This window comes from Miscanthus floridulus, chromosome 13 (genome assembly GCF_019320115.1).
Source record: "Miscanthus floridulus cultivar M001 chromosome 13, ASM1932011v1, whole genome shotgun sequence".
Taxonomy (NCBI): Eukaryota; Viridiplantae; Streptophyta; class Magnoliopsida; order Poales; family Poaceae; genus Miscanthus; species Miscanthus floridulus.
In genome coordinates, this window is record NC_089592.1 from 45303234 (window position 1) to 45375322 (window position 72089).

The following is a 72089-nucleotide window of genomic DNA, read 5'->3' on the forward strand; positions in this document are numbered from 1 at the left end:
CGTCTATCCATAGGAGGAGAATCAGGAAGTGCAGCACTAGGAGGTCCCTGAAGAAGGTGAGCCTGAAGTTGACCACCTTCTGGAGTGCCCGAATCATCAGGCAGCAACGTTCATGAACGGCAAGCCCCGCAGCATTATAAGCCTCCCTACTTTATTAATGTCACCTAAAGTTATTCGTATTGATGCATTACATGACTAGAGTTGTTTGGAAACACTTGCTGCATATTACCGTTCTTTGACTAGAAATATCTACCATGAATCCTATTTAAGTCCAGGAATGCTTATCATGCTTAGCTATGCTTAGACTGGTAGAAGTTGAGTGATTTCCTGTCACCTGCGAGCTATAGGTGATAACTTGGTCATGGTTGGCTATATTATGCTATCGTGGAACATAACCTAGTACTATTAAATAAATGGAGACTAGGCAGAGTCTGATGTTGTGGTATCATAGTGATTCCGTCTGCGTCATTTAAGGACCGGACATTGGAGGTCATCTTGTCATGTTGAACGCATGCCTCTCACATAGTTGGCCGGATAAGTCGTTCCAACCATGAAGCCGAGTAGCTCAACTTAGGCCAGGTACATGAGCAGTTAAAGTGCGCACCCTAGAGGTAGTAAGGATGTGCGGGGAGCCAATGGCGTAAGCCTAATGGCAGGTTAGATTCCTGAGCCCCCTTGGTAGATTGGTTATATCTTTGAGGGTGTTCCGCTGGTCCTACCCGTGATTATACTTGAGTTGTCCCAAAGGTGACCTAATGCGACCCCGATGGGGGAAGTATGGGTGTGTGTTAGGAATAATTCCCCAGCTAGGTAGGAATCGATTCGAATCACCATCTCTCCCGGATAGTGAGAACTTGACTTGAGTACACTTCGTCGTAGTAAATGATGGAAATGTTGGTTATGAGATTATGCAAGAACTCAACTGGATATGGTTCTTTTTGTGATGACTTAATGGTACCAACATGTTTGGCATAAGATAGTTCCTAATCTAGTATGAGATAGGATTAATAAATGGTGATTTACAATTAAAGATATGTTGGATAACTTATGCTTTTTCTGCAAATAATGTCTACTAGCTCTACTTATAAAGCCTTGCATAGACCTTGGTGTCTTAGTATATTAGTTGGACGGGTAAGTTTAGCTAAGTACCTTCTTGTACTCAAGGTTTTATTCCCATTGTTGTAGATAACGTTATGTATCATGGCTACTACAAGAACTGCCTTGCTCCTGCAGTGGATGAGGACTAGGACCATGGGCAATGGTCATTCTGTTTATCATCTCACCCTTGTACTTTTGGTTGGAGATGACTATGAAACTGGCTTTGTATTAAACTACGTGTGATGTTGATGTTAAACTACTTTGCTTCCGCTACTTTCAAACTTGGTTTGTAATAATTATTCGAACTCTGATGTATGAGAGCTATTTGTGAACTATGATGTAACATGTGACTGGTTATGATGAATCTCTATGATCTTGGTTTGTATGTTGGTTGTTTGAGATCCTTCAAGATTTCATTGGACTACTGGGTTTATATGGGCTCAAATATGATGGTTTGATCGCTTCGGTGATTGCTATTGTACTTGTGCTCTTATAAATTGGATGGTTCCATGACAGCTGGCATCAGAGCAAGGATTCAATATTAAACTTGTCATATGTGTATTTAAAAACAAAGGTTTTGTGTTATAAAAATCTTAAGTGTGCCAGTGGTCATCTCCTTTATGCCTAGTTAAGGACTTTTAGCTGGCTATTTAAGTACTAACATGGGGGTTTTTACTTTCATCGTCCATACGGTGTGCTATTGTATGAATGCCATTAACTTGAGTGGTAATGTATGGATCAAATGCATCTATGCCAAAGTAAGAAGGTAAGTTGATGAGTGGCATGAGCGCAAGATGTGAGCATGCGGTCGAGGAGAGCTAGTTTTGATATGGCTATATATGCATGCTTGCATGTGTGTATGGTGCGTATTTAATTGTGGGTATAAATTGTCATCGGGCAGCTTTGATACGGAAGTATATGTATGGGTATATATATATATGGGAGTATTTAGTTGCAACCTACAGCCTAGATTTACATTTCTATACTTATGACTGTTGGGTTGGGCTAAAATGAAATTTCTACAGGTACACTAACAACGAAACATGTAGCTCGATTAGTTATGATTATATTGAGGGAACGTATGTATGCACTGTGTATGTCGTTAGGAATTATTTTTCTAAGTTTGTGAGGATGTATGGAATGAGCATACATCATGATACACCATTCATTCATGTTCCTGCATTGTTTCCCCCCTTAAATGATCTTATTGTTAAGTAACTCGTATCTATCATCATGTTGTCTCACTTAATTGTAACCTTTTGTTATAGATGCTAGCCCTAGGAGCCCCTGTTGCTAGTGACACCCTTTTGAAACTGTTTGGGACTCCCACCTTACTGTGGTGGGTGCTGAACTCTATCGGGTACGTTGAACCACCTCGCTACTTTTGGAGTGAAGTGGTAACTGATGGACAGAGGTGGTAAGATGTGCAAGTCACTGTCGCAGCCTATGAGGACAATCCTTAGTGGCAAGGATGGAGTGTAGAGTCGGATGGACAGACCCCATGGGAAGGTGCCCAAGTGGCAGCATTTGAGGTTCTCAGTGAGATTTGTTAGGAATTCGGGGATGAGCTTGTGAATGGGCCAGTTGGATCTTTTCCCTGTGTCGATGCATCATAGACTACTTGGACCTAGCCAGGTGGTAATGCTTTAGTCAGAGACAGGGATGAAAGAGCTGGAAGTAGCAATGCTGCAATGAATGCTATGTATGCAGTCATGAGGATGTTTTATTCACGCCAAGATAGCTACATCAACTGCATGCTAGAGCTCCAAAGAGCACTGGCCGCACAGCGCAAGATGAGAGCACGTGTTCATAGGCAATGAGGGGCAATCAGGGTAGCTCAGCATGAGATAGATAACTTCGCGATAGCCTTAGAAGCTTGTTGGAGGCAGTTTGGCCGTGCTGTTGTAGAAAGAAATGCAGCTTAGGCAGAATTACAGGGCGTCCATGCTGAGAGGGACGAGGTTATTCGTCTTGCTAAAACAAGAGAGGCAGGTAGGACCAGGACAGTATTCCAGGCTACTAGGTAGGCCACTAAGTTTGATCGTAGGGAGTAGGAGCTCATCCACCAGATCGAGGAGCTTCAGATTGATGTTCATCGCCTCAACAACATAATCAATCCAATTATTCCTCTAGCTCCAGCGATGGAAGAAGAGCCTAATGTGTTGATTGCTAAGGATGATGGCATGGAGATGGATGCTGAAGAAGATCCTGAAGATGAAGAGGTGGAGCCATGGGAGGATGACCACAGTGATGGTGTGTCCAACATCGACAGCGACCACTCCTAGGAGTAGCTTAGCTGTAGTAGTAGCAAGCTTGATGTCTTAGCTCTTTATTCTCGATCTCTGTGTAATGAACTCATATGTAGGTCTCCATTTCATGATGTACCCATGTGATGTTATTGGAACAGTGCATGTACTACTTGTGATAATTGCACTATTTAATGGATTCCTAGTGGTGTTTGACATAAAAATTTGGCATGTATGGAACACGTTGCGAGCACGATAAGTGATCATTTGGTGATGTTATGTTGTGGAAATGAATTATTGTGCCTCTATGTTATTGTATGAATTTATGATTCTCTCCAGTAATTACAGTATGGCATAATTATACAATTCTTCTACAATCTCTTGACATTCATCCAATAATCACTTGTTGTAGCAATTTTGTAGATGATGCGCACTCATAGGGGAGCTGGTGGTGATGATGCGGGTGGTAGTGTTGGCTATGGCATTGGCAATGAGGATCTTCCCCCCCACCGCATCCTACACCAGCAGAGATGATGGCTCAACTTATGGAGACTCAATGTTCCATGGGAGAAGTGTTGTGCGGTCTCGCACAGAATGTTGGGCAAGGACGTGGAAGAGAACAGCATCAAGGACCTAAACCTAACCAGTTCAACACTTTCAAGGACTTGCTCAACACCAAGCCTTCTGTTTTTAAGGAAGCAGAAGAACCAGTTGCAGTCAGATGAGTGGTGGAATACAATTGAACAACAGTTCTGTCTTTTGAGGCTCACCAAGCACCTAAAGACCGAATATGCATCGCACCAGCTGCATGGACCTACGGGCATATGGTGGAGTCATCATCGATCCACTTTGCCTAAAGATGCTCAAATCACCTAGAATCAATTCAAGGCTGCATTTAGGAGACATTATATTCCCTCAGGTCTGATGAGTATGAAGCATATAGAATTTATGAGGCTAATGCAACATACTAAGAGTTTAACTGAGTATCTGCATGCCTTTAACAACCTATCAAGGTATGCAATAGAGTTTGTGGATACTGATGCAAAGAAGATTGCTAGTTTCAAGCGGGGACTTAGCCCAAGGCTGATGAAGACACTAGCTAACAACAAAAGTGCTACTTTCAATGCGTTTATTAGTGATGCATTAACCCAAGAGAATCATAACAACATCTATACAACATCCAAGAATCAGCAAGAGAGCTTTTGATGCATTTGTATCTTAGTCAAAAGCTCCTACCACCGAGAGACCCTAGTTTCACCCTCTCCGCTCCAAAGTATAGGCCATCTTAGAAGAAGGCATAGCCCAGTCAGAACCATAAAGTATATCGCAAGGCCTACTCTATTGCCCTACCAAAGGATAGCACTGGATAGGGCAGCTCCAACGTTCACCTAGTAGTATGCCATGCTAGAACTAGAACAAGACTGGCCATTGGGCAAGAAATTGTTGTTATCCCAAGAAGAACAACAGCTAGAAGCCAGGCAACTCAAATGGATGTTAGGGACATGTGCACTATACCACCATGGAAGAGATTCCCTCTGGTGAGGTTGTCACGGCTGGTATGTTTCTTGTGAATCATCATCCTATAGTTGTTTTATTTGATTCTAGAGCTTCGCATTCATTCATGAGTCCAACTTTTGCATCCAAGTATGATTAGAAAATAGTTATAGTTGACAAGGGTGGGTATTGTATAAGTGCTACTGGGAGTAACATTTCTACCAATTAGATAGTTAGAGATGTACGTGTAACACCCTAGGTGTTAAGCTTGCATAATTTGACTTGCATTGCATGAGCATACTCATCAAGCATTCATATACAAGCTTTTACATATGTAACATATCATTGAAGCATATGAAACATGCTTTGTTATTTCATGTTTCCTTTGTGTATGCTTATGATCATGAGTGAATAAGTGTAAATGGTTGATGTTGGTCACTAAAGCACCTTAGCTACACTTAGGATGACTAATGAAACAATGTTCATGTAGACCACTTTATCTAATTAAGCTTCTAAGTGATGATATGCATGTTGACCTAGGGAGTATTTTATGTAACCAATGTATGAAATGCTTGTGTGACCTTAGGAATACATTAAACATGTTTAGAATGTCATTATGAACAACCTTGGTATTCATGACTAGGGCTAGTTTGGTCACTAATTCATAGTTCTAGTGTAAGCCATCATTTGAGAGTAGTATGTTTGACCTAGTTTGAACTATGTCATAGAGAATTTGCATGGATGTGTTCACTAAAGCAAAGTTGTAGTATTTGATGAGAGCAACAACTTTTATTTTTGGGTCATAGGCTAGTTCAGCTCCTAACATGCTTGAATTTGGCTAACAAGAATCAACATTTTACTATTTTCAGCACTTACAAAATTTTGCTAAGTCCTGTGAACTGACAGTGTCAACGTAGCCGACTTTGTGATGATCTAACTCCCTAACTGTTAAGAATTAGACTTTGGTTTCTTAAGCAAATTTGTAGCTGGAATGTAGCTCTACAATTTTGGTTTTAACACCATGCACTGATTCATCGTGGATCGAGAGATTTAGCGCCTTAGATTTGCTCTGTCAGTTACTTAATTAGGCACTGACGAACGCGGCATCGCGCACCATCATGGTCGACCGCGGGCAGGAACATCACGCCGCGTGGCTGCTGCATGGCCACCGTTGGCCGGCATTGGGCCCTCGACGCAGCGTGCTGGTGCACGATACCTGAGAGCCCACGCTGTCCATCCCACTCACTCGCGCTCACTCACTCCCTCTCCATCGCTCTCTCTCGCCCGTGCCGCGAAAGAGCCGAGCACCACCGAGCACCCGCACCACTCCGCCATCACCTAGTGCCCGCTCTACTGCGCCATTGTCGCCTCCATTTTGCCCACAGCTTCGCTGCATTGCCCTCTACCTCCTCGACTTGGTTGCAGCACCGGACAAGCTACGGTGAGGGCGAAATCGCCATTCCCATCCTCACCAGGGATCTCGGCTTCCATGGTCGCCTCCACAGCGAGCTCACCGCTGCTGAGCTTGCATGTGCATTGCTTTTGATCCCTAGCGTTAGGGCTTGGTCAGGATGTAGTCTAGCCAGTAGCATGATGTTACTGAGATTTGTTACGTCGTCGATGCAGAACATGATGCGCAGCGCCACCGCGCTCTCGCCGTCGTGCCACCGCGCACGCGGGCAGAGCTCGTTGGAGCACCTCGCCTAGCCTAGGTAGCCGCAATAGGGTCACGTTATCACCACAGAGCTCGTGCGCTTCTCGCCGAGCACTGCTATGGCCTGTAGTGGCTAGTGCACCTCCGAGCAGCGCCGCCATGCCGCCATGGCCGGTGATGAGGTAGGTCCGGTGCGTCCGAGCAGTCACCATGGGTACCAATCGACGTGGCTTGGTGGGCCGAGCACGTAGGTGTGTGGTCGGTTTCACCGGAGTGCTTGCTGTCGGTGAGATAATGCTGGCCGGCCACCGTGCCGTGTTTTCGGTCACTGACCGGTGGACCCCGCTGACCCGTGGGTCCCCTCTGTCAGCGACTGCTATGTAGTGTTTCTGTTAATTCTTTCATAGATTTTTGTACTAACTTTGAAAAATCATAAGTTGAGTTATAGATGTCAATTTTTAGTGAACCAAATTTTGTTGTGTTCCTAATGAAGTGTAGTATTTTATAAAAATATGATATCTACAGTTCTAATATTTTTATTGGTGAATAAAATATGGCTAGGTAAGTGCTTTCTGAATGTTTACAATCTTGTAAATTATATATCTTGAGCTAGAAATGTGATAAAATTGTGATTCCATTTTTGTTAGTCTTGTGTTGACATGCTCTAGCTAGGAAAATATTAAGCTTGCAGTAAACTGGATTGAAATATGATCTTTCTATTTATCTATTAATAAATGGCATTTTCTGAGGAAAAAATATAGGGATAAAAATATAGGGATAAAAGTATGGCACTAATATGAAGCTAGGAAAAATATTTAATCTGTGGTTTGACACTTTTCTATAGGGTGAACTATTTTTGCTAAAATAACCCTTGCTAGCTTATAATTTTTGTAGGGGATGTTATACATGTCCAAATGTAATGAAATTTTCACAGTAGTCTATTGTGAGCACTAGGAAGCCACTGTAATTTTAGAGAATTTATTGTGCACATTTGGTATATGTTTGTTATTTCCCCTAATTATCTAATTAAATTAATAAAAGCATTTAAATAAATAATTTGTGATTGGCCATGATGTTTTCTATAGTGCTTGTGATACATCGGAATTGTTGATATTAGTAGTAAGGCTTAGAAGCAATTGGTTGTATGCAACTAATTAATTATTGCTTTATAATTCAAACAAATGGTCGCATGTATAGTTTCGGTTGAGTGGATGATTTCATATTGATAATGATCTTTGCTGTAAAACTTGTTAATAACAAAGTTGTAGATAACTTACTAATGTACCTTATGTTAAATTTTCACAGTCATAGGACTTAGGGTTTAAGAGTTTTGGCTGTTAGAAGTTTGCTGCCCTAATTGTTTGTTCTCTGGACAGATTTGCTTGACTGATTTGTTTGACTGAGATAGCTGTTGAATCACCTTGAGAGTATTAAAACAAAGTTGTAGACAATTTCATAAGCTTTCTAGAATGTCCACAACCATACAATTTTGATGTATATAACTCCGGTTATGGTTAAAATTATTAGCTGCTGTTTGGTAGTTCGGTAAATGAATTACAGAAGTGTTTGCTTAAGTAATAGAGAAAAGATATGCACCTACTCAAGTAGAATCGAATGCACTTGTTATTTCTTGAATACCATGCTGTTGAAATACTTACAAGGATGCATTCATCACTTTTTATCATATTATACGTGTCGTCATACATGCATTCGCGATATCTTATTCCATGATCATGCATATAGGATCGACCGAGCAGATAACGTTGCTGGAATTCAATGAAGAAGAGGAAGGGAATCAGCAGTAGACTCCTTAAGCTGCAGCTCTAGAAGAAGAGGACCAGACTCTAGAAGAGCTCCCTAAGTGCCCATATCACCGCCCCACCTCTTTTCTCAAAGGCAAGCCCCAGAGCATTCTAAGTCTCCTAGTATTTTACAAAATACTACTTGAGTCCTTTATAATTGATGCATTAGGTTATAAGAGTTGACTACAAACACTTGATGCATGGAACTATCTTATCCAGATATATACACCTTTAACCCTGTGTGGGTCTAGGATCGAATATATGCTTAGCCATGCTTAGACCGGTAGAAGTCGGGTGATTTCCTGTCACCTGCGAGATATAGGTGGATACCGGAGCATGATTGGCTATATTTGCTATTGTGGAAAAGAACCATGGGCTAATGTAAAGGGAGGTCGGGTGGAGTCTATGTGTAGGTTAACTCATGTGATTTCGTCTGTGCCAATTAAGGACCGTATCAGTTGTTGGACCTTTTGACAAGATTGAATGCATGCCCATCACTTAGCTAGCTGGGTAACTCGTTCCGAACCGCAAAGCCAAGTAACTCAACTCAAGCCAGGCCCCGCTCTATAAGAGTGCGCACTCTGGATGGTAGTAAGGATGTGCGGGGAGCCAGACGTGAGCCCAAGGGTAGGCGGGGCCTAAACATCCTGGCAGCTGGTTGTCCCTAATTGTGCGGCGCTGGGCGAACTCACAAAATGTGGACTTGAGTTGTACCGAAGGTGACCTAAGGTGACCATTGATCTGGTCTACCTGGGTTTGTGTTAGGAATAAATTCCTAGCTGGTTGAAATTGTTTCAAATTGTCATCTCTCCCGGATAGTGAGAAACTTGGCTAGCTCCAACCTCATAGTAATTGCACTATGGAATGTTTTGGTTTGGATAAACATGGAATTACTACACCGGCTATGGTTACTATTGTATGCTCTTAAATGATATACCACATGTTTGGCACAGGATAGTTGCTAATCTAGAGATGAATAGCTATAATTAACTTGATGACCGAAGTATAATTGTATAACTGAGTTAATCGCTTTTTATGCAAAATGTTGTCAAGCTACCTCCACTTATAAAGCCTTGCATAATCCTTGGAGTCAATTTATTTCTGGTTTATGATGGGTAAATCTAGCTGAGTACCTTCTCGTACTTAGGGTTTTATTCCCATTGTTGCAGATGGTACCATCTATAACGGATATTGCAAGAATTGCTTCTATCCTGCCGTGGATGAGGATTGATCCTTGGGCAAGCATCTTTAATAATCCTTCTATATGCTTTTGTGGATGGTGATCATGTGTTGGCACTGTATTTGAACTATGTTGGCAAATGCTACTTTCAAACTTTAATTTGCTTCCGCTACTATCTATCAAACTTGGTTTGTAATAACTTTATTTCGTACTCTGATGATGGAACTGTATCTGTGAACTTTCTGTAATATGTGACATGTATGTTGAATCATGTACGATCTTGGTTGTATGTGGATCATTTATCGAGACCCGTCCTGGTACTCAATAGACTACCGGGTTTATATGGGCTCAAGTATGACAGTGCGACCGCTTGTGGATTGCCATTGTACTTGTGCTCTTATAAATTGGTCGATTCTACGATAGTATGCATCCAAATAAGTGAACAGGAGTATACAACAAACTTAGTGATATTACCAGGATTTGGTATTGATGTAATCTTGGGTATGAATTGGATGAAGAACCATGGTGTTCTTATTGATACCTTGACTAGAACTGTTATGTTGAGAGATCCCAAGAATAATGAGGATTTTCTAGTACCCCTTCCTAGGGAGTTTGATCTCCATATTGTGGCCAATGCTATCTAGCCTGTGGCCCTTGCTGATATTCCGGTAGTATGTGAATTTCTAGATGTCTTTCCTGATGATTTGCTAGGGTTACCACCAAACAGAGAGATAGAGTTCAAGATAGAATTGTCACCTTGGTACCGCCCCTATTTCCTGAAGACCATATAGAATGCATCCTAATGAGTTAGCAAAATTGAAGATTCAATTGCATGAACTCTTAGAGAAGGGTCTCATTCACCCCAGTTCATCACCATGGGGTTGTCCCACAATATTTGTGAAGAAGAAGGACAAGTCTTTGCGGATGTGTGTGGATTATCTCCCACTCAATGTTGTTACTATCAAGAACAAGTATCCTTTGCCTCGCATTGATATCTTGTTTGATCAATTGTCAAAAGCAAAAGTGTTCTCTAAGATTGATTTGAGGTTAGGTTGTCACCAAATTAAGATTAGGCTAGAAGACATACCTAAAATGACTTTTTCCACTAGGTATGGCCTTTATGAGTATTTAGTCATGTCCTTTGGATTGACCAATGCTCCTACCAATTTCATGTATTTGATGAACTCAGTGTTCATGCCTAAACTCGACAAGTTCGTGGTTGTGTTCATCGATGATATCTTGATTTGTTTTGAGACGGCAGAAGAACATGAAGAGCACTTGAGAGTGGTATTGTCGAGACTAAGAGATCATAAGTTGTATGCAAAGTTTAGTAAATGTGAGTTTTGGTTGAAGAAGGTACCTTTCCTAGGTCACGTATTATCGGAGGATGGAATTTCTGTTGACCCATCCAAAGAGCAAGAAGTGATGGATTGCAAAGCCCCAACCTCAGTTCATGAAGTTCGAAGTTTTCTTGGTCTAGATGGATATTATCATCGGTTTATCCTAGATTTCTCCAAGATATCCAAGCCTATGATGAGGTTACTTCAGAAGGATGAGAAGTTTGTGTGGACACTGGAGTGTAAAGAAGCTTTTCACACTTTGCGGACTTTGCTAACTACTGCTCCTGTGTTGGCACAGCCTGACATTGAGAAACCATTTGATGTATTTTGTGATGCCTCAGGTACCGGTTTAGGGTGTGTTTTAATGCAGGAAGGCTGAGTCATTGCTTATGCCTCGCGCCAGTTGAGAAAGCACGAAGTCAACTATCCAACGCATGATTTAGAACTTGCAGCAGTTGTGAATGCTCTAAAAATTTGGAGACATTACCTGCTTGGTAATGTTTGCCATATCTACACATATCACAAGAGTCTTAAGTACATCTTCACTCAACCTGAGTTGAACATGAGGCAGCGCAGATGGTTAGAATTGATCAAGGATTACAACCTAGAAGTGCATTATCATCCGGGAAAGGCCAATGTAGTTGTCGATGCCTTAAGTCAAAAGTATCATGGTAATTCTTTGTTGGAAGATGGTTTCAACTTATTGCATCTGACAGTCCTACACAATATCATAGTTAGTTGTTCTCTTGAGTCAAAGATCATTGAGCTACAAAAGACTGATGTTGGTATATTCCATATCAAGAGAAAGATGAAAGAAGACGAAAGTGAGCATTTTTGGTTGGATGGGAATGGTGTTCTGTGGTGTAAAGATTAGCTTGTAGTGCCGAAGGATAGGGAGTTGAGAAACCAAATCCTAGAGGAAGCTCATTCTTCTAAGCTATCCATTCACCCGGGTAGCACCAAGATGTACCAAGATTTGAAGACTAGGTTTTGGTGGAAAAAAATGAAGAAAGAAATTGCGGCATATGTTGCAAGATGTGATAACTATTACCGAGTTAAGGCCATTCATATGAAACCAGTAGGGTTACTTCAACCACTATCCATTCCAAGATGGAAATGGGATGACATTAGTATGGATTTCATTGTCGCCCTTTCAAACACCCAAAAGGGTCATTATTCTATATGGGTAATTGTTGACCGTCTCACCAAGTCTGCACATTTTATTCCTATCAATGTCAAGTATAGACCTCATCAATATGCAAAGCTATACATTGAGTAAATTGTCAGATTGCATGGAGTACCTAAGAGTATTGTATCGAGCGTCCTAGTTTGTTAATCATTTTTGGGAACATCTGCACAAGTACTTAGGTACCACATTGATTCTCAGCTCTGCTTATCACCCCCAGAACATAGGTCAAACTGAGAGTGTAAATCAGATCTTGGAAGATATGTTGAGAGCATGTGTGATTTCTTCCAAGGGTTCATGGGAGGATTGGTTACCTTTGGTTGAATTCTCCTACAATAATAGTTATTAAGAGAGTATCAAGATGGCTTTGTTTGAAGCTTTTATATGGTCGCAAGTGTAGGAGCCCTCTAAATTGGATTGAGCCTAGTGAGAGAAGATATTACAGGATTGACTTTGTCAAAGAAGCCGAAGAGCGAGTTCAAATCATTCGACAACATATAGAAGCCGCTCAATTAGGACAAAAGAGTTATGCAGATAAGAGGAGAAGTCCTATTGTGTTCCTAGTTGGAGATTATGTGTATCTGAAGGTATCCCTAATGAGGAGAGTACAAAGCTTTGGAGTTAAGCGAAACTTGCTCCTAGGTATATTGGACCATACCAGATCCTTGCACAAAAAGTACTAGTAGCCTACAAACTCTAGTTACCTCTAGAAATGAAAGCTATATTTAGTGTTTTCATGTCTCCCAACTCAAGAAATGTCTTTGTGTGCCCGAAGAAGCTATTGAACCCACTAGTATCAAGATTCAGTTGGATTTGACCTATGAAGAAAGACCAATTTGAGTGCTTGAAGTAATGGAAAGAGTGACTCGTAGCAAAGTCATCAAGTTCTACAAGGTGATTTGGAATAATCATAGTGAGCAAGATGCTACGTGGGAACGTGAGGACTATCTTCGTGAGGCTTATCCGAGTTTCTACTGAGGAATGGTAGGTTGTGCAATCTTAGGAAGAGATTTCTTTTAGGGGGGAAGGGCTGTAACACCCTAGGTGTTAAGAATGCATTTAATCTTGACATTGCATGATCACAAGCATCATTGAGCATTCATGAGCATAAGCATATAATGCATTCTATCTTTGTTGGCTTATATTGCATGTGTTATTACTTAATTGCCTTACTTATGTTAGGGTTTACATGTAACCAATGTATGAAATGTGTGTGGAACCTTGGGAATACCTTAAACATGTTTGGAATAGCATATGGAACAACTTTGGTATTCATGACTAGGGCTAGTTTGGTTTCTAAGTCCTAGTTATGGTGTATGACATCATTTTAAAGTGGTATGTTTGACCTAATTTGAACTATATCATAGAGTCTTTGCATGGCAAAGCACACTTAAGAAAAATTGTAGTATTTGAGTAGAACAACAACTTTTATTTTTGGGTCATGAGCTAATTTAGTGCATAGCTTGGTCATTTTGAGCTCACAAAAATCAACATTTCATTATTTTTCAACACGTAGAAATTTTCTAAGTCATATTTGGTTTTTAGTTTGATTTTCCCGACTTTGGGATCATTTTACTTCTTATTTGTTGAGAATTAGACCTAGATCTTTTAAGAGAAATTGTAGATGGTATATAGGGCTACAACTTTGGTTTAGGAAGTTTTCGCTAATGTGACATGGATTAGGAGTATGAACGTTGTCAACATGCGCTATCAGGCTAGATCGCGGACTCTGATGGCCGAATCGGCCTGGCCATCAGTGGCCGACCGGCTCAGGGTTTGGCCGCCGCATGGAGGCCGCTCATCGCCGCCGGCCGGGCCAGTCAGGCCACGTCAGGCCTCAACGCGCCATTTCACGCCCCAACGCTCGCCCGTGACCCCGACGCTCTCATTTCCCCTCCCTGCCTCTTCCTTCGCCTTCGTGCAGCAGCCGCAGCAGCGAGAGCTCGCCACCGTCGCCATTGTTGGCCCCCAGCTCGCACCACGTCACTCCTCCACCACCGTTGTAGTCCCATTGTGCTCCCACCGTCTCACCGCAACCGCCTCGCTAGCTAGAAGCGCTCGGTAAGGCCTCCATGCCGCGCACAGCCGCGCCGGTGTTTTGCCGCCGTGCCATGTCGCCGTGGCCGGTCCACATCCGACTGCCATTTGCCATAATAGGATGTGCGCTACCATCACCAAAGACTGTAGAAGCTTGGCTGAACCCTCGATTGAGCAATCTCGGCCAGCTTCGGTGCCTCACCGTCGACCCACTCTGCCGCACCGCCATGAGCGTCGCCATCGTCGTTAGCTCCGGCAATAGAACCTACTAGCTAGCTCAATGCTGTGCGGGATGTCATGGGGATTACTGTGGTGCCGGTGCCATCGCTGGAGAGCTCGCCGTCGGTGAACTCTGGTCGGAAAAGCGCCGCTCCTCTGTTTTGCTATCACTGACGCGCGGGCCCGACTGACCTATGGACCCCAGCTGTCAGCGGCTTAGTTCTATAAGCTAGTTCATTTATTTCAGATTTGCATGCCAAATTTGAAAAATCATAAGTGGAGTTTTGGATGTCCAATTCTTGGGAACCAAATTTTGTTGTGTTCCTTATAAAGTGTAGTGTTGTATAAAAATATGAAATGTACATTTTCTGGTATTTTTCATGGTGATTAAAATGTAATTAGATAAATGCTTTTTGAATGTTAGTAAACTTGTAAATTAGATATCTTGAGCTAGAAAACTTATAAAATTGTGATTCCAATTTTGTTGGACTTGTGTTTGCATGCTCTAGCTAGAAAAAATAATAAACTTGCTATAAACTTGTTGGGAGTAGGGTCTTTCTATTTATGCAGTAGTAAATGGTATTTTCTGAGAAAAATTGTAGGGATAAAAATATGTAACATATTGATATGCAAATTTTTGTACAGTAGTATAGCACTAATATGAAGCTAGGAAAATATATAATCTGTTGTTTGACGCTTTTCTATAGGGTTTACTATTTTCACTAAAATAGGCCATGCTAGCTTGTCATTTTTTTAGAGGATGTTATACATGTTAAAATGGTATCAAACTTTTATAGTAGTCTATTGAGAGCACTTGGAAGCCACTGCAAATTTCTGAGAATTTATTGTGCACATTTGGTATATGTTTGTTATTTTCCCTAATTATCTAATTAAATTAATAAACACATTTAAATAAATAGTTTGGGCTTGGCCATTCTGTTTTATTGAGTAGTATTTGATGTTCTTGAACTGTTGGTATACTTGGTGATGTCAAATTTCGAATGCTTACATGTAGTAAAAATATTATTGCTCTATAATTCGATTTAGAAGTAATTTTGGACAGATTCTGTTGTGGGGTATGTTACCTAGTCAAAATGATGTTTGCTGTAGAAATGGTTAATTACAAAGTTGTAGGTAACTTCTTCATCTATCTTGTGTTAACATTTCAGGGCAATAGGCCAAAGGGTTTAGGAGTTATAGCTGTTTAAAGTTATTCTCTCGAAATGCTTGTTCTCTGGAATTTCTGGACAGCCCTGAATAGATTGCCTATTTTGGTTAGGATAGATTGTGAATTAGCTTTTGGTGATTAAATAAGAGTTGTAGGAAATTTTATAAGCTTTATAGAAAGTCCAAGATCATAGCATTTGGATAATTATAACTTTAGTTATGATGTAAACTTGTAACTGCCATGTGTAGCTTAGACATTGCTTTGTGTGAAATTGTAAGTAGATAGAGAAGAGATATGCATCTACTCAGTTAGCATGGAGTTAGCAATTGTTATCATTGTGCTACTTAACCTCATTGTTGCAGCATGTACATTCTCCTATCACATCATCTATGATCCTTCTTATGCATTCATGAGACTTACTTATGCATATGCATGCAATAGGTGCCACCGATGAGATCATGTTGGTGGAGCTCGACGTGGATCCACAGGAGGAGAATTAGGAAGTGTAGCACCCGGAGGTTCCCGGAGAAGGCAAGCCTGAAGTTGATCACCTCTCGGAGTTCCCGGATCATCAGCCAGCAACGTTCATGAAAGGCAAGCCCCGGAGCATTATAAGCCTCCCTACTTTATTAATGTCACCTAAAGTTATTCGTATTGATGCATTATGTGACAGGACTTGTTTGGAAACACTTGTTGCATATTACCTTTCCTTGACCAAAAATATCTACCATGAATCCTATTTAAGTCCAGGAACCCTTATCATTCTTAGCTATGCTTAGACCGGTAGAAGTCGGGTGATTTACTGTCACCTGCGAGCTATAGGTGATAACTTGATCACGGTTGGCTATATTGTGCTATCGTGGAACATAACCTAGTACTATTGAATAAATGGAGACTGGGTGGAGTCTTATGTTGTGGTATCATAGTGATTCCGTCTGCATTGTTTAAGGACCAGACGTTGGAGGTCATCTTGTCATGTTGAACGCATGCCTCTCACATAGTTGGCCAGATATGTCATTTCGACCACGAAGCCGAGTAGCTCAACTTAGGTCGGGGACACGAGCAGTTAAAGTGTGCACCCTAGAGGCAGTAAGGATGTGCGAAGAGCGAATGGCATAAGCCCAAGGGCAGGTTAGAGTCCCAAGCCACCTTGACAGATTGGTTGTATCTTTGAGGGTGTTCCGCTGGTCCTACCCGCGATTGTACTTGAGTTGTCCCAAAGGTGACCTGATGCGACCCCGACGGGGGAAGTATGGGTGTGTGTTAAAAATAATTCCCCAGCTGGGTAGGAATCGATTCGAATCATCGTCTCTCCTGGATTGTGAGAACTTGACTTTAGTACACTCCACCGTAGTAAATGATGGAAATGTTGGTTATGAGATTATGCAAGAACTCAACTAGATATGGTTATTATTGTGATGACTTAATGGTACCAACATGTTTGGCATAGGATAGTTGCTAATCTAGTATGAGTTAGGATTAATAACTGGTGATTCACAATTAAAGATATGTTGGATAACTTATGCTTTTTCTACAAATAATGTCTACCAGCTCTACTTATAAAGCCTTGCATACTCCTTGGTGTCTTAGTATATTAGTTGGACGGGTAAGTCTAGCTGAGTACCTTCTCGTACTCAGGGTTTTATTCCCATTGTTGCAAATAACATTATGTATCTTGGCTACTGCAAGAACTGCCTTGCTCCTGTAGTGGATGAGGACTAGGACCATGGGCAATGGTCATTCTGTTTATCGTCTCACCCTTATGCTTTTGGTTGGAGATGACTATGAAACTGGCTTTGTATTAAACTACGTGTGATGTTGATGTTAAACTACTTTGCTTCTGCTACTTTCAAACTTGGTTTGTAATAATTATTCGAACTCTGATGTATGAGAGCTATTTGTGAACTATGATGTAACATGTGACTGGTTATGTTGAATCTCTACGATCTTGGTTTGTATGTTGGTTGCTTGAGATCCTTCGAGATTTCATCGGACTATAGGGTTTATGTGGGCTCAAGTATGATGGTTTGATTGCTTCAATGATTGCTATTGTACTTGTGCTCTTATAAATTGGATGGTTCCGTGACAACTACTACTAGGTTCTATAGCTCAGATTATTTATTTTACAAGAGCTGCAATCTCGTGAACTCATTTTCTATTTGAACCGTAGTTTGGGAAAAACCTTGAGCGCAGTCTTGCCCTTTTCCTAGGCCAACTGCTCATCTCGTAGCTTGCAAAGCTGATGAGCATATCCATTAGCTTCATCCTACCCATGTGAAACCTATGAAGTTTGTTGGCGGTCATTAACGATCAAATCCGACCTCCAATTAATGTCCAAAATGAGAGAAATAAACAGACTTTCAATGCATATGCATTTACTATTAACATATTTCCACATGTATTGGATGCTTAGTATTTTATAGGACATATACACCAAATACATGGGAAAATGACAAAAAAAGCGCAACCCAGGAAAGTGTAAAGTAGAAAAGCACAAAGGAGCCAAGCAAAGGCTCACCCACATGCTAAACTTGCACCGGGCACCGACAAGGAAGCAACCTAGGCCTAACCAGAAGCCCACTAGAGCAAGGCGGTGGCGAGCAGAGCCACCCAGGTGCAACTAGGGTGCACCCGCACTGCTCCCAGCTCTGCTCGGGCCCAGTTTGCTCTAGCGGTTGCATGGCGGCATGCAGAGGCAGTCCACGTCGGTTTCCTAATTTACCTATGCCAAACCGACCTCCATGTCACTATAAGAAGAGGGGTGGAGCTCCCCTTCAACACACACAACATTTGAGCCACTACAGCTCCACTTCTCTACTTGTACTCTTTTAGTTTTTAGTTGCAGTTGGAGCTAGCAAGAGCTATCAAGGAGAGCTTGGCTCCTTGGAAGAAACAAGAGAAAGCTTCTTATGAATACAAAGAGAATTTCTTCCAAAGTCATGCTCTCATATCATAAATATAGTAGTGCATATGAACTAGACTATAGTTTTCATGTTATAATCTTGACATATGAACTAGCATATAGTTTGTATGTTATGATCTTAACATGTTCGACTTATGCTTAAACATTCATATGACTTATATGAGTAGAAGTAGAGCTAGGTTGAGGTGGCGGTTCATCGTGCCTTTGGGTGTGCCCATGTCCTACGCTTGTCGATCCATAGGGTCAGAGTCCCAGGGGATGTGAGGTAGTTTCTGTGTAATTGGGCACGGTGCCCAGGTATATGGGAGTAGGTGAATACATTTCCTACTCTTCGGTTGAGGGGTAGGCGGTAGGTGGTGATAGCCCTATCCATCCCTTGTAATCCCCCACATTTGGGTAGGGTGTAGGAGTCTAAATTGTCACATGAGGTTGCTGGCAGACTAGTACTCAGTGGCCTCCCGACCTATCTTAAACTTAGTTCTAGCTCTAATCATGTAACTAGTATGATCATTAACTATTCTTTGCATGGCTATATATGACCATGCTGGCTCCACTTAGAAACATTCTTTTATTCTTTGTTTTCCTTTTATCCTTGAGGTTGTCCCAGATGTGTGTCCACTCTCCTTGAAATACCATTTTTACCCATGTCATGAACTATTGGTTTACTAATGCAAGTATGTAATCTTGTTCGGATTGATGCTAGATGTTGATGGTAGTTAACAAACATTACAAACCATCAATATAACTTGTATAACGGCATGAAAATAATCACCAACAAAGGTTTAGGGGTTTAAACTAACAAATTCCATGAGTTTTGGTGAATCTGTATTTTCTGCAGGGTTTATCTAGAAAACCGTCAAGGTGGACCTAGATGTCAAACTTAATCGAGATTATCCGTGGGATAAACAACTCTAGAAGGTTCTAGAGGACACTAGAGGACACCACACCAAAGTAGAGGGCAAGAGGCCATTAGGTGGGGCTGGCTGGTCCCACCCTCAGGCCGGCTAGTCTAGGGCCCCACCTGTCAGCCTCCGCCTCGCTACGTCAGTTCTCCACCGCCTTAAGGATTGCATCTACGTTGTTTATTCAAGTCGGTTTAATCCGAGGGCTCCGGATTGATGCTATGGCTTATATATCAACCCCTACCACCCCTAGGCATCAAACCCTAAATAAGTCATTTGAGAAGATAGAAACCCAAATCAGTCCTTAGAGCTCCATCATATTCTAGGGCATAGCTAGTTAGGCTAGGTCTAGAGGGAGGCAAGCAGGTTTCGCTTGGATTCCTGATCGTGTCAAGAGCGTGGTTTGGTATAGTCTTGGTACCCCCTCTCTTTTGCATCTCTCATTACTTTTATATGTTTGCTACAATTGTTATGACACTATTATTCATATCGATTATGTTCCTAGTTATCATGTTCATCGTCTACTTTGATTATATGCTTAGTATAGCTAGATTATCATCATGTTCAAGCATAAATTCATATAGCGCTCGCTCTAAAGTACATGGGGTGAGTGGTTGACATTGTGTAAGCGTGGTTCTTATACATTGTTTGCCTATGGATACACCCTATATTCTAGGCCATGTGGTGGATCATGGATGTGACACTCCCATTGAGTCCTTTGTAGTCCACTCCTTGAATATTGTTCTACAAGTAGGATCTAGTTCCGAAGGAAGACAAGCTCTGTTCTTAATCTTCCTTACTAATATCCCTTATGTGTAGATATGAAGTTGATCTTAGCCATGATTACTAAGTATAATTGCACTAATCAATGTATGCTTTGACTTGTAATTAAGAATTACTTAGAAATTATTCCTCTAATATTCTACTTAACCATGCTAATGCCATAGAAAGGAGTACTCTGAGTGATCAATGATTAGTTATTATGCACCATTCATATATACATTTACCTCTTGACTTACCACTATTGTGAGTAGAATATTGGTTATGGTTTACTTCTCCATCAATAGCATAAGTTATCAATACATGTCCTCGCTAGACCTTCCCTGTGGTAAAAATATAAATAACACTACCTAGAATACTCCTGGGTGAAGTGCTACAATGGTATATTATCTGTGCGCTTATAGATCCCTTTCATTCATATATATATATATATATATATATATATATATATATATTCTTTGTAGTCACATAAAATAATAAAGAACTACTTAGTATTATTCTAGTAGTAATGCTAAGTAGTATCAATAAGCATATCTGGCATCATCACTAGGTATGACAACCTAGGTAAGTAATGTTAAGAGATGTAGACAAACATTAGGTGGCTACTAAAACAAGTGACAAGTTAATAAATACCAACAAGCATTTCTAGGGCCGTTGCCACGAAAGGTACTAGGCAAAGGAATATTGATAAACTTATACTCATTGATGTGATCGAGATAAACCATTGACCTCTGCTCAAACAAGCTTACCCTCATTTTGTCTACTTTTGTATCTTATGCAGGGTAATGTATGACCAGTTTTGACCTTCCGACAAACTACGTTGAAGATCCAGAAGCATTAATCAAGAGAACTAGAGCTAAACTCAAGAAAGTTTCAGCTTTAGAGTCGGAAGATAACCAGATAAGGTGAAGCTTAATACCAGAATTTGAAGCCATGGCTAACAAGACTCTTCATGAATTCTCTACTCCAATTACAGCCAACATCCATACTGGACCAACAGTCGATGTTGGAGATAATGGATTTGAGCTCAAGCCAGCTCTCATCAGTATGGTGCAAGCAAGCCAGTTTTGTGGAAAGGCACATGAAGATGCGAGTGCCTATCTCCAACATATCCTGGAGATCTGTAGCACTTTCACCATCAAAGGAGTGACCAAAGATGCCATACTACTTCACCACTTCCCATTCTCACTCTTGGGGAAGGCAAAGCAATGGTTCTACACCAACAAATATAGAAACACTACATGGGATAACTGCTCCACTGCCTTCCTAGCCAAGTTTTTTCCCACAAGCAAGACCAATGCTCTACGTGGGAGAATTTTAAGCTTTCAACAGCAACATGATGAATCTATCCATAAGGCATGGGAACACTTCCAAGACTATATCAGAATGCCCTCATCATGGGATGGATAATTGGTTGCTCATGCGGGCTTTCTACCATGACTTGACCAATAGTACCCATGAGACTATGGATGCTGCTGCTAGAGGTTCATTCCTGTCAATCACCATACCAGCTGCAATAGCTCTTGTGGAGAAGATGGCCTCCAATCAAGGTTAGAATGAAGAATGTCTTCAAACCCACAAGAGAGGTGGAGGTATGCATCAACTCAAGGAGGTAGACATGCTATCTGCCAAGATGGACCTACTGATGAAGAAGCTCGAAGCTCGAGCCAATGAGAAACAAGAAGTCCTGCACATTCATGATTCCCGCATGACTTGTGAAGAGTGTGTAAACACTGGACATTCAAGGAACAACTGCCCTGAAAGCCATGAGGATATCAACTTCATCAACAACAACTACTTTTGTCCTCAACAAAATCACGGATGGAATTAGCAACAGAGGCCGGACTACAAAGGTAATTACCAAGGTAACCCTCAAGGTAATAATTTTAATAATTTCAATCAACCCCCTTGAGAGAGTTGATTTCTAGCCAAGCTAAAATTATGGAGGGCTTATCTAGAAAACTAGCTTCCAATGATAGATTTTTAGAAAATATAAATAATAGAATGGATAACCTCTCCTCTGCCATTATGAACCAGCATAGCTATAATAAATGATAGAATTGCAAATAGCTCAGCTGGCTGCTGCTGTTCCTCTAACCGACAAAGGTAAGATTTCATGGCAACCAGAAGATCTAGAAACTACAAATCTTATCGATATTCATAATGCAGCATACTACTGCATACAACCATCGATGGGAAGGTGGATAGACTATACCTTGCCTGAAAAGAAAGGTGATCTGAGAAGACCTGTCATCCCCATAGCTATTGGACCGCACATATTCCAAGAAGCTATTTGTGACTTCGAAGCAAGTGTCAATATTATGCCTAAGGTAATCTATGATAAAATTAATGGAGATATTTTGTTGTACACAAATATGCGTTTGTAGCTTGCAGATCAGTCACTCTGCTATCCCAAGAGAGTTCTTGAAGACGCCATTGTTCGAGTGGGACAATCATATGTTCCTGTAGATTTTGTGGTTTTGGAACCAGGTGGAGATGTAAGGGCACCCTGTTGGTATATATTAACACACACAGAAAAGATCCGTAAGTGCACAGATACAGCTGTAGCTTTCACTGGGAAGTATTCTAAGTATCATATCCATAGGGAAAGTGTGAGACTAACTACGATCTAACTTAACAAGGGGTAGCAACAAGGCTAGGATAAACCAGAGTGTAGAGAGGATAACTAAGGTTCTCTAATTCTAACTTGGGTAAGCAATGTCTTCTACTGTTCAACTGGGGACATTACTAGGGAAATACACTAGCAGAGGATGCTTTTCTTTGTATCCGGGTCCTACTTGGCCTACAAACAGGAGGTGGACTACAAAGGATCAACGAAGCTATATAGTACTCAACGAGGCTATATAGTACTGATGTCACACATGCGATCTACCATCGATCCAGAATGCAGGGTGCATCCATGATTAACCTAAGTCTAAGCACCACGCTTACACTTATGATTAATACTTTACTCCCCCTATGTAGAGAATAAAGCACTCTAAAGAGTTGCAAACCTGATGAACAATATAAACAAGATACTTACTTGAATTAGAAGTTGATTACTAGAGAAATCTCAGAGGCATGCTCAGATAGAACTTAGATTCACCAATGTACAAGCCATAGAGAGAGCACCGACAGGCCGACACCTCCTAATACTCTTCCCTCACTCTCCATCTCACTATTTCTTTTTATAAGACTAGATCCTATGGAGGACTAATCTTCTCTTGATAGCTGGTACTAATCCTCACGAGGAGAATATGAATTAGGGGTTTAGGATGGCTCCACGGACGGGGCCTGGGCATCCTTATATAGGCCAAGGTGGAGTAGGGGACAAGAAATCAAGGTGGAGTAGGGGGCAAGGAATCGCCACATCATCGATCCACGTCAACTGCCCCGACCACTGTTGGATAAACTGACCTAAAACAACCTTAGAATCAATGGTTTAGATCATAGAAAGGAGTATGAGGTGGCGGAGGGCGAGCAGGCTCCATGGCAGGCCGACCGGCATATGGGCTGGGCTGGCCGGCCCACTTTTGTAACTGTTTGGTCCAAGCTCTGGCGTGGTGTCTTCTAGAACCTTCTAGAGTTGTCTTTCACAGTTTTTGTGGGTTGAATCACTTGTTGTCACCGGTTTGCTTGTTTGGAGTGTATGATAGTGGTCCCAAGAGCTGTTTTCTAGATAAATCCTCCTATAGTCACATAATTACCAAAGGTCGTGGAATTCATTAGTTGAAACCCCTATACCTATGTTTGGTGATGGAATTAAGTATATATGTAGGTTATGTTGACGATTTATAATTGGTGTTAGTGACCATTAACAAGCTCCCCTAAGCTTAACCCTTGCTAGTCCTGAGCAAAGCTAAACTCAGCAATAGATCAGGAGTTGCTACAATGCTTTCATGCCTTAAAAGTACACATGTGTTCAATAAAAAATTCTCCTCCGAATTAGAACAAACTGATCTGACTTTCAAACTTACCCATATTACCTTCAACCATGGGGCTTCTTAGCCTTCACTTGGGTCTTGAGCAATTGAAAGACAGAACGATCAAGTCAAGCACTATGTCTCAAGTTCTTTGTTCAACCATTGTTTTGGAGTTTTTTTAAGTTTTCAAAATACAACTTAGAGATTCCATTGTATGGCACTCTCAAGTCTCTTAATATATGTGGTATTTGTGGATTCTCACCAAGACAATAAAGATGTTATGCCTTTTCTCTTCCTACTACTAAGGCTTATGTGGAGTTCATAGGTAGGGAGAAAACTAGAGCATACTTGCAATGCATATATTGTAAAGTCAAACCTCAGATCCAAAGAGAGTTGAGTCATACAATCAAATCAAGATGTGCATGTGTGTGGATATATGGTGGATATATATGGTGCCTAACCTAATTCTACTTTGCTCCTTGAAAACATATCTCTCTTTTGAAACTCAAAAATAATTTTGCAAGAGAACAGGAGCTATCTTATTCATCTCTTTGTTTTTTTAGGCGGGCATCTAAGTACCCATTGTTTTAGATATGGCGGACACTTGTCAATTTTTTTCTCAACCCTTTTTTTTCTCTTTTTTTATGAATAACTTTTGCAAAGCCCCATGTCTCTTTTCTGCAACAAAACTTTGAGAGATATTAACAAGAACTTGGAGCATTTATTTGGTGGATGAAAAACCTATCAAGCATGTTTTTGCGCCTACCCCCAGTGTGTAGGAGCAGCAGGTATATGCAGTGTGTACGTGATCTTAATTTTAAGAGCATGACAAACCACTCATAAGGGTCAACAAAGCTTGACAAAACTCAATGCAATTACAAGCAGCATATGTGTGGAGGTTTTCTTAGCCTATATAAGGGCAGTCCCAATGGTGTATTGATGATGGTTTCTATCCTCATTAAATGACTTGCTACGTAGGCAAAATGCTAACATGGCAATGTAATTAATGAAGAAAGAGAGCAAAAATCATAGAAATGGTTTCCTCATGAAGAAATCAGGTCTTCTCTTGACCCAATGCACCAAGAAACCATGAAATCGCCATTGGGGAGAAACCACCAGTTTCTAGGGGGCTTGTGCCACACTCCCATTGGAGGAAGAAGATAGAGTTGGGAGAGAGAAAGAGAAAATAATTATTACACAAAGACACCTCCACTGTGGAAGGTAGTTTCTATAGATGATTTCTTGTGCTATGGAAACCGCATCAGTTTCTTCCAGTGGGACTGCCCTAACATGTGTGGCTCTGGTGGGAATTTAAGCTTTGTCATATAGGAACTCATCATGTAGTATTTTTGTGTTTTTTCAAAAAGATAAATCTCCAGAACTTTGGTGTCACTTGGAACAAGATAAACAGCAGCTCAGACCTTCTCATATCATATCCGTCAATTACCTAGACTTAGATCACGCATATGCTACCCATGAGTTTCAAGTTCAAAGTAAATCCTTATATCAAAATAGTCATATCCAAAACTTTGGGAGAATTCAAGGCTAAAAACTAGGTACTTGAAAGGAATTACAAAAGAGCAACTATTCATCATTTTCATTCAAGAGATTATTCTAAGTTCTCTTTATTCTATTCAGCTCTTAAAAATAAATTAAAGCAAACTAGACACACCTTTTTATTTTGTTTTCAATTTTACTAGATCACACATTATAACTAAAGCAAAGATAAATTTTTATTTTGTTTTTCATTTATTATATTTTTTAACTATTTAAAAGAAACTAAAACTAAAATAAAAGGGGAAAGAATACTTACATGGATACATAGGAGTGCTTTTCCCCTAAGCTAGCTCTTTTGGTGAGGGTTTGATGTTTTATGTCCTTCAAACTAGACTTCTCCTTGTGAAGTTCATTGATTGAGTACCTCGGTTTGTTCTAAAGATGAAGATTCTTGTAATGACGCCTCTAATGGTGATGTCACCTTCTTTCGCAAAACCTATCTTGGTTTTGAGTTTTGATTTTAGTTTGATAGGTTCAGGACCTTCACTTGTAGAAATTGGGGAGTCAACTATCTTCCACTTACACTTTGCTTGAAGTGTGTCCTCCTCATAAGACAAGGTAGAGATCAAGTGCATGGGCTATGTTGGTGGGAAAACACCAACAGAACCAAGATTTTATTCATTCTTCTCTATCCTTGGGCATATTAAACAAGACAAAGTTGATGTTATGTGCTTGTTTAATTATGACATGGGTGGTAACATCAGAAGATTGAACATGAATGTAGCATTTAAGTACATTTGGTAGAAAAGATTGAGTTGCTGAACCTATGGAAGGATCATCTATCTTTACATAATGTATCAATCTTTACATGATTATGACTATCATCTTCCAAAGATAAGGTGTGTAACTTTTTAGCTCATTTGGTTAAAACTATGAGGTCAAGGAAGTGGTGCTAGGAACAAGCTTAAAGAACATGTTGAGTTAGTCAGGTTGGATCAAGTAATGGAGTTGTAACCCATACATGTTTGTTTCTTATTTATGTGCCCACCCGAATCAAGGAAAGCTATTTAAGTAATGATCATTTACCTTAGGATGTTACCTTGGTCATTGAAGCATGATGACACCACATGATGAATGGTAGATGACTCATGATGGTCCTTCCCTTTTTGCTTGAAGTTTTCCTTGTTCGGCTAGCCTCACAGTTATGAGTTGTTTATGAGCTTCTTGTTCCTATATTGCATCCTTTCTTTCTCATCCTTTTGTCATGCCATCTTTCTGCTCTTTGATCTTTAACATTTTGTTGGGCCTTCGTCCTCACTCATTGTTTTATGTTTGTAAAGGATTAGTGGACAACACATACCCGAATGATTGTTCAAATAATTCAAGGCAGAGGTAGTGTTGTAATAGGGCTGAAGGTCATCTATGTTAGAGTTGGTTTTAACATATTAATTAGCATAGAACTTTTTATCCCATGTTTTAAATGATGCGCCTTGATTCATCTCATGACTTACCCAAATTAAATTGAGAGTTTCCTGTAGAGGTTAGTCTAACAAAATATCCAGTATCTACTAAAGCATACTATCGGCTCAAAAATCAGCCTACACACCACGTCTAATTCGATTTAGGAAGGCATTTTAACCTAAGCACCATGCTTAATTTAAAAACCTTTGGAAGTAAAATCAGCACCCCTAAACTAAACCCCAAGCTTAATTTAAAAGATGTATGAACATACCCCAAACCTTAAGCATACTATAGCAAACAAATGTAGCATGAAAGCATTATAGAGATTTATTCAAATAGAGATGAAAGAGCTTGATTGTTTTTTAGCAAATTGAGCATGGCTTAAAGGTAGAGACAACCAAGATGAATTAGCAACATGGCATAAGATTTTTCAGAGAAGTTCATCCCCCACACTTGAATTTTGCAAGTCAAAATCAAGTTTGGATGGATGTGATTCAATGTTGCATGATGGATGGTTGTACATACCTGGCGTTGTCATCCTTCATTCTTTTTGCTTTAAACCTAGAATGGTTAGTGACAAAAATATCTGAAGACATATTTTCACAATTACATTTCTAGGCTTATTTCACAATGGTATCACAGCAGAAGGTAAAAACTCATATTATCTCCCGAAAGTGCTTGTTTTAGGACAACAGCTCGTCCTAGGGAAACCTTAGAATTGCGCTTCAAGTTGGTGAAGTGGTTTCCCCTCCAACACCAACCTTTGTATGCATATCTTCAAGATTCATGCCAACAGAATTTGTAATATTTATGATAAACATATGCATCTACAACCACCCTTTAAAAAATTTTAGGAACAAAAAGTATAAAGGGGTTGAAGACCTCATGTGCGGCAAAGTTAGAGAGACAAATTGATTTAGGGATTTCTCATGCGAGCAGGGATTTAATGATGTGCTCATGAAGTAGCTTCCATGCTCGTCTATGTCATCTTCATTTTCAAGGTCCAAGGGTCTTTCTTCATGAATGTCCATAGGCAAAAACTTTGTCTCCATCATTCCATGCTTATGACATTCATTGGACATTTTATTGTCCAGGATTTCCCATGGATCGGTGACTCTCGGGTTGATCTTGTCTAAAGCCTCCTCCAAACTTGGATGAATCATGTTTATTAAAGAAATTGATTTAAGCTCACTGTTTGGATCTAAGCCAAGTTTGGATTCTACCCATAAGGCTTCGTCCTTGACCATCCATTCTTTAGCAATAGCATATGAGTTCTTAATACATTCTAGCCATTGTCATTGCTCTTCTTGGTCTTCCTTGTCACCTTCATGACTCCTATGCTTTGGGTGTCTTGGTGGATTTCTAGGATCATCATAAGACTCAGGAAAAGAGCATAGAGGGAATCATTGGTGTCAAGGATGGGTTTAGAGATGGGTTCAGATGAGACATCTAATGTAGGCATAGAAGGGGAGAAGATAGGAATTGCTTCTAAATAACTTGACTCTCCTTCTATGAGTTCACTAGACATGCCATCCTTGAATTCTTCCCAATGTCCTATATGGGAATAAGGACACTTTCTAAGAGATCCCTTCTTGAGAGGATTTGAATTATATTCGCTCAAAGGTCTCTTGTGGAACTGGAAGTTTAAGCTTTTCCCAAAATTAGCATAAAAAAGATCATCCTCATAAGAAATTTCAAAAGGTTGAATTTCTTCTTCCCTTGGAGGATTTTGGGGTATTGATGGTTCGGGATTGATAGCTAAATCTTGGGATTGGAGTGGTTGTGATTTGGCTATCAAAACTTCCACTTCTTGTTCTTGAGATGATTCCTTCTCTACCTTGGGGAGTTCATTATGAATGCTAGTGTAGGGAGTCTTTCCACTAATTCTATCAAGCATAGACCTTGCTTCACTAGCAGACAAATGAAGGAAAGCACCTCTGGAGGCTAAATCAAGGGATTCCATGGAATCCTTGCTAAGACCCATGTAAAAATGTTGAAGAAGTACAGTGTCTTGAATGGCATGGTCTGGACCAGTGATGATGAGTTCATTAAAATGATCCCATGATGTGCTAAGAGATTCTTCTTCTAGTTGTCTATAATTTAGAACCTCTTTCCGAAGGCTGACTACTTTAGAGATGGGAAAGAAACGTAAACAAAATTTAGTGTATAACATTTCCCAATCTCCTTGCATACTTCCTACGGTTTGACTATACCATTGTTTAGCTCTTCCCGTCAAACAGAATAGAAACAACTTCCATCTTAAGGTCTTGTTAGACATGCTAGCAATACAGAAGCATGCACAGGTTTGCTCAAACACTCATAGGTGTGAGTATGAGTTTTCATCGCCTTCTCCTGAGAAGGATTGATCCCAAATCAGTTTTATTAAACACGGGCGCAGCTCATAGCTAGGTGCTAGGATAGGCTCTGAACCTTTGGGTGGCTCTAGGTATACGCTCATAGGTGCAGCATATTGATAGATAGGAGTGGAATCCATAGTGAAAGAAAAATTAAAACAAAAGAAAGAATAAAAGATAAAAGGTTAGGCTAGGCTCGTAGTTATTCAGCAACCGTTTCCCCGACAACGGCACTAGAAAACTTGTTGGTATATATTAACGCACACAAAAAAGATCCGCAAGCGCATGAATACCACTGTAGCTTTATCCCAGAAGTATTCCAAGTATCATATCCAAAGGGAAACATGTGAGACTAACTACGGTCTAACTTAACAAGGGGTAGCAACAAGGCTAGGATAAACAGGAGCATAGAGAGGATAACTGAGGTTCTCTAATTCTAACTTAGGTAAGCTATCTTCTACTATTCAACTAGGGACATTATTATGGAAAGACACTAGTAGAGGATGCTTTCCTTTGTAACCGGGTCCTACTTGGCCTACAAACGAGAGGTGGACTACAAAGGATCAACAAAGCTATATAGTACTCAACGAGGCTATATAGTACTGATGTCACACACGCGATCTACCACCGATCCAGAATGCAGGGTGCATCCATGATTAACCTAAGTCTAAGCACCACACTTACACTTATGATTAATACTTTACTCCCCCTATGTAGAGCATAAAGCACTCAAAAGAGTTACAAACCTGATGAACAATATAGACAAGATGCTTACTTGAATCAAAAGTTGATTACCAGAGAAATCTCAGCGGCAAGCTCCGATAGAACTTGGATCCGCCAAGGTACAACCCATAGAGAGAGCATCGATAGGCCGGCACCTCCTCCATACTCTTCCCTCACTCTCCATCTCACTATTTCTATTTATAAGACTAAATCCTATGGAGGACTAATCTTCTATTGATAGCTAGCTCTAATCCTAATGAGGAGAATATGAATTAGGGTTTTAGGATGGCTCTAGGGAGGGGGGTCTGGGCGTCCTTATATAGCCCGAGGTGGAGTAGGGGGCAAGGAATCACCACGTCATCGATCTGCATCAACTCCCTCAACCACCTTTGGATAAACCGACCTAAAACCACCTTAGAATCAACGGTTTAGATCATAGGAAGGAGTACAAGGTGGCGGAGGGCGAGCAAGCTCCGTGGTAGGCCGGTTGGCCTATGGACTAGGCTGGCCGGCCCACTTTCATGACCGTTTGTCCCAAGCTTTAGCGTGGTGTCTTCTGGAACCTTCTAGAGTTGTCTTTCATAGTTTTCACGGGTTGAATCACTTGTTGTCGTCGGTTTGCTTGTTTGGAGTGTATGACAGTGGTCCTAGGAGCTATTTTCTATATAAATCCTTCTGTAGTCACATAATTACCAAAGCTTATGGAATTCTTTAGTTTAAACCCCTATACCTATGTTTGGTGATAGAATTAAGTATATATGCAGGTTATGTTGATGGTTTATAATTGGTGTTAGTGGCCGTCAACACACCCATTATCTTGGGCCGACCTTTCCTAAGCACTGCAAAAGCCATCATCTACGCAGATAGTGCCAAGATCTGCTTCACAATCAAGGATAAAAAGGAGAAGTTTTCTTTCAAGAATCATATCTTGCAATATCCTAGACATCCACAGATGTCGTACCTGCCCGAAGAGACAATAGTGAGTAAGAAGAAAAACAATTGGAGAAGAAGGAAGAACAAGGTCAGGCAACCATAAGAAGAATCAGTCAACATGATCAACACTCCAATCAGTGTACGACCACCTCCTCCCTTCAACATTCCTTGCTAAGAAGGATGATCTAGGCATAGCCATGATTGAGTGTACCATTGGACAAAGAATCTTCCACAACACCTTCTATGACATTGGATCGGGTGTCAATATAATGTCCAAGGTAACATATGAATACTTATTTGGTGATGAACCTTTGTTCCCTATATATATGCAATTGCAGATGGCAGACCAATCAATCCCATTTCCAGAGGGAATAGCAAAGGATGTCATGGTAAGAATACATGATCACTATGCCCCTACTAACTTCATGGTTCTAGACATGGGTGAAGAAGAAGATGATACACCCATCATCCTTGGAAGACCGTTCCTCAACACCACCAACATGATCATCTATGTCGGATCTGGACAAGTCCACTTCCAATTCCCTAGAGAGAAGGTACACTACTATTTCAATAGTTATACCACTTATGAATAGCCAAAGAAGACCCGCTCTAGGAGGAGACATCAATCATCCCAATGCCAAGAGAATCAAGCCCCAAAGAATGGTTGGGAAGAAGATGAGGAACCTATGAAGGATGAGCCTACTCCACCAAAATCAAGTCCACAGACCAAGAAGGTATGGAAAGAAATGATGATATCATCAGAGTCATCATTAGAAGAGGTGCAACCATCAAGGTCTCTATCTCCGGGACCGACAGATGCACCCAAGGAATAAACAAGACTAGAGAAAGTCATGTTCAGATGACTTAAAAATCTAAACCATCGCCATGAGGTAATAACGGTAGTTATCCATATTTACTTTCTCGCATTGCATGACTCATTTTTCACTTTAGAATATTTACTTTTCTGCATTTACATTGTGCTAATAAAAGAAAGATAAAAAGTTTCATGACTGCATTTCATCATTGAATTATAAATCCTAAGCCCCATGTGAATAAATCTACGGTGTAAATACCCATGGGAATATTCATTATGGAGGCATAAAAATTAAAAATACCATACATACATATTTTTCTATTCTGCATATCATAAATAAGAAAACCCAAAAAAATATATGAGGTAAACATCCTACTAAAATTCTACTAATACAAAAATATTTCTAAACCTCAAGAACAACTAATCTCTGAATGACTGACCGTTAACCCCCTATCCTAATCTATTCCATGAGTTTTGGTATTCTTGTTGGTATTTTGCAGGATGATGCACATGATCATGAGCAAGTTCACCCGGTTGTCTTCATCTCATTCCATCCCTGGACAAAAAGGACATCCATTGGTAAAACTACTCTAAGAAAAACCACAGCAACAATCCAGTTTGGGGGAAGAGCATCCCCCATGTATCTAGCTAAGTATTATTTCTATTTGCTATTTTTAAGTTTGCTATATAGTTGCTAAAAATAATAATAAAATAAAAAGATGCATAACAAACTAAAAGCAAAATAAAAATTTATCTTTGTCTTATATATATTAGTAAGGTGTGATCTGGAAAAAAAATGAAATGAAAACAAAATAAAAAAGTGTGTGTCTAGTTTTTGTTTTTAAGAGCTGAATAAATAAAAGGACTCGGAGGATAATATTTTATAATGGAAATGATGAGTAGTTGCTCTGTTGTAATTCCTTTCAAGTACCTAGTTTTCAGCCTTGAATTCTCCTAAGTTTTGGATATGACTGTTTTGATATAAGAATTTACTCTGAACTTGAAACTCGTGGGTAGCATATGCTTGATCTAAGTCTAGGTAATTGATGAATATGATATGAAGGTCTAAGCTATTATTTATCTTGTTCCAAGTGATACTAAAGTTCCAGAGATTTTTCTTCTGAAAAACATAAAAATGCTACATGATGAGTTCCTGTATGACAAAACTTGAATTCCTACCAGAGCCATATATGTTATTTAGACTAGGAAAACTTCACTTATAAGCTGATTGTTTTGCATTGAGTTTAGTCAAGCTTTGTTGATCCTTATGAGAGGTTTGTCATGCTCTTAAAATAAAGATCACGTACACACCACCCATATATGCACTACTTCTACACTAGGGGTAGGCGCAAAAACATGTCATTCCATCTAGATCCAACCAAAAATGTTTTACTCCTACACTAGGAGTGAACACAAAAACATTCTTGATAGGATATCCACCAAATAAATGGTCCAAGTTCTTGTTGCTATCTCTCATAAGTTTTGTTACAGAAAAAAGCATGGGGCTATGCAAAAGTTATTCATAAAAAAGAAAGAAAAAAAGAGATAAAAAATGGACAAGTGTCCGAGATATCTAAGACATTGGGTACTTAGATGCCCGCCTAAAAAGGGAGAGTTGAATAAGATAGCCCATGTTTTCTTGCAAAGTATTTTCTGAGTTTCAAAAGAGAGATATGTCTTCAAAGAGCAAAGTAGAATTAGGTTAGCCACCATATACATCCACCATGTACATCCACACACATGCACATCTTGATTTGATTGTATGACTCAACTGTCTTTGGATTCGAGGTTTGACTTTACAATATATGTATTGCAAGTATGCTCTTTTATGCTTTCTCCACTCCTATGAACTCCACATAATCCTTAGTTGTAGGAAGAGAAAGGCATAACATCACTATTGCCTTGGTGAGGATCCACAAATACCACATATATTGAGAGACTTGAGAGTGTCATACAATGGAATCTCTAAGTTTTATTTTTAGAATCTATAAAAACTTCAGAACAATGGTTGAGCAAAGAACTTGAGACATAGTGCTTGACTTGATTGTTCTGTCTTTTAATTGCTCAAGACCCAAGTGAAGGCTAAGAAGCCCCATGGTTGAAGGTAATATGGGTAAGTTTGAAAGTCAGATCGGTTTATTCTAATCCGAAGGAGAATTCTTGTTTGAATGCATGTGTACTTTTGAGGAGTAAAAACATCGATGCAACTCCTAATACATTTACTGAGTTTAGCTTTGCTAAGGGACTAGCAAATGTTAAGCTTGGGGGAGTTTGTTGACGGTAGTAACAAACATTATAAACGGTCAATATAACTTGTATGAGGGCATGAAAATAATCACCAACAAAGGTTTATGGGTCTAAACTAACAAATTCCATGAGGTTTGGTGAATCTGTATTTTCTACAGGGTTTATCCAGGAAACCATCAAGTTGGACCTAGATGTCAAACTTAATCGTGATTATCCAAGGGATAAACAACTCTAGAAGGTTCCAGAGGACACTAGAGGACACCACACCGAAGCGGAGGGCGAGAGGCCGCAAGGTGGGGCCGGCCGGACCCACCCTTAGGCCGGCCGGTCTGGGGCCCCACCTATCAGCCTCCGCCTCACTACATCGGTTCTCCACCACCTTTAGGATTGCATCTATGCAGTTTATTCAAGTTGGTTTGACTCGAGGGCTTAGGATTGATGCTCTGGCCTATATATATCAACCCCTGCCACCCTCCTAGGCATCAAACCCTAAATAGGTCATTTGTGAAGATAGAAACCCTAATAATCCCCAGAGCTCCATCATATTCTAGGGCATAGCTAGTTAGGCTAGGTCTAGAGGGAGGCACACAGGTTTTGCTGGGATTCCTAATCATGTCAAGAGCGTGGTTTGGTATAGTCTTTGTACCCCCTCTCTTTTGTATCTCTCATTACTTTTATATGTTTGCTACAATTGTTCTGACATTATTATTCATATCAATTATGTTCCTAGTTATCATGTTCATCATCTACTTTGATTATATGCTTAGTATAGCTAGATTATCATCATGTTCAAGCATAAGTTTGTATAGCGCTCGCTCTAAAGTACACGGGGTAAGTGGTCGACATTGTGTAAGCGTGGTGCTTATATGTTGTTTGCCTACGGATACATCCTATATTCTAGGCCATGTGGTAGATCGCGGATGTGACACTCCCATTGAGTCCTTTGTAGTCCACTCCCCGAATATAGTTCTACAAGTAGGATCTAGTTGCGAAGGAAGACAAGCTCTATTCTTAATCTACCTTAATAATATCCCTTATGTGTAGATATGAAGTTGATCTTAGCCATGATTACTAAGTGTAATTACACTAATCAATGTATGCTTTGACTTGTAATTAAGAATGACAAAGGAATTATTCCCCTAATATTCTACTTAACCATGCTAATACCTTAGAAAGGAGTACTCTGAGTGATCAATGATTAGTTATTATGCAGCATTCATATATACATTTACCTCTTGACTTCCCCCTGTTGTCAGTAGAATATTGGTTATGGTTTACTTGTCCATCAATAGCATAAGTTATCAATACATGTCCTTGCCACACCTTCACTATGGTAAACATATAAATAATGGTATATTATGTATGCGCTTGCATATCCCTTTCATTCATATATATATGTTCTTCCTAGTCACATAAAATAATAAAGAACTACTTAGTATTATTCTAGTAGTAATGCTAAGTAGTACCAATAAGCATCTCTAGCATCATCACTAGGGATGACAACCTAGTAAAGCAATGTTAAGAGATGTGGACATACATTAGGTGGCTACTAAAACAAGTGACAAGTTAATAAATACCAACACTAGACTCTTATACCTTGCCCTCCTTTGGGAAAATATAAATAACGATACCCTAAATACTTCTAGGTGAAATGCTACAACAATAGATCCGTGCACTTGTGGATAGTTTCTGTAATCGTTAAGAACTATCATAGTTGGTGTTTCTTGGCGGCGTCGCTAAGGTTAGTGATGATGCTAAGAAATACCAACAGGCATTTCTAGCGCCATTATTAGGGATGGACTTGACACCTCCATACTTGGTGATTGCGCTAAGAAATGCCAACAAGCATTTCTGGTGCCGTTGCTGGGGAGGGCATAGGTTAAAAGAATCCATTAGGACATAACCATGATTGCATGCATGTAGTTGTAAACATAGTTTATGTAGGCTAATTCTGCTTGTTTTCTTCTTATTGTGGATGAAAATAGGATAGTGTATGACTGGTTACAACCTTTCGGAAAACTACACCGATAATCTAGAGGTGCTCCTAAGGAAGAACAGGTCCCATATCGCTTCTTCCTCTGCTACTCCGTCGGTAGTTGAGCTAGTCACCCCACACCATCTACTACTACTACTATGGCCAAGACACTCCATGACTACTCCACCCCCATTGTTGCCAATGTGCCCATTAGGCCCGCTGTCAACACGGGAGCTGGAAACTTTGAGTTGCGCACTAGCCTAATCACGATGGTGTAGGCAAACCAATTCTATGGTTTGCCTAGCGAGGACGCAAGTGCACACTTGCAACACTTCCTAAAGCTATGCGACACCATCGTCATCAAAGACGTCGCACCAGCTAGCATTAGACTCCATTTGTTTCCCTTCTCCCTCATGGGGAAGGTGAAACAGTAGTTCTACAAAGAGAAGGAAGCTGTCAGTATGTGGGACAAATGTTCCGTGGTGTTCCTCGTGAATTTTTTCCCCATGGCCAAAACCAATGCCTTGAGGGGGAAAATTTCAAACTTCTAGCAAACTTCAATGGAATCTATTCCTAAGGCATGGGAGAGGCTATAGGATTACATCTAGGCATGCCCGCACCATGAAATGGAAAACTAGCTCATGCTCTAGAAGTTCTATGAGGGGCTTATGCCCATGTCGAAGGGGCACATGGATGCCGCTGCTGGAGGCGCATTTCTCTCCCTCACCATCGATGGAGCCATGGCTCTCATCGAAAAGATGGTGGCCCATCAAAGCTAGGGGAGGAAAGAAAACAACAAAAAGGCATGTATACCGTGAAGGAGGCAGATATGCTTGCCGCAAAAATGGATTTGTTACTAAAAAGATTGAACAAAAGGGCCCACAAGAAGTAAGCCATGAAGGCCACCGTTCAGGCCATGGACTCACAAATGACTTGCGAGGTCTGTGGAGAAGTCGAACACTCAGGGAACGATTGCCCTAAGACCCATGAAGACGTAGCCTACATCAACAACGTGTTCCGACCAGGTAACAAAAATGGGTGGAACAACCAGTTCTGCCCACAAGGAGGTAATAATAATTACAATTCAAATCAACCCTCCTTAAAAGACCTAGTTTTAGGTCAAGCTAAAATTAATGAAAATATAACCAAAAAGTTAATGTTTAATGATAAAATGATTGAAAATATAAATATAAAACTTGAAAATTTACCCTCCTCTGTTAAGAACCAATTGAGCTTTAATAAAATGATAGAAACTCAAATTGCTCAAATAGCTGCTGCTATTCCTGCCAATCATTCAGGGAAAATCCCGGGGTAACCCAAGAATTCCCCCGTGTTTGTTCATGTAGATGCAGAGCAATAGAGGAGAAGTGTTGCCGACGGACTATAAATGTCGAGCCCTTGCCAAAGGTAAATCTATAGTTATCTTTTAATTACTACTAAATAAAGTAGTTAATATAAATAAATAAAATTAATTATTATACTAAAATAAAATAACTACTTTTGTTGCCCTTCCATGCTCTTTACAAGTATGTTTTGGTTTGGGTATGATCTTTTCTGCATGGTCATACTTCCATAGGCTTTTTAAATTAAGCATGGTGCTTAGGTTAATTAGCCTACCTTGATCAAATGTTTAATTTGACCATTGAACTAAAATTACTAAGTGTAGACATGGTTGAGTTAAACATAAAAACCACAAAAAAATAAATAATGTACCGCAGAGTCATCACCAAGCAACTTGTCATGGCACTGGTCTCGAGCTAGCTTGGGGGAGGACCCCCGTAGAGGTACCTTGTCTCTTTTTCGCATTTTTTTAAAATTTTTGCATTTATTTTCTACATTTACTTATTTACTAGCATTTAAAAAAATTCTGAAAAATTAAAAATACCAAAAAAATGAAATATGATAAAAACAACAAAAATATGAATTCCACTCTCATATGTGTTGTAAGAAAATTTAGTTTCTCTTATGTTGGAATGATGAATAGTTGCTCTATCTATAATTCATCTGTGCCTAGGTTGTAACTTAGTATTCTCTAATTTTTAAGTTTGTTGGCTAAAAATGTCTCATCCTAAAAACTTGAAAACTTATGGGTTGCAAATGCATGCTTCTTTTCTAAGTTGTTGCGAGTTATGATACGGTACAAATAGAATTTACTATGACTTTGTTCTAAGAGAGACTTGACATCTGGAGATTTCATTTTCAAAAATGCTAAAATTCAAAGTTCCTCAATGATTATGAATACCTACCAAGGCCATATGACATGATAAACATTCAAAACCTTAGTCATATGCTATTTGTTATTGCATTGAGCTTTGTCAAATTGTTGTGACCCTTGTTGAGATTCTTGTCATGCACCCATGATCAAGACACATGTACACCCACAAATAAACTACTGACTCTTACACTGAGAGTTACGCAAAAACATGTCTTTCTGTCCACCAAAAAATTAATCCATTCATTTATTTTGACTCTCTCAAAAATTTTATATACCAAAAAGAATAGTAAGGGCTATGCTAAAAAAAGAGAGAAAAAGAAAAAATATCCATGCCAAAAGGCATGAGAGAAAAAAATGCATGCCAAAGAGCATGAAGAAAAGAAAAGAAAAAGAAATAAAGAAATAAAGATAGCCCATACTTTCAAATAAAAGGCATTCATTCAAAAAGAGAGAGATTCGTGATTCAAAGGAGTACCAAAAATATTTAGAATTAGGAACTTTATAAAAATTGCACACACTTGCACATCTTGATCAAAGTGTATGACTTGCATCTCCCTAAGGTCCAGTTTTTGACTTAGCAAAATATGTGATGCAAGTATGCCTCAAATTCATACCTACCCAAAACTCCACTCAAAAGCCATTAGATGTAGGATATGAAAAAGAAGGCAAAATTTCAAATGCCTTTGGTGAGGTTTCAAACACATTGAGCGATCGAGAGAATTATTTGAGGAACTTAAATTTTATTTTGCAAAACTTATAAAACCTCCAGATAGATGGTCAATCAATGAACGAATGATTGGTAATTCTGTTATAACCATTCTATCTTGCAACCGCCCAAGAACTTGGAAAAGCTATACGCCCCACATGGATCAAGGTAAAGGGGGATAAAAATGCCAACTTATTTAAATTATGGAAGAATACTTTGTTATAGGCATGACACTTATGAAATATATTCGGCATAGTAGCAACTCCTGATCAACAACCAAGTACTTAGCTATTTGCTTGGGATGAGTAAAGGTTAAGCTTGGCGTATTTGTTGGCGGTCATTAACAATTAAATCTGACCGCCAATTAATGTCCAAAACAGGAGAAATAAACAGACTTTCAATGCATATGCATTTACTATTAACATATTTCCATGTGTATTGGATGCTTAGTGTTTTGTAGGACATATACACAAAATACATGGGAAAATGATCAAAAGGCGCAACCTAGGAAAGCGTAAAGCAGAAAAGCACAAAGAAGCCAAACAAAAGCCCACGCACATGCTAAACTTGGGCCATGCATCGACATGGAAGCCACCTAGGCCTAGCCAGAAGCCCACTAGAGCAAGGCGGTGGCGAGCGGTGTAGCCTAGGGTGCGCCCACACCACCCCCAGCTCCACTCGGGCCCAGTTTGCTCTAGCGATTGCATGACAGCATGCAGAGGCGGTCCACATTGGTTTCCTAATTTACCTGCACCAAACCGACCTCCATGTCACTATGAGAAGAGGGGTGGAGCTCTCCTTCAACACACACAACATTTGAGCCACTTAAGAACATTCTTTTATTCTTTGTTTTTCTTTTATCCTTGAGGTTGGCCCAGATGTGTGTCCACTATCCTTGAAATATCATTTTTACCCCTATCATGAACTATTGGTTTACTAATGCAAGTATGTAATCTTGTTCATATTCATGCTAGACTCTTATACCTTGCCCTCCTTTGGGAAAATATAAATAATAATACCCTGAATACTTTTGGGTGTCATGATACAACGATAGATCCATGTGCTTATAGATATTTTCTGTAAACATTAAGAACTATCGTAGTTGGTGTTTCGTGGTGGTGTCGCTAAGGTTTACTCAATCTTAGTGATGGTGCTAAAAAATACCAATAGGCATTTCTGGCGGCGTTACTGGGGATGGACGTGAAACCTCCATACTTGGTGATTACGCTATGAAATGCCAACAAAGGTCCTGCATTCCCAATGGTCTTCTGGTTAGTGAAGTTATCAGCAAAAGATTCTTCGGTCTTAGCAGTCTCTTGGTCCAAAAATGACTCTTGATGTGTATCCATAGTGTGGTTGTTGTGGGTCATAGGCTGGTATTCCACTTCCTATGCCTATGGTTGTAGGTTGTGTGATCAAGTTTCTTCCCTTCTTCATCTTTTTGCATGCTTCCAGATGTGCGGATCCTATAAGAGTGTGTCCATTTCCTAGCAACTTTCTGTCAACTTGCATCTCAGAATTACCCTTTCTTGATTTGCTAGATATAACTCCATGGTGGTGTGGTGTAGCTCATGTCTAATCTCTGTGGCCTTGGTGATCCATCCTGCTAATTCCTTCTGTTGGTCCTCATAGATGGTGTCGAGTGCATGCATGTATCTGACATTGAATACTTCCATATACTCTAGTGCCTAGGGGCTAATTTTTTCCAAATCCCGAACCTTCTCACGCCATGTGGGAGTGGTCTAGTTTGGCACAGGAACAAATCTAGCTAGAGTGTGCTCAATATCTTCTTTGAATATTTGACAAAATTCTGCAAGAGCCTGACGTGTTGCTTTTTGACTGTGTCATGACATTCTCTTCCAAATACTATGACATACCGGGGCTGGAATGCGGGACATGATGGATGCTTTGGAATATGTAGGTGTACTTCACACTTGAGTACACCCTCCTTGTCGTACTCATGATAGTAGTACATGGGAGGCTTAGTGTATCCCAAGGCTGGAGTGTCTCCCATAGGAGCGGTTGAAATCCACAAACGGTCAAACAATCTAAATGTTCCCATTTGTCATCTAGGGCTGCAAAATTTCACCACATGGGTTAGAAAGTATTTTGCAACACAAAAGAGAAGCGACAAGAGGAAAAGTTCATTCAATATAGTATTTCCAGGTGGGGTGTTATTATTCCTACTTTATCTACCATTATTATACGCGTTCCAAACCTAGGGCTTCATCCTATGGTCAAGCTCAACTCTGATACCACTCTATCAGCCCCTCATTTCTGAGAGTCCTAGGTGCATCTACACTTGCGCCAGGATCATGCACAAGTACGCATAAAATCAACAGAATTGGTACACACCTAAAAAGAAGGTTTCAAGCTTTATTGATATCTAAAAAGGGTTCTACAATAGTAGCCCTAAGGGCGTAGTCATAGGCTTATAGAGCTAGCAGAAACTACTATCGTGGAGTGGCACTTATTCTTGGTGGTCTCTAGTATGATGATATTCTACGGCATAGTGATAACCTATTCCATAGGCAAGCTTGAGCGTGGTCGAAACCCTAGCTTCGATTTCATCTCCTACGATTGGACTCTTCGCCTAACTCCTAATCTTCATGGTGTGCTTCCTTGTCGTAGTCTTGGTCTTCCTTAGTGTCAAAGTCTGTGAGTCCACAGCGGGCGAGTACTTACGTACTCAGCAAGCCCTAACCATAGGGTTGAAATAGAGGTGTGATGGTGGTTATAATTAAGGGTTAGGTCCTAGTGGAGCATTACCTTTCTAGCTAGTTCTTAGGTTAGTGTCAAGTCATATTTTTACTAGTTTCATTACACATAAAAGGAAAGCTAATCATAGTACCCCATCCTACCATCTGCCCATTCCAAGGATGTGGCTATTTGAATAGGTTTAAGTAACTCTATAGAGGTGTACACATTTCCTCACATGATAGCCACATTTCCTTCCATGATCAGTGGTTGAAATAGGCCTAATGAAACCCCATACCTACTTGGGCACTACCCTAGACTTTCATATAACTCTACCATGACTTCTCAGGGGTTCGAAAACACACTAAACTTGAGAGGATACCTTATCGACCCATCTCATAATCTTAGACAATACCACATCATCTGAACATAACAGTGCCAATGATACCAAATCATCAAAATAAATAATAATAAAATGGGCTCGAATGCGGCCAAGGTCAAGGAGCTTAACGTGGAAGATCACATAGCAACCACACCAATCGGACCATGGAAGATCACATAGCATCCGTGTTAGCTCCTGATATTCCGCTGCCAACACCGACCTCCTAGTAAATATTATACTTCTACCTAACGAGGTGTGAGATCAAGTCTACCCACATAGACATGTGGTTGTACATGATAGCGCACTAGGCGAGAGGGACTACAAACCGATCCTTATGTGACCAAGGCGAGCATCTCCCCGGGAATCCTATCCAGGCATCCCCGCCAAGATAAATTATCCCGCATAAGCTATCCCCACTCGCCCCCTTTCGATGTTTAATTTTAGGTTTACCAAGTTTTAAGTTCCATTAATTATTATCCCTAAGTTCATCTATATTGTGGAGATCATAAATCAATAGAATAACCATTTATCATAATTCAACATTAATCATTTCACCATAACCGAGCTCATATTTTAGGATAATAATTAAGCAAGTTATTCATTTAGATATGGATTAAGCAAGATGTAGGGAGGGGGAGCTAGGACTTGCCTTTGCAATTGGCTACTTTTGAAACATTCTTGTAGTCAGGGTCTTCGCTCTCCTAGTAGTCACCGTCGTCTATTGGCATAGCTATTGAATAAGACTACCGCCGGACACAAAATAAAAGAGGAAAAACAAACATAGAACAATATGGTGGTACTAGGAAGAATGCATAGAGCTAGATTTTAGATGAATTTTAGAAGTGATTTCACCTAAAAGGAGCTAGGATGCAAAAGTTATTCATTTTATAAGTTTATTCTATAGCTAATTAACTAGGTGGAATTTAAAATGTATTTTTTGGTGCATGCAAATGGGTGCAAACTATATGGTTAAATTTCCTAATGCATCTAGTTTATTTACAAATTTTCTAGGAATTTTTCTAAGCAAGGAAAGTGGATTTTTAACCTTCTGTGTACACTATCCGGGTGTACCTAGCAATTTCTAATGCGAACCCAAAGCTGGTATGTGTGTGGTGTGCGTGTGTGTATGACAGGTGCAGCCAAGGTGGTGACAGCATCAGGGCTATGGCCCGCATGTCAAAGAAAGAAAGAGGGGGAGGGAGATGACGGACGGTGATGGGGGTAACGGTTACGTCATTACGTCTAGTCCCACGCGTCAGCGAGAGAAGAGGGGAGAGGAGGGGATGGCAGCGGATGGAGTGGCCACACTAGTGACGAGGACATGGGAGAGGGGCTAAGCCTTGCTGGAGTTGCTTAAGCCAGCAACATCATGCTCGAGGATGAGCATGGGAGTGGTGGACAGGGCTTAGGAAGGCGTGTCGCAGCCGGTGGCGAAGTCAACATAGGCAGCAGGCTCCTGAGGTGGCGGTGGCAGCTCTCTGGAGCTAGTGAGATGGTGACATGTAGTGGATATGGCCCTAGAGGCCCTAAACCTATCAACTAACTACATGTACGTGTGTGTGGGTGCACGGTGAGTGCACGGGTGGTGGTGTAGTGCTTGGTGGAGCCTCACCGGCTACGGCCGATGGCCATGGTAGCTCAATGGAGGTACGCACACGATGGTAGGGTAACATAGAAGGAGTAGGGAAAATAGATGGCTAGGGAGGTGAAGGGAGGGCTCTGGAACTCATCGGTTACTCCAATCGGTCAGCAATGCAGCGAGGAAGGAGGAAGAGGGGAGCGGCTCTAATGGTGATGGTGGCTCCCAAATTGGGGAAGATCGAGTCTGAGCTCAGAGAGAGATGGAAAGGGGAAATGGAGGGAGAAAGGAGGTGTTCTAGCTCCAGCAGAGCTTGAATTGTTGACCATCACAAGTTGGAGCTGTCCTAGAGTCCGAATCCAGCTTGCATGAATCCTTTTCCCTTTTGGTCCACTCCCCGGTTCCTAACCAAAACAAGAGTGCACGCGTCTCCATGGTCTAAATATGATGGATTGCAACTCAAGAGTGAACTTACTTGATGATTAAGTTGATGAGCACGGGTGCGAGTAATAGGACCAGAAACTAGTACTTGTGTCGGCATGGATGTATCGTTGGTGTTGATGTCCTCATCACATCAGGTGTGTCCAAAATGATTTTTTAGCCTATGGTAAGTTTGGCACAAACCGAGTACCTATCTTGCATCGAGATAAACACTATCTCAAAATAGACAGAAATGAGCTTCCATTTAACCCATGTGACCTAAGAGTTCCATCAGGTGTGCCCAAAAATATTTCCAGGCATGTGATATATTCGGCGCAAACCGAGCACCTACCTTTCGTCGACATTGACATTATCTACAAATAGACCGAAACAAGCTTTTGCTTGACCCACATCATGTAGGACTACCAACAGGTGTGTCCAAACTGATTTCCGAGCCTAGGTACATTTGGCACAAACTGTGCACCTTTCTTGCACAGATATTAACACTATCTCCAAACTGACCAAAATGAGCTTCCATTTAACTCATGTCACCGATGAGTTCCATTGGGTGCACCCAAAACTAGATCTGAGCCTATTGCACGTTCGGTGCAAACTATGTACCTATCTTGCATCGAGATTAACACTATCTCCAAATGGACCGAAAAGAGCTTCCACTTGACCCACGTCACGTAGGAGTACCATCGGGTGTGTCCAAAATGATTTCAGAGCCTATGGTATGTTCGTTGCAAACCGAGCACCTGCCTTGCATCGAGATTAACACTATCTCTAAACAGACCAAAACAAGCTACCATTTGACCCACATCACCTAGGAGTTCCATCGGGTGCACCCAAAATGATTTGTGAGCATATGGTAGCTTCGGCGCAAACCATGTTCCTATCCTATGTCAGGATTAACACTGCCTCCAAATAGACCGAAACGAGCTTTCGCTTCACCCACGTCACGTAGGAGTGCCTTGGGTGTGTCCGAAATGATTTCTAAGCCTACAGTACATTTGGCGCAAACCATGCACCTATCTTGCACGGACATTAACACTATCTCCAAACTGACGGAAATGAGCTTCCACTTGACCCACATCACCTAGGAGTTCCATCGGGTGCACCCAAAACTAGTTCCAAGCCCATTACACGTTTAGTGCAAACCATGTACCTCCTCTTGCATCGAGATTAACAATGTCTTGAAATGGACTGAAACAAGCTTTCATTTGACCCATGTCATGTAGGAGTACCATTGGGTGTGTCCAAAATGATTTCTAGGTCTATGTTATGTTCAGCGCAAGCCATGCACCTATCTAGCGTCGAGATTAAAACTATCTCCAAACAGACCCAATGAAGCATCCATTTGACCCACATTACATAGGAGTTCCATCGGGTGCGTCTAAAAAGATTTCCATGCCTGTGGTACATTCGGCGCAATCCAAGCACCTATCTTCTGCCGACATTAGCATTATCTCCAAACAGACCGAAACAAGCTTTTGCTTGACTCACATCACATAGGAGTACCATCAGGTGTGTCCTAAATGATTTAGGAGCCTATGATACGTTTGGTGCAAACCATGCACCTATCTTGCGTAGAGATTAAGACTATCACAAAACAAATCGAACTGAGCTTCTATTTGACCCACATCACCTAGGAGTTTCATCAGATGCATCCAAAATGATTTTCTAAGCCTATGGCACGTTCGTGGCAAACCATGCACCTATCTTACATCGAGATTAACACTATCTCTAAAAGAACCAAAATGAGTTTCCACATCACCCACGTCACGTAGGAGTACCATCGGGTGTGTCCAAAATGATTTTCGAGCCTTTGGTATGTTCGGTGCAAATTGAGCACCTATGTTGCGTCAAGATTAACACTATCTTCAAATAGATAGAAACGAGCTTCCTTCTAACCCACATCACCTAGTGTTCCATCGGGTGCACCAAAAAAGATTTCCATGCCAGTGATATATTCGGCGCAAACGGAGCACCTATCTTTCACCGACAATGACATTATCTCCAAATGGACCAAAACAAGTTTTCACTTGACCCACGTCACGTAGTACTACCAACAGGTGTGTCCAAAATGATTTCTGAGGATATGCTACGTTTGGTGAAAACCAAGCACCTTTCTTGCGTCGAGATTAATACTATCTCCAAACAGACCGAAACGAGCTACCGTTTGACCCACATCACCTTGGAGTTCCATTGGGTGCGCCAAAACAATTTTTTAGCCTACGACACATTCGACGCAAACCATGCACCTATCTTGCATCGAGATTAACACTATCTCCAAATGGACCGAAATGAGCTTTCGTTTGTGCCACGTCATCAAGGAGTTCCATCGAGTGCACCCAAAATGATTTCTAAACCTAGGGACGTTCGATGCAAACCATGCACTTGTCAAGCGTCGAGATTAATACTATCTCTAAATGGACCGAAATGAGCTTCCACTTCATCCACGTCACGTAGGAGTACCATGGGGTGTGTCAAAAATAATTTTCGAGCTTATGATATGTTTGGTGCAAGCCAAGCATCTATCTTGCGTCAAGTTTAAGTATCTCAAAATAGATAGAAATGAGCTTCCATTTAACCAACATCACCTAGGAGTTCCATTGGGTGAGCCTAGAACGATTTCATAGCCTATGGCACGGTCGGTGCAAACCATGCACCTATCTTGTGTCAAGATTAACACTATCTCTAAATGGACCAAAATGAGCTTCCACTTCACACACGTCACGTGGGAGTACCATCGGATGTGTCCAAAATGATTTTTGACCCTATGGTACATTCGGCGCAAACCATGCACCAATCTGACGTCAAGATTAAAACTATCTCCAAATGGATCCAAACGAGCTTCGTTTGCCCACTTCATCTAGGAGTTCCATCGGTGCACCCAAAATAATTTCTTAGCCTATTGCAAGTTCAGTGCAAACCATGCACCTATCTTACGTCGAGATTAACACTGTCTCTAAATGGACTAAAATGAGTTTCCACTTCACCAATGTCATGTAGGAGTACCATCGGGTGTGTCCAAAATGATTTCTAAGCCTATGGTACGTTCGGTGCAAACTGAGCATCTATCTTGTGTTGAGATTAACATTATCTCAAAATAGGCTGAAACGAGCTTCCTTTTAAGCCAAGTCACCTAGTGTTCCATCGGTTGCGTCCAAAAAGATTTCCATGCCCGTAATGTATTCGACGCAAACAGAGCACCTATCTTTCGCCAACATTGACATGATCTCTAAATGGACCCAAAACAAGTTTTTGCTTGACCCATGTCACGTAGGACTACCAACGGGTGTGTCCAAAATGATTTTTCAGCATATGGTACGTTTGGTGAAAACCGAGCACCTATCTTGCATCAAGATTAACACTATCTCCAAATAGACCGAAATGAGGTACCGTTTGACCCACGTCACCTTGGAGTTCCATTGGGTGTGCCAAAACAATTTCTGAGCCTATGGCACATTTGCACAAACCATGCACCTATCTTGCATCAAGATTAACACTATCTCTAAATAGACTAAAATGAGCTTCCATTTGTCCCACGTCACCTATGAGTTCCATTGAGTGCGTCGAAAATGATTTTTGAGCCTAGGCAAATTCGACGCAAACCATGGACCTATCTTGTGTCGAGATTAACACTGTCTCTAAATGGACCAAAACATCATGTAGGAGTACCATGGGGTGTGTCCAAAATGATTTTAGAGCCTACGATACGTTTGGCGCAAACCAAGCACTTATCTTGCGTCGAGATTAACAGTATCTTAAAATAGACAGAAACGAGCTTCCATTTAGCTAACGTCACCTAGGAGTTCCATCAAGTGAGCCCAAAATGATTTCTGAGCCTATGGCACGTTCAACGCAAACCATTCTCCTATCTTGTGTCAAGATTAACACTATTTGTAAATGGAACAAAATGAGCTTCCACTTCACCCACGTCACATAGGAGTACCATTGGGTGTGCCCAAAATGATTTTCGACCCTATGGTACATTCAGCGCAAACCGTGCACCTATCTGGCATCAAGATTAAAACTATCTCCAAACGTACCCAAATAAGCTTCGTTTGACCCACTTCTCCTTGGAGTTCCATCGGGTGCGCCCAAAATGATTTCTTAGCCTATTGCATGTTCGGCGCAAACCGTGCACCTATCTTGCGTTGAGATTAACACTATTTCTAAACGGACCAAAATGAGATTCCACATCACCCATGTCACGTAGGAGTACCATCGAGTGTGTCCAAAATGATTTCTGAGCCTATGGTAAGTTCGGCGCAAACCGAGCACCTATCTTGCATCGTGATTAACACTATCTCAAAATAGATAGAAACGAGCTTCCATTTAACCCAGTGTTGATATTTCTTAACGTCACTGCCAGGTTCTGTAATCCTTGGCAATGGCGCCAGAAATGCGTGTTGATATTTCTTATGCTCAAGTAGATAATTCCACAAACGCACAAAATATCATTGTAGCATTTCACCCAGGAGTATTCCAGGTATCGTTATTTATATTTTACCACAGGGAAGCAAGGGTTAAAGATAGTGATAGTTAACCATCACGTATCTACTAACTAGTATACTAACTAGACTAAAGTGGGGGTAAGTGATATATGATAAAGTGGGGTGGCACACTAAGATCCCATCATGAAAAGGTAAATTGGAAACGTAACTAAGTAGACGGACAATAATAAAGAGAATACAAGAATCCTAAGTTACTTCTATTCAAGCACTATTCTAGCTAGTGACTATGGCTATATTGATAAACCAATGATAATACAAGGTAGGATGCAATGACATTTCGAACATACCTACCCCAAACTCACCCAGAGGGTTGATTGGGCACAAAGCACCTCTACCCTATGATTTAACAACTAGATCTATCATGGGGGAATACAAAGGATGGATAGGGCTATCACCACCTGCCAACTACCCCAATCTATCTGGAGGCCTAGCCACATTCCAAGGTACTAGATAGTATAAGCACCATGCTTACACTTTTTAATACTACCCTAGCCTCACGTTAAGTCTAGAGCATCAACTAGTGACGAACAACCCATGCTACAGAGAGCCTACTTATCAAAGGAATATAAGCATAACCCAAAGTATAACTAGAGAACAAGACTACTACATAAAGTAAAAGACTTGAAATAATACTTGCATAGAAAGTAACGTAATAATAAATAAAGTACTTACAAAAGAGAGACAAAGCTATACTAGACTCCTAAAGACCGCTCTAGAGCTCCCACCAAGACTAACTACTAGAGCTACATCTTGAGAGAGTAGAGAGAGAGCTACATCTCTTGTGTAGGTAGGTGTGTTGGTGTGTGTTACAAGTGAGGGGTGAGGGTCCTACTTATAGTGGGAGGTGGAGCAGGGGATACTCCAGCAGCACGTCATCGATCCATGTGCTCTCCATCCTCCTCCATTGGAACAAGCCATCATATAATCAAGGGTATAGAGCATTTGAGCATGTGCTTCTTTGCATGGAGGCATGCAATGGCGATGTGGAGAGAGTGGGGCGTCGGGTGGCATAGGGGTGGCACCAGCCAGCCCCCCTATGACATGTGGGACCTCCCTCCTTCTTCTAGAAGCTTGGCCCACATGTCATGAGTGGGTGTAGGTGCTTGGAGATGTTTTGCACGTTGGTTGTGCTTCCATGACATGTCAGCGATCCGTGTGATGCTCCTTTTGGGCCTTTGATGTTGAACCGACTTGAGATCAGCGGTGGAGAAGCCTTGGAGGACCTCTCCCATGGATCAGTGATGTGGCAAGGGCAGGTGGGGCATCGGGCAGCATCCTTGTGGGGCCAGACGATGCCACCAATTGGCCCATGGTGGCCCACCTTGCTCCAATTGCTTCTAGTTGCTTGATTTTTGATGTTTTGTATAGTTTTCCTACATGAGCAAAGATCTCTAAGTACAAGTGGAAATAGGTGAATTATAAACATAGATCACTACCTATGTTGTTTTATATTGTTGTTTACTCCCATTTTTTATGCAATGTCGAGGGTCAAAATAGGCATTTAGTGACCGTCAACAAGCTCCCCCACACTAAACCTTTGCTCGTCCTGAGCAAAGTGGGAAAACAAAGATCCAGGTGCAACTAAACTTCAAAAGATATGATGCTAACATAAAAGATATACCAAGTCATACCTCATACCTTGGGATTTTGAAGTGTCTACGATGTCGCCTTAAGCGGTTAAAAGTGGAACAACTTTGACACCAAGTCATCACTATCCCCTATGAAGCATACTTGGAGTTTTTATAACTTTTGCAATTGAAAACTTAGCTCATACTTCTCCTCAAATGGTACTCTCTAATCACTCAATGGTGTATATATCCTTAGCAAGGCATTGATGTTTGCCTTCCTTCCTACTTCTAATAGGCTTATGTGGAGTTTGGGTAGGATAAAAGTAAAGCACACTTGCATTGCATATATTGCTAAGTCAAACAATGGATCCAAGGAGAAAATTATCGTATACTCAAATCAAGGTGAGCATGTGTGTGGAAATGGGATAAGCATGATTACTCCATAAAAATGATTCTTTCTTCATCCTTTATTTGAGAGCAGGGCTAGTTTTTTTGCTCGACTATGGACCAAAATGTGTCCTCACATTTTTTTATGGACCTTCATGTGTCCACATTTTTTTCTTTTTTTTAAATACTATAGCCCATGCCTCATTTAGGATATTGATGGAGAAAAATCATGCTAGCAAACGTGAAGTATTTATTTGGTGGAAATGGAAAGGCATGTTTTTCCTTACTTCTAGTGTAGAAGTATAGCATATATTTGGCGGAGTGTACGTGACCTTGATCTCAAGAGCATGATAAAATTCTCAACAAAGGTCAACAAAGTTTGACAAAGCTCAATACAAAGACAAGCAGAATATGTGGAAGGTTTTCAACATATAACATGATATTTTGCTATGGTAGGAAATCTCACCATTGAGGAGAAATGAGGCTATTAATTTTGATGTTTTATCAAAACCAAAAAACTCCAAGAGCTTACATATAGAGATAGGATTTCTATAATCTTTACCATATCTCACTTCACAACAACTTAGTTGACATGTTTTTCTAATATAGATATGTCCACAAGGAACAAGTATATGAACTAAGTATAACGTTTATGTTGGCCAATCTTTATAAAGTCATTTTCATAGTTTGGCATGATTCACATTTTAAGTTTGATTTTAGTATATAGTATCTTTCAATCATATCAAACTCATAAGAATAAAGTAAGAGTGGGTAGAGGGAGCGCAAACCAACATGCCAAAGTGGCAGAGGCCTGAGAGAAGAATCGAACAGCCTCCCCCACACTAGAACTTTTATGTCATTTGACATAAAAAGCCTAGTGTAGATGTTGCAGCATCCCTCAGAGTGTACTCCAATGTTGAATGATGTCTTGCTCAAATTGTTGTCACCTTATTGTGTTGACCCTTCATCCTTTGTGTTCAACCTGAAAGGTTTAGCGACAAATACCCGAAGGATACAAGTTCTACAAGATGCTTTTGTTCTCACTTTACAAAGTTGCTTCTTTTTTTTGGGTGAGAACAAAGAGAAGAGACTAAATAAGAATTTTTTCTGAATCCTGGGAAGGGGCAACATTTCTAACTCAAAATAAAATCTAGCAAGGATGGATCTAGAGAAAATATGCTCCCCCACACTTGGACTTTTGTGCAATAAAAATCCAAGTGTAAGTTTTGGAGTATATCATGAAGTATCTTCCATTGCCAAAAAGTGTCAAGATATTAGAGTTGATGCAAGAATTATGTTCTTTGACATGGTACTCCCCTTGGTTCTTTTTAATCTTAAAATAATTAGTGAACAAAAGATACCTAAGGGGAACTTGTCCCGGAAGCATTTCCCTCATTGCTTTTTTAAGAGAGGCTTTATTCAAGGAGTTGTTGCAAGCTTTATTATGCAAAGAGACAATGCAAGTAAGTCTTTATTTTATAATTTTTATTTTAACCTAAGACAAGATTATTCTAATTTATTATGCATGAAAGAAAAAGGAAATGTAAAATGCAAAAATTAAATATGGGATACATACCGATTTACTTGTCTGTGAGGACTTGTTGTGTCAAGTCAATTGAGCATGACTTCCCCTTTGGATTCAGCTTGAATTTCTTGTTTCCGCCACACCATCTTGATCTTCATTGAGTTCTATTTCCTACAAAGGATAGTGGACAACACATACCCGAAGGAATTCTCAAAGAAACAAGGGTGGCACTTCTATTTAGTTAGCATGGATAGTTTTCCCATGTTCTTTAGTTCTTGTTTATTGTTCACCAAGTTCTTGCAAAAGCTTTGAAGTGCATCACAAGACCTTATCTCCATTTTTTAATTTATCTCAAAAACTTATCTGTCATATTTACAATTTTACATGCAACCACTATCTACACAAGTAGTTTTAGTACAATAATTAAACTGGACTCCATGCCTAATTTAATTAAGGAAGGCTACTTAACCTAAGCACCACACTTAATTTAAAAAGCCTATGGAAATATGATCAGTGCATCCAAACTTTAAAACTAGGCACATGCTTAATTTAAGGTTATAAATGTATGATCAATACTTCCAAACTAGAACATACTAGCATAAATGAAAGGAAACATGAAAGCATTTTAAGATTTATTCAAGTAGAGATGAGAATAATAATGGCGAACCAATTAAACAAGAATGCTATAGAAAGGAAAGCTAACTAAATGAATGCTATGATTTTGAAACAAGAATTCTAACTAAATGAATGCTTAAGCATAAATGTCTAGGCCTTAGCTTTTTCTCATAGCGCGAACCATTAGCCGATATCATACTGAATGGAATATTTAGCCAACATATGAATCCGTTGGTCCCTTTAACTTATGTTTACTACAAAGCTAGACTAAGAAAATGAATAGATTGATAACAAAGGAAATTTACCATCTACCAAGACTAGGAACAGTACCCGACTATAGTTTAGAGACTAGGAGCTACCTAGAGAAAGCACTAAACATTTTACGATTCAAGCAAACATGGAATGGTGAGAATAAAATGGAAAGATAGGTTCTCACATACCTTGATTGATTTTGCTATCACCCAAAACTTGCAATGGAGTTGTGAGTGATGCAACGTCTTTGTTCTGTCACATATGACGATTTTATCTCCTCTTGATGGTGACCTTTTCTCCATTCTACACATGGTAAGAATGTATGGACGCACATACCTTTGAGATGGCAGGGTGGAGATGTTCAAGACATGAATGACCAGGCACCCTCGGATCTTAATGATTTTCTTGTAGAAATAAGACAGAAGGTCTAATGGTTGATGTTGCCCTATTTATTCCACACTCAACAGGACAAGTATAATCCCACAAAAGCTAATGCTAAACTAGATTAGTAGACATCAAGGTAACTACCAAAAATCTTTACGCCAATTGCTTCCTCAGTAACGGCGCTAGAAATGCTTGTTGACATTTCTTAACATTGCTACTAGGTTTTGTAATCCACGACAACGGCACTAAAAATGTGTGTTGATATTTCTTATGCTCAAGTAGATAATTCCGCAAGCGCACATAATATCATTGTAGCATTTCAACCGGGAGTATTCTAGGTATCGTTATTTATATTTTACCATAGAGAAGCAAGGGTTAAAGATAGTGATAGTTAACCATCACGTATCTACTAACTAGTATACCAACTAGACTAAAGTGGGGTAAGTTATATACGATAAAGTGGGGTGACACACAAAGATCCTAAGTTACTAAGTAGACGGACAAGAATAAAGAGAATACTAGAATCCTAAGTTACTTCTTTTCAAGCACTATTCTAGCTAGTGACTGTGGCTATACTGATAAACCAATGATATATCAAGGTAGGATACAATAACATTTTGAATGTACCCACCCCAAACTGACCCAGAGGGTTGATTGGGCACAAAGCACATATGTCCTATGATTTAACAACTAGATCTATCATGGGGGAATACATAGATGGACATGGCTGTCAAGACCTGCCAACTACCGCGATCTATCCGGAGGCCTAGCCACGTTGTAAGGTACCCGATAGTATAAGCACCATGCTTACACTATTTGTTACTACCCTAGCCTTATGTTAATACTAGACCATCAACAAGTGGCGAATAACCCATGCTACAAAGAGCCTACTTATCAAAGGAACATAAGCATAACCTAAAGTATAACTAGAGAACAAGACTACTTCATAGAGCAAAAGACTTGAAATAATACTTGCATAGAAAGTAACATACTAATAAATAAGTACTTACAAAAGAGAGATAAAGCTATACCAGACTCCTGAAGACCGCTCCAGAGCTCCCACCAAGACTAACTACTAGAGCTACATCTTGAGAGAGTAGAGAGAGCTACATCTCTTGCGTAGGTAGGTGTGTTGGTGTGTGTCACAAGTGAGGGGTCAGGGTCCTATTTATAGTGGGAGGTGGAGTAGGGCCTACTCTAGTGCCATGTTGTCGATCCATGTGCTCTCCATCCTCCTCCATTGGATCAAACTATCATATAATCAAGGGTAGAGACCATTTGAGCATGTGCTTCTTTGCATGGAGGCTTGTAATGGCGGTGTGGAGAGAGTGGGGCGCCAGGCAGCATAGAGGTGGAACCAGCTAGCCCCGTATGATAGGTGGGACCTCCCTCCTTCTAGAAGCTTGGCCCACATGTCATGAGTGGGTGTGGGTGCTTGGAGATGTTTGTCACGTTGGTTGTGCTACAATGACATGTCAGCGATCCGTGTAATGCTCCTTTTGGGCCTTTGATGTTGAACCGACTTGAGATCAGTGGTGGAGAAGCCTTGAAGGACCTCTCCCATGAATCAGTGACATGGCAAGGGCAGGTGGGGCACCGGGTAGCACCCTTGTGGGGCCGGACAGTGGCACCAAGTGGCCCATGGTGGCCCACCTTGCTCCAATTGCTTCTAGTTGCTTGATTTTTGATGTTTTTGCATAGTTTACCTGCATGAGCAATGATCTCCAAGTACAAGTGGAAATAGGTGAATTATAAATATAAATCACTACCTTTGTTGTTTTATATTGTTGTTTACTCCCATTTTTTATGCAATGACGAGGGTCAAAATAGACATTTAGTGACCGTCAACACCCACATGACCTAAGAGTTCCATCGGGTGTGCCCAAAAAGATTTCCATGCCCGTGATATATTAAGCGCAAACCAAGCACCTATCTTTCGCCGACATTGATATTATCTCCAAACAGACCAAAACGAGCTTTCGCTTAACCCACGTCACATAGGACTACAAACGGGTGTGTCCAAAATGACTTCTGAGCCTATGGTACATTCGACACATTAACACTATCTCTAAACTGACCAAAATGAGCTTCCATTTGACCCACATCACCTACAAGTTTCATCAGGTGCACCCAAAACTAGTTCTGAGCCTATTGCATGTTCGGGGTAAACCGTGTACCTGTCTTGCGTCGAGATTAACACTGTCTCCAAATGAACCAAAACAAGCTTCCACTTGACCCACATCACGTAGGAGTACCATCGGGTGTGTGCAAAATGATTTCAGAGCCTATGGTATGTTCAGGGCAAACCGAGCACCAATCAGACCGAAATGAGCTACCATTTGATCCACGCCACCTAGGAGTTCTATCAGGTGCACCCAAAACAATTTTCGAGCCTATGGCATGTTCGGCACAAACCATGCTCCTATCTTGCATTGAGATTAACACTGTCTCGAAACAGATTGAAATTAGCTTCCACTTCACCCATGTCATGTAGGAGACCAATCAAACCGAAATGAGCTACCATTTGATCCACGCCACCTAGGAGTTCTATCGGGTGCACCCAAAACAATTTTTGAGCCTATGGCATGTTCGGCACAAACCATGCTCCTATCTTGCATTGAGATTAACACTGTCTCAAAACAGATCGAAATTAGCTTCCACTTCACCCATGTCATGTAGGAGTACCATCGGGTGGTACCAAAATGATTTTCGAGCCAATGGTACATTCGGAGCAAACTGTGCACCTATCTTGCGCGAACATTAATACTATCTCCAAACTAACTAAAATGAGCTTCCACTTGACTCACGTCACCTAGGAGTTCCATTGGGTGCACCCAAAACTTGTTCTGAGCTTGTTGCACATTCGACGCAAACCGAGTACCTCCTCTTGCATCTAGACTAACAATGTCTCCAAATGTACTAAAACGAGCTTCCACTTGACCACATCATGTAGGAGAACCATCGGGTGTGTCCAAAATGATTTCCGAGCCTGTGGTATGTTCAGCGCAAACCATACAGCTATCTAGCGTCAAGAATAGAACTATCTCCAAACTAACCCAATCCAACGTCCAATTGACCCACGTTACCTAGGAGTTCCATTGGGTGCGTCCAAAAAGATTTCCATGCCAGTGGTACATTTGGCGCATTCCATGCACCTATCTTCCACTAACATTAGCATTATCTCCAAATGGATCGAAACAAGTTTTTGCTTGACCAACATCACATAGGAGTTCCATCAGGTGTGTCCTAAATGATTTTGGAGCCTATGATATGTTCAGTGCAAACCATGCACCTATCTTGCGTCGAGATTAACACTGTCTCAAAACAGAGCAAAACGAGCTTCCGTTTGACCCATGTCACCTATGAGTTCTATCCGGAGCGCCCAAAATGATTTCTGAGACTATGGCATGTTCAGGGCAAACCATGCACCTATCCTACATCGAGATTAACACTATCTCTAAAAGGACCGAAATGAGCTTCCACATCACATAGGAGTACCATTGGGTGTGTCCAAAATGATTTTTGAGCCTATGGTACATTCGTTGCAAATCGAGCACCTATCTTGCATTGAGATTAACACTATCTCAAAGCAGATAGAAACTAGCTTCCTTTTAACCCACGTCACCTAGTAGTTCCATTGGGTGCGCCCCAAAAGATTTCCATGCCCGTGATATATTTGGCACAAACCGAGCACCTATCTTTCGCTGACATTGACATTATCTCCAAACGGACCAAAATGAGCATTCACTTGACCCACGTCATGTAGGACTACCAACGGGTGTGTCCAAAATGATTTCTGAGCCTATGGTAGTTCGGCGCAAACTGTTCACCTATCTTGCACGGATATTAACACTATCTCTAAACTAACCTGAATGAGCTTCCATTTGACCCACATCACTAGGAGTTCCATCAGGTGCACCCAAAACTAGTTCCGAGCCTATTGCACATTCGACGCAAACCGTGTACCTATCTTGCGTCAAGATTAACACTTTCTCCAAATGGACCAAAACGAGCTTCCACTTGACCCATGTCACGTAGGAGTACCATCAGGTGTGTCCAAAATGATTTTGGAGCCTATGGTACGTTTAGTGCAAGCCTTGCACCTATCTTGCATCGAGATTAACACTATCTCTAAACAGACCGAAACAAGCTGCCATTTGACCCATGTCACCTAGGAGTTCCATTGGGTGCACCCAAAACAATTTCTAAGCCTATGGCTTGTTCAACACAAACCATGCTCCTATCTTGCATCGAGATTAACACTATCTCCAAATGGACCGAAACGAGATTCTGTTTGTCCCATGTTACCTAGGAGTTCAATTGGGTGCGCCCAAAATGATTTCAGAGCCTATGGCATGTTCAGCACAATCCGTGCACCTATCTTGTGTTGAGATTAACACTGTCTCTAAATTGACCGAAATGAGCTTCCACTTCACCCACGTCACGTAGGTGTACCATCGGGTGTGTCTAAAATAATTTCTGAGCCTATGGTACGTTTGGCGCAAACCGTGTACCTTTCTTGGTATGAATCCGCTAGGGTTGAATCTCAATCTTTTGATGAGAGGGCATGGGATAACTCGATTGGTGGATGGAGACGATGTTCATGGCCTGACTACAGCCTTCCAAGCTACACCTTAGCAATCGATACACCACCTCCAATGGTTGCCGCGATCTTGTGGAGCGCGTCACCAGGCCACTAGGGCACTCATCCTGTAAACAATCGAAGAACTAGCAAGAACAAGTATAACAAGTACTGAATTTACTAGATGAAGATGAAGGTTTCAAACTCAATCTCAAATAAGGTGGGGTTCTAGAGACAAGAAGACGAACGGCTGATCCAGCACGTGCGCTTACAAGCAAGTAGAGAGAGCTAAACTTGATCTAAACAAAACCCAACTGTTCTTGGTGGTGGCTAAGGGGTATATGAAGGTGGAGGGATGACCACCAGGGTGTTGCAGTCGTGATCCAACCCTAGGATGCATGCCTAATGGACCCGACTTGATACACGGGCCATTAGGCCAAACTAAGGCGATACAACACCTTTGAACATAAAACCTCTCAGTAGTAATTTGGTCATTGCGGCCGCCTTAGAATAGATATGGACTTGATTCTAGATCCATGTGAATATAGACTTCATACGGATTCCATGAAGTACTTGAACACCCCAATCTGAGTCAGTATGCAACCATGGTGACCATCACAAGTTGGAGGTGTCCTGGAGTCCGAATTCAGCTTGCGTGAATCCTTTTTCCTTTCGGTCCTCTCCCTGGTTCCTAACAAAAACAAGAGTGCACGCGTCTCCATGGTCTAAATATGATGGTCAGGAACTCAAGAGTGAACTTACTTGATGATTAAGTTGGCGAGCACGGGCGCGAGTAATAGGACCAGAAACTGGTACTTGTGTCGGCGTGTATGTATCGTTGGTGTTGATGTCCTCATCATCCTCCCCTTCTTGCATTTGAGTCGTCCATGACTCAAGCTCTTCTTATTCTCCCAAATATGGCTTCAAATTTGCAATATTAAATGTGGGACTAACCCCAAAATCTATAGGCAGATCGAGCTTATATGCATTATCGTTAATTTTCTCTAACACTTTAAATGGTCCAGCAGCCCTAGGCATCAATTTAGACTTTCTCAATTCAGAAAACCTATCCTTTCTCAAGTGCAACCAAACTAAATCTCTAGGTACAAATATTAGTTCCTTTCTACCTTTATCACCAGCAAACTTATATTTAGCATTCATACGCTCTATGTTTTCTTTAGTTGTTTCATGCAGTTTTAACATCAGTTCAACACGCTTAGTAGCATCAAAATTTAGTTTTTCAGAGGATGGCAAAGGCATCAAATCAATAGGAGCACGGGGCAGGAAACAATATACAATCTGAAATGGGCACATCTTTGTAGTAGAATACAATGAACGATTATAAGCAAATTCAATATGAGGCAAACAATCTTCCCACATCTTAATGTTCTTCTTTAAAACAGCCCTTAACATAGTAGACAAAGTTCTATTGACAACTTTAGTTTGAGCATTAGTTTGGGGATGACATGTAATAGAAAACAAAAACTTAGTCCCTAGTTTTCCCCATAAAGTCTTCCAAAAATGACTAAGAAATTTAGCATCACGATCAGAAACAATTGTGTTGGGCACACCATGCAAACGAACAATTTCTCTAAAGAACAAATCAACAATATGAGTAGCATCATCCATTTTATGACAGGGTATGAAATGTGCCATCTTAGAAAATCTATCAACAACCACAACCACACTATCATGTCCATTCCTAGTCCTTAGCAAACATAACACAAAATCCATAGAAATATCTTCCCAAGGAGCACTAGGAATAGGTAGAGGCAAATACAAACTGTGTGGATTTAACCATGATTTAGCCTTTTGACATGTCGTGCAATGAGCAACAGACCTCTCCACATATCTTCTCATCTTTGGCCAAAAGAAATGACCAGCAAGTATGTCCTCCATTTTCTTAGCTCTAAAATGCCCCATCAAGCCACCTCCATGTGCTTCCTACAGCAACAACTTATGAACAGAGCTAGCTGGAATGCATAGCTTGTTAGCTCTAAACACAAACCCATCACTAAAGATGAATTTGTTCCAACCTTTCCCATCTTTACAATGCAGCAACACATCTTTAAAATCAGCATCATTAACATATTGGTCTTTAAATGTTTCTAATACAAAGATTTTGTAATCAAGTTGATTCAGCAAGGTATATCTCCTAGACAAAGCATCAGCAAGAATATTCTCTTTCCCTTTCTTGTGCTTAATAACATAAGGAAAAAATTCAATAAATTCAACCCACTTAGCATGTCGATGGTTCAATTTCCCTTGACTACGAATTCGTTCTCAGTCCGTTTGGAGATAGTGCTAATCATGACTCAAGATAGGTGCACGGTTTGCGCCGAATGTACCATACCCATGGAAATCGATTTGGATGCAAACGATGGAACAACTAGGTGACTGGGTCATGTAGAATATTGTTTTAGTCCATTTGGAGACGGTGTTAGTGTCGGTGCAAGATAGGTGCATGGTTTGTGCCAAACATACCATAGGCTCAAAAATTGTTTTGGACACACCCGATGGTACACCTAGGTGACGACGCCCAAGTGGAAGCTCATTTTGGTACGTTTGGAGATAGTGCTAATCTTGACGTGTGTAGGTGCATGGTTTGCGCCGAATGTAACACCTCGGGTGTTAGCCTTGCATAACTTGACTTGCATAGCATGAGCATGATCATAAAGCATTCATATATAAGCTTTGACACTTGAAACATTGGATTGAAACATCTGCAACGTTTGCTTATTATCGCATGTTTCTTAAACATATGCAACTTTTCTCGTTATTTCATGTCTCCATGTGTCTATGCATATGATCATGAGTGGACACATGTACTTGGTGGATGTGGGTCACACAAACATGTAGCAACACCTAGAGTAGCAAATAGGACCTTGTTCATGGTTACATTTCATGAACCAACACTTAAGCTTTCTTGTGATTACACTAACTAGCTCAATGTGTGACTACTACATGAAATGATTGAATGACCTTGCAAACTGCCTAAACATGTTTAGAGTATCATTATGAACAACTTTGATATTCATGGTTAGGGGTAAAAAGGTCATTAAGCCATGCTTTGATGTGTATCATCATGTAAATGTGACATGTTTGACCAAGTTTGAACTAGGTGTTAGAGACCTTGCATGGAGGAGATCACTAAAGCAAAGTTGTAGTATTTGACATAAGGAACAACTTTTATTTTTGGGTCATTGACTGATTTATCTCCTAACATGCTTGAATTGGTCCCACAAAAATCAGAAGAATCAACAATTCAACACTTAAGAAATTTTGCTAAGTCTTGGATCACTGACAGCCTGATAAGCCGACCTTGATCATGATTTTACTCTGTCTCGGTTGCGAATTAGAACTGGATTCTTGAACGAAAGTTGTAGCTGGTACATGGTTCTACAAATCCTATTCAGACAATTTATACTTTGGAGCCACGGATTAGCAGTTAATTGAACGTCAAAACTCATCGTCACGCTCGGCATTTTGTTACTGAACGAACTGAATGAGGAGCTTCAGTGGCCGACCGGTTCAGGCCTTGGCCTCCGCGTGGCGCGGGAATTGGCCACGCGTCGCCGGTGTTCTGCCTAGCGTGGCAGTGATGAGCCAGAGCATGGCCTTAACACCGCCAGCGCCCGTCCGACCCATCCCGCGCTCCCTTTTGCATTTCCTCTGCTCCTCCTTCATCCTTGCATGTAGCCGCCGAGCTTCCGCAGCACCGAGCGCCTCCGCCGTCGCCATAGCCGCGCCAAGCCTCGCTGAGCCATCCATTCATCACCGTAGCAACACCACTAGCTCCCCAGCAACCCACTGCCTCCTCCCATGTCTGCTGGTAGCACTTGGTAAGCAACAGCGCTGTGCGCTAGCTCGCCGGAGCTCCGCCGCTAGCCCCATCTCCGTGGCCACATCGCCACCGTCCACCCCAGGCCGCAATAGGGCGCTAGCAAGCTCCGCCGCAGCTCGGTGATGCTTGGCGTAGCGTTCGATCAAGCCACCATAGCCCCCACCGGCGTACCGCCATTGTCCCGCCTCGCGCGATCCGCCATGGCCACCGCCGTCGTCACTGGCGTCGACCATAGGGCCGGCCAAGTGGTGCGATAGATGCGCTAGGTCGAGTAGGTCACTGGGTGATGATGTCACCGCCGGCGAAGCTCGCCGTCGATGAGCCGTAGCTGCGCAGTGCCGAGCAGCGCCGCTGCTCTGTTCGTGTATCACTGGCATGTGGGGTCCCCTGTCAGGCGGGTCCCATCGGTCAGCGATAGGAGTAGAATAGGCTAGTTCATTTAAATCCAGATCTGGTGTTGTTTTGTAATTTTTGTATCTTTAGTTTGGTAGCTTCAAAAATTTTGAAATAAATTTGGTAGTGTTACTTAGGAAGTGTAGTATTTAGAAAAAATATGTTCTTGACATTTACAGTAGAAATTTTTGGAGATTTAAATAGAGATTTGAAATGTGCTTTTGAATGCATTCAAATTTGTTTATTTTATATCTAGAGTTCCTTTGCTCCAAAAATTATGAAATTTTTGTGGTAAGCTAGTCTTAGCATATGTGAGCTCTGGTAAAAATTTGAAGATGAGTGCATTGGTAGATTTATAGTTATAGATTTTTCTTTTATGAATAGTTAATCCTTGCATGAATTTTTATAAATTATTTATGAATCCAAAATTCATGACAATTGTTGGAGGTAATCCTAGTAGTATATGGATGCTAAGAAAAATAGGAAATCTGTTGCTTGACACTTTTCAATAGGGTTTTCTAATTATGCTATTTCAAGCCTTGCTGCCTTGTCATTTTTGTATAGGATGTTCTACTTAGCAAAATGGCATGAAACTTTTACAGTAGTCCTTTCATAGCCTTAGAAGGACACTGTAAATTTTTAAGAAATTTTGATGCTCATTTGATATATATTTATTATTTAACCTATGTATCCAAATAAAATAATAAAGTCATATAAAGAAATAGTTTAGGCTTCACCATTATATTATCTTAAATGTATTTGGTATGCTTAAACTATTGGTAGGTTTTATGTTGTCAAATTTTGACTGATTACATGAAGTAGAAGTATTGTTACCTTGTATTGCAAATTGAATAGTTTCCGGATAGATTCTGGAGTTCGATGAGTTGCATGTTAAAAATGATGTGTACTGTAAAAATGGTTAATAACAAAGTTGTAGAGAATTTGATAAGCTTTCCAGAAAGTCCAAGATCACTATATTTGGATTAGTAGAACTCCAGTTCTGAGTGAAACAAGTAGCTGTTGTTTTGTGGTATAGTCGATGCATTGTGGAAGTCGTTAATCAAATAATCGAGAAGAGATATGCACCTACTCAATAAACATGATGCACTTGTTAACATATATGCATTCATAATACTTATGCCATATTCATGCATCTTGGATCGGAGGAAGAGATCACGTTGCTGGAATTCGAAAAAGTAGAGGAAGGGGACCAGTAGGAGAATCCACAAGCCGCAGCTCCCGAAGGCGTGGAGCAGAATCCTGAAGAGCTTCCGGAGTGTCCTGACCATCGCCCTACTTCCTTTCTGCGAGGCAAGCCCCGGAGCATTCTAAGTCTCCCAGTAATTTACAACTGATTACTTAAGTACTTATGATTGATGCATTAGGTTATAAGAGTTGAATGGAACCACTTGATGCATGTACATTCCTTGTCCAGATATTACACCTTTAACCGGTATAGGTCCAGGATCGAATATATGCTTAGCCATGCTTAGACCGGTAGAAGTCGGGTGATGTCCTGTCACCTGCGAGATATAGGTGGATACCGGAGCACGGTTGGCTATATCTGCTATCGTGGAACAGAACCATGAGGTAAAAGTAAATCAAGACCGAACGGGAGGTCAATAGAGAAGCAACAAGACATGGAGGTCTTGGGTGTGGATCTATCCCCATCTATGTCGATTAAGGACCGTACCATTGTTGGAACTTCTGACAAGATTGAACACATGCCTCTCACTTAGCTGGCCGGATAACTCGTTCCAACCGCGAAGCCGAGTAATTCAACTCAGGCCGGGAACCGTTCTGTTGTGCGCTCCTTCCGGGGAACAATCAGACTGAGCCCAAGGGCAGGCTTGGCCTAAGCATCCTGGCATCTGGTGTTCTAGATTGTGCGACGTGGTACGGACCCATGAAATGTGTACCTGAGTTTTACCAAAGGTGACCTAAGGCTATCATGGCTGATAGACCTGGGTTTGTGTTAGGAATAAATTCCCAGCTGGTTGAAATCGATTCGAATCGCCGTCTCTCCCAGATAGTGAGAAACTTGACTAGCTCCAACATCATAGTAACTGTGTTATGAAACATGATGGTTCGGATGAATATGGAATTACAATACCTGCTATGGTTACTATTGTATGCTTCTAAATGATATACCACATGTTTGGCACAGGATAGTTGCTAATCTAGAAATGGATAGTTATAATTAACTTGATAAAGGCATCGAAATGGTCCAACTACGTTAATTGCTTTTATGCAAAATGTTGTCAATTTACGTCCACTTATACAGCCTTGCATAATCCTTGGAGTCATTTTTATTTCTGGTTCTGACGGGTAAGTCTAGCTGAGTACCTTCTCGTACTCAGGGTTTTATTTCCCATTGTTGCAGATGGCACTGTGTATCATGGTTATTGCAAGAGTTGCTTCTATCCCGCCGTGGATGAGGAGTAAGCCTTGGGCAGGCTTCTTTATTAATTCCTATCCTTGCTTTTGTGGACCATGATCCGACTTGGCACTGTATCAAACTATGTTGGAAACTTTATTTTCGAACTTAATTGATTCCGCTTTATTTATCAAACTCGGTTTGTAATAACTTTTATTCGTACTCTGATGATGAAATGTATCTATGAACCTTATGTAATATGTGGCATGTATGTTAAATCCTGTATGATCTTGGTTGCTGTAAATCGTTTATCGAGACCCGTCGTGGTACTCGACGGACTACCGGGTTTATATGGGTTCAAGTATGACAGTGCGACCGCTTGCGGGCTTCCATTGTACTTGTACTCTTATAAATTGGTCGGTTCTACGACAGCTGGTGTCAGAGCGAGATTCAACGTTAATTGTCACAAGTGTATTTAAAACAAAAGTTTTTGTTTTCTAAAAACCCTTCTCGAGCAACTAATAGTTATATAATAGGTATTTGAAATCTAAAGTGTGCCAATGATCACTTTCCTTATGCCCAAATTAAGGACTATTAGGTGGCTATTTAAGTACTAACATGGGGGTTTTTACTTCGTCGTCCATACGGCGTGCTATTGTATGGATGCCATTCACTTGAGTGGTAATGTATGGATCAAATGCCTCTACACCAAGGTAAGATGATGAGTGTATGACCGCAAGAGGTAAGCGTGCGGTCGGGGAGAGTTAGGTTTGGTACGGCTATGTATGCATGCTTACATGTGTATATGGTACATATTTAATTATGGGTTTAAATTATTGTCGGGTAGATTGATATGAAAGTATATGTATGGGTATACATATATGGAAGTATTTACAATTACATTCTGCATATTTCATTATGGGTTTAGGGCTGAAATCAAATTTTATGCAAGATAGGTACACGGTTTGCGCCAAACATACCATAGGCTCAGAAATCGTTTTGGCTGCACCCGATGGTACTCCTAGGCGACGAGGCTCAAGTGGAAGCTCGTTCTTAGTCTATTTGGAGATAGTGCTAATCATGCACAAGATAGGTGCATGGTTTGCGCTAAATGTACCATTGGCTCAAAATTGTTTTGGATGCAAACGATGAAACTCCTTGGTGACGGGGTCATGTGGAATCTTGTTTCAGTCTGTTTGGAGATGGTGTTAGTGTCGGTGCAAGATAGGTGCATGGTTTGTGCCACATGTACTATAGGCTCAGAAATCATTTTGGACACACCCGATGGTACTCCTAGGTGATAAGGCTGAAGTGGAAGCTCATTTCGGTCCATTTGGAGACAGTGCTAATCTTGATGCGGGTAGGTGCATGCTTTGCGTCGAACGTACCATAGGCTTAGAAAGCATTTTGGACGCGCCCGATGGAACTCCTACGTGATGTGGGTCATGTCGAATCTCACTTTGGTCCATTTGGAGACAGTGTTAGTGTCAGTGCAAGATAGGTGCACGGTTTGCGCCAAACATACGGTGGCTCAGAAATCATTTTGGACGCACCAGATGGTACTCCTAGGTGACAAGGCTCAAGTGGAAGCTCATTTCAGTCCGTTTGGAGATAGTGTTAATCTTGACTCAACATAGGTGCATGGTTTGCGTGAAACGTACCATAGGCTCAGAAATCATTTTGGACGTACCTGATGGAAATCCTAGGTGACACGGGTCATGTCGAATCAGGTTTCGGTCCGTTTGGAGATGGTGTTAGTGTCAGTGCAAGATAGGTGAATGGTGTGCGCCAAACGTACCATTGGCTCAGAAACCATTTTGGATGCACCGATGGTACTCCTATGTGACGAGTCTCAAGTGCAAGCTCGTTTTGATCTATTTAGCGATAGTGCTAGTCTTAACGCAAGATAGATACACAGTTTGTGCCAAACGTACCATAGTCTCAGAAATCATTTTGGACGTACCGGATGTTACTTCTAGGTGACATGGGACATGTGGAATCTCATTTCAGTCCATTTGGAGATGGTGTTAGTGTCAGTGCAACATAGGTGCATGGTATGTGCCAAATGTATCATAGGCTCATAAATCATTTTGGACACACCCGATGGTACTCCTACGTGACGAGGCTCAAGTGGAAGCTCGTTTCAATCTGTTAGGAGATAGTGCTAATCTTGACGCAGATAGGTGCACGGTTTGTGCCAAACATACCATAGGCTCAGAAATCATTTTGGATGCATCCAATGGAACTCCTAGCTGAGTGGGTCATGTTGAATCTCATTTTGATCTGTTTGGACACGGTGTTAGTGTCGGTGCAAGATAGGTGTACGGTTTGCGCCAAACATACCATCGGCTTAGAAATCATTTTGGATGCAACCGATGGTACTCCTAGGTGATGAGGCTCAAGTGGAAGCTCGTTCTCATTCCGTTTGGAGATAGTGCTAATCATGATTGAAGATAGGTGCATGGTTTGCCCCGAATGTACCATAGGCTCAGAAATCATTTTGGATGCAAACGATGGAATTCCAAGGTGACAGGGTCTTGTGGAATCTCATTTTGGTCTGTTTGGAGACGGTGTTAGTGTCGGTGCAAGATAGGTGCACGGTTTGCACCAAACAACCATGGCTTAGAAATCATTTTTGACGCACCAGATGGTACTCCTAGGTGACGAGGCTCAAGTGGAAGCTCATTTCAGTCTGTTTGAAGATAGTGCTAATCTTGACTCAACATAGGTGCACCGTTTGCGCGGAACGTACCATAGGCTCAGAAATCGGCTTGGACCACCCGATCAAACTCCTAGGTGACACAGGTCATGTCGAATCACGTTTCGGTCCGTTTGGAGATGGTGTTAGTGTCGGTGCAAGACAGTTGCACGGTTTGCGCCAAACATACCATAGGCTCAAAAATCATTTTGAATGCACCCGATGGAACTCCTAGGTGAGTGGGTCATGTCGAATCTTGTTTTGATCTGCTTGGACATGGTGTTAGTGTCGGTGCAATATAGATGCACGGTTTGCGTCAAACAAACCATAGGCTCAGAAATTGTTTTGGTTGCACCCAATTGTACTCCTATGTGACGTGGGTCATGTCGAATCTCATTTTGATCCATTTGAAGATGGTCTTAGTGTCGGTGCAAGATAGGTGCATGGTTTGCGACAAACATACCATGGCACAGAAATCGTTTTGGATGCACCAAATGGTACTCCTAGGGGACAAGGCTTAGGTGCAAGCTCGTTTTGGTCTGTTTGGAGATATTGCTAATCTTGACTCAAGATAGGTGCATGATTTGTGCGGAATATACCATAGGCTTAGAAATTGTTTTGGACGCACCCGATTGAACTTCTAGGTGATGTGGGTCCTGTGGAATCTCGTTTTAGTTCATCTGGAGATGGTGTTAGTGTCAGTGCAACATAGGTGCATGGTATGCGCCAAATGTATCATAGGCTCAGAAATCATTTTGGACTCACATTTTGGTACTCCTATGTGACGAGGCTCAAGTGAAGGCTCATTTTGGTCCGTTAGGAGATAGTGCTAATCTTGACGCAGATAGGTGCACAGTTGGCGCCAAACATATGATAGGCTCAGAAATCATTTTGAATGCATCCGATGGAACTCCTAGGTGAGTGGGTCATGTCGAATCTCGTTTCGATCCGCTTGGACACGGTGTTAGTGTCGATGCAAGATAGTTGCACGATTTGTGCGAAACATACCATATGCTCAGAAATCATTTTGGATGCACCCGATGGTACTCCTCGTTGATAAGGCTCAAGTGGAAGCTCGTTCTCAGTCCGTTTGGAGATAGTGCTTATCATGACTCAAGATAGGTGCACGGTTTTTGCACCAAACATACCATAGTCTCGAAAATCGTTTTGGACGCAAATGATGGAACTCCTAGGTGATGGGGTCATGTGGAATCTCATTTTAGTCCGTTTGAAGATGGTGTTAGTGTCAGTGCAAGATAGGTGCATGGTTTGTGCCAAACATACCATAGGCTCATAAATTGTTTTGGACACACCCGATGGTACTCCTAGGTGATGAGGCTCAAGTGGAAGCTCGTTTCGGTCTGTTTGGAGATAGTGCTAATCTTGACGCAGATAGGTGCATGGTTTGCGCCAAATGTATTATAGGCTCAGAAATCATTTTGGACACGCCTGATGGAACTCCTACATGATGTGGGTCATGTCGAATCTCATTTTGGCCTGTTTGGAGACGGTGTTAGTGTCGGTGCAAGATAGGTGCACGGTTTGCGCCAAACATACCATGGCTCAGAAATCGTTTTGGACGCACCAGACGGTACTCCAAGGTGACAAGGCTCAAGTGGAAGCTCGTTTTGGTCCGTTTGGAGATAGTGCTAATCCTGACTCAACATAGGTGCATGGTTTGCATGAAACGTACCATAGGCTTAGAAATCATTTTGGACGCACCCGATGGAAATCCTAGGTGACATGGTTCATGTCGAATCTGGTTTCGGTCCATTTGGACATGGTGTTAGTGTCAGTGCAACATAGGTGAATGGTGTGCGCCAAACATACCATTGGCTCATAAACCATTTTGGATGCACCGATGGTACTCCTATGTGACGAGTCTCAAGTGCAATCTCGTTTCGGTCTGTTTAGCGATAGTGCTAGTCTTGAGGCAAGATAGATACACAGTTTGTGCTGAACGTACCATAGTCTCAGAAATCATTTTGGACGTACCGGATGTTACTTCTAGGTGACGTGGGACATATGGAATCTTGTTTCAGTCCATTTGGAGATGGTGTTAGTGTCAGTGCAACATAGGTGCATGGTATGCGCCAAATGTATCATAGGCTCATAAATCGTTTTGGACACACCCAATGGTACTCCTACGTGACGAGGCTCAAGTGGAAGCTTGTTTTGGTCTGTTAGGAGATAGTGCTAATCTTGACGCAGATACGTGCACGGTTTGTGCCAAACATACCATAGGCTCAGAAATCGTTTTGGATGCATCCAATGGAACTCCTAGCTGAGTGGGTCATGTCGAATCTCGTTTTGATCTGTTTGGACATGGTGTTAGTGTCGGTGCAAGATAGTGTACGGTTTGCGCCAAACATACCATCGGCTCAGAAATCATTTTGGATGCAACCGATGGTACTCCTAGGTGATGAGGCTCAACTGGAAGCTCGTTCTCATTCCATTTGGAGATAGTGCTAATCATGACTCAAGATAGGTGCACGGTTTGCCCCAAATGTACCATAGGCTCAGAAATCATTTTGGATGCAAACGATGGAATTCCAAGGTGACGTGGTCTTGTGGAATCTCATTTTGGTCCGTTTGGAGATGGTGTTAGTGTCGGTGCAAGAGAGGTGCAGGGTTTGCGCCAAACATACCATGGCTTAGAAATCATTTTGGACGCACCAGATGGTACTCCTAGGTGACAAAGCTCAAGTGGAAGCTCATTTCGGTCAGTTTGGAGATAGTGCTAATCTTGACTCAACATAGGTGCACGGTTTGCGCGGAACGTACCATAGGCTCAGAAATCGGGTTGGACCACCCGATCGAACTCCTAGGTGACACAGGTCATGTCAAATCACGTTCGGTCCGTTTGGAGATGGTGTTAGTGTTGGTGCAAGACAGGTGCACGGTTTGCGCCAAACATACCATAGGCTCAGAAATCATTTTGAATGCACCCGATGGAACTTCTAGGAGAGTGGGCCATGTTGAATCTCGTTTTGATCTGCTTGCACACGGTGTTAGTGTCGGTGCAAGATAGATGCACAGTTTGCGTCAAACATACCATAGGCTCAGAAATTGTTTTGGTTGCACCCAATTGTATTCCTACATGACATGGGTCATGTCGAATCTCGTTTTGATCCATTTGCAGATGGTCTTAGTGTTGGTGCAAGATAGGTGCACGGTTTGCGACAAACATACCATGGCACAAAAATCGTTTTGGATGCACCAAATGGTACTCCTAGGGGACAAGGCTCAGGTGCAAGCTTGTTTTGGTCTGTTTGGAGACAGTGCTAATCTTGACTCAAGATAGGTGCACGATTTGCGTGGAATATACCGTAGGCTCAGAAATTGTTTTGGACGCACTCGATTGAACTTCTAGGTGATGTGGGTCTTGTGGAGTCTCGTTTTAGTTCATCTGGAGATGGTGTTAGTGTCAGTGCAACATAGGTGCATGGTATGCGCCAAATGTATCATAGGCTCAGAAATCATTTTGGACTCACATGATGGTACTCCTATGTGATGAGGCTCAAGTGAAGGCTCGTTTTGGTCCATTAGGAGATGTGCTAATCTTGACGTAGATAGGTGCACGGTTGGCACCAAACATACCATAGGCTCAGAAATCGTTTTGAATGCTCCCGATGGAACTCCTGGGTGAGTGGGTCATGTCAAATCTCATTTCGATCCGCTTGGACACGGTGTTAGTGTCGATGCAAGATAGTTGCACGATTTGCGCGAAATGTACCATATGCTCATAAATCATTTTGGATGCACCCGATGGTACTCCTCGTTGATAATGCTCAAGTCAAAGCTCGTTCTTAGTCCATTTGGAGATAGTGCTATTCATGACTCAAGATAGGTGCACAGTTTGCACCGAACGTACCATAGTCTCAAAAATTGTTTTGGACGCAAATGATGGAACTCCTAGGTGACGGGGTCATGTGGAATCTCATTTTAGTCCGTTTGGAGATGGTGTTAGTGTCGGTGCAAGATAGGTGCATGGTTTGTGCCAAACATACCATAGACTCAGAAATTGTTTTGGACACACCCGATGGTACTCCAAGGTGATGAGGCTCAAGTGGAAGCTCGTTTCGGTCCGTTTGGAGATAGTGCTAATCTTGACGCAGATAGGTGCATGGTTTGCGCCAAACGTATTATAGGCTCAGAAATCATTTTGGACGCGCCCGATGGAACTCCTACATGATGTGGGTCTTGTCGAATCTCGTTTTGGCCTATTTGGAGACAGTGTTAGTGTCGGTGCAAGATAGGTGCACGGTTTGCGCCAAACATACCATGGCTCAGAAGTCATTTTGGATGCACCAGACGGTACTCCAAGGTGACGAGGCTCAAGTGGAAGCTCATTTCGGTCCGTTTGGAGATAGTGCTAATCTTGACTCAACATAGGTGCACGGTTTGCGTGAAACATACCATAGGCTTAGAAATCATTTTGGACGCACCCGATGGAAATCCTAGGTGACACGGTTCAAGTCGAATCTGGTTTTGGTCCGTTTGGAGATGGTGTTAGTGTCAGTGCAACATAGGTGAATGGTGTGCGCCAAACGTACCATTGGCTCATAAACCATTTTGGATGCACCGATGGTACTCCTATGTGACGAGTCTCAAGTGCAAGCTCGTTTCGGTCTGTTTAGCGATAGTGCTAGTCTTGACGCAAGATAGATACACAGTTTGTGCCGAACGTACCATAGTCTCAGAAATCGTTTTGGACGTACCGGATGTTACTTCTAGGTGACGTGGGACATGTGGAATCTTGTTTCAGTCCATTTGGAGATGGTGTTAGTGTCAGTGCAACATAGGTGCATGGTATGCGCCAAATGTATCATCGGCTCATAAATCGTTTTGGACACACCCGATGGTACTCCTACGTGACGAGGCTCAAGTGGAAGCTCGTTTCGGTCTGTTAGGAGATAGTGCTAATCTTGACGCAGATAGGTGCACGGTTTGTGCCAAACATACCATAGACTCAGAAATTGTTTT

General features: G+C 41.3%; 2 non-coding genes across 2 annotated transcripts; both read right to left on the reverse strand.

Annotated features, from left to right (window-relative positions):
• Positions 1–21326: 21326 nt before the first annotated feature.
• LOC136502350 (small nucleolar RNA R71) lies at positions 21327–21433 on the reverse strand. The gene has a single exon (XR_010770510.1). It is a non-coding gene; the product is annotated as a small nucleolar RNA R71 (small nucleolar RNA).
• A 15044-nt stretch (positions 21434–36477) lies between these two features.
• Positions 36478–36584, reverse strand: LOC136502351 (small nucleolar RNA R71). The gene has a single exon (XR_010770511.1). It is a non-coding gene; the product is annotated as a small nucleolar RNA R71 (small nucleolar RNA).
• Positions 36585–72089: the final 35505 nt, after the last annotated feature.